This window comes from Acipenser ruthenus, chromosome 10, assembly GCF_902713425.1.
Source record: "Acipenser ruthenus chromosome 10, fAciRut3.2 maternal haplotype, whole genome shotgun sequence".
Taxonomy (NCBI): Eukaryota; Metazoa; Chordata; class Actinopteri; order Acipenseriformes; family Acipenseridae; genus Acipenser; species Acipenser ruthenus.
In genome coordinates, this window is record NC_081198.1 from 31,308,777 (window position 1) to 31,380,662 (window position 71,886).

Consider the following 71,886-nt stretch of genomic DNA (forward strand, 5'->3'; position numbering starts at 1 on the left):
TTCTTCCTCTTACGCATCTCACAAGCATTCCTTTGACAGGCTCTGCTGAGCTGTCCACAGTGAATCAAATTACTGAGCTGCTTGATGGGGGAACGCAGTGGTTGTTTGCCAAGTTCTGTAAGCCTCAAGAAAAAAAGAAAACTTCAGAAAAAAAAACATACGCCTCCAAAAGTATTGGCAAGCACAGAAGTGTTTTTGAAGAGGGCTGATAATTACTGATGGTGGAAACCCCCTTTTGTCATTTCAGAATGATGTAAAGACCTTGAATACAGCTATGGCCAAAAGTTTTGCATCACTCTATATAATTAACTAATTTTGTTTCATAAAGTCGCCTGAAACCTGCTGAATAATGTTACATTAACATATTGAATTACTTAACAAAAAACAGACAAATATTGAAAAATGTGACATTTTGAAATCTAACTTGAAATACCGTACTACTATATCATTTTGTAGTTTCTTTGATTACATAAGGTTAAATAAAATATCAAAATTATATTCATATAGTTTTGTTAATTATGTCTCAATCCTAAAATTCCAGGTGATGCTTAACACTTGGTCATAGCCAGTGCTTAATTTGTAAATCGGGAGGTCCCGGAACACATAGTGAGCGCGAGAGGGGGGGTGTTCCGGGGGGCTCTGAGGTACCGGAACGCATGAGAAAAAAGTGACAAACACAATGTAGCCAGACAATGTAACTATAACCTGTGTTGAGGTGTCATCTTTAGCCTTGGCTACAATGCTTGCTGCCGCTAAATGGGCCTTGGTTCGGGCATGTTCAAAAACCTTTTTCTCTGAGGGCTCTTTGTTGTTTTTTTTACGTCGGAGGCAGAGGACGTTACTGTACATTCCACACACTCTTTGCTAGTTTCATCCCTCCCTATGATTAATACTTCTAAGTCATCTTGAGTAAAGTCAGCTAAATTACTAAATAATAATAATAATAATAATAATAATAATAATAATAATAATAATAATAGAGATATACACCTAATTTCCAAAATAAATAAATACAAACATCTACTGGTATTGTAACGTTATTGTACCCAAGGCATAATTATATAACTTGTGATTACATATTTGACCTTGAGGAATGAATGTATTTTATACATGACGATTTACATTTTTTTTTATAATTTAATAATGACGGCGATTCACCTTAGTCCACAAGGTGACACGTAGTATCAGCTACGATACAACCTTTTAGGAGGATATTGCAGATTCTAATGCATGACGTTCTTAAACGTCTATTTTACACGCACATTAAATATACATTTTCTAAATGTTATTTTACTGTGTTAAACACTAAAAAATACTAAATATATACACGTTTAAACTTTGTTTTTATAAAATATACATGTTGCGGTTATGGGTGTGCTTCAACGTGTGATTGATTACATGACTAATCCCAAAGGTTTACTGCCAGAAGAGGAATTGGGCAAACAGCGTTTTGCTGTGTGCTGAATAAATACCACTCGTTCGAGCCTCTCTTTTTTGTTGTTGTAAAAAACAATGGGTGACTCCAAATGTATACAAAAAAACACATAAGAAATGCAATTGACTATTTTTTTTTAAAGATTCAATTAAATTAGATTAGATTAGATTGATACTGATGGCTAAACAATGCTAATGGTTCAAACTGTTATGCTATCTCCAGTATTCTAAATATATATTATTATTTTTTTGTTAAACTATATTTAATTTAATGTTTATGAACCCAGTCAACCAAATATAGATTCCCCTAGCTTTTGTGATGTGCAGTTTGTGAACCACTCGTTCTTTCCGGTTCAAATAAACCTACGTAAACAATCTTAATGCGGTCTACATTGATTGGTTTTGTGTCATTGAATCAGTGAATCAAATGAACGAAATTAATCGATTCACCAAACTGAACTGAATCAAATGAATCGAGTCACTAAAAATAATCGAACTGCCCATCACTAATCCTCCCCGACCCCGTCCCGCCGAGTCTGACTCACTAGTAGGGCTACTAGCTAGTGGAGGACGTGCCGGTGGTGATGCTGAACTGGCGGGATTAAGCGCAGACAGCGCTATTAGCTAAGGCATCACCATCAGGAGCAGTTTCCCCTTCATTTTCGATTTGGCTTAACTCTACCCTCGACACGTTTCAAATTCAGTAGCGACGATTAGCCTAGGCTACGTGACGTGATTACGTAGGGACCTCTCGCTAGCTGACCTCCACTGTTTCAAGATCAGTTACTTACCTCGCTGGATCCGGCTCAAATTAAGCACTGGTTATAGCTGTATATTCCACCTTAGAGTAACCATTTCAATTCATATCTGCAGATTAAAGGTACAATAAATAGGGTGTACAAAATGAACCCATTCTCTTGCCTACGTGTTATTTGCTTTACAGTTCTTGTTTTAATTCCACTTTTCACTCTCTTCACATGGGTTTTTTGCTTCAGAAATGTGAGAATAATACTGTTTTCAAACTTCCCAGCATTTCAGTATGTTTAACACATATTTGTCAAGTGTGTTTGAAAACAAACAGTGGAGGTATTTATAGGTCTTTGATGCCATGGTAAGTACAATCACTTATTTCTATTTAAATATATTAATGTGCTTGTGCTTGAAAACAAACAGTTTGACTATACAAATTGTCTGAGTGTCGGTAGTTGATAACACATTTGATTGGCAGTCGAGTAGCTAGAATAGACCAATGTTCTAGATGGAAGTATGTCTACAGAAAAGTGGACACACATAGATAAAAAGTGATTGTGAGATTTTAGCTAGATGTGCAGAATATAAAGACCGAAATAAAAAAAGACAAATATTGTGTGTGACAGAAAGGGCTGGATAAAGGAGTGCTATGGATACCATAGTAACAGCATACTGTGTACAGGGATGGAAATAAGACTCCTGTTGCATAGCAGTTTCACACGAGGTATGGAAGCTGTTCTTAACACTGAACTTTGAAACAAGGATTATTGTCATTATTGTCAATGAGCAAGGGGTCTTTCACAGACTCTGATTAACACTCAACCTGTTTACTGCATTAACACAAGGCCTGATTTTTCCACTGTAAAACATTTGCTATGGGGAGGTCAATGTGCCTGTGATTTGCCCATAGGGGAACATACAGGCCTACACCTTTAACACAGGGAATGATTATAAGAAACCATAACAATAAGCCAGGAGCTGTATTTAACCTTAAAAAGTTTACCATGATAAATCTGCACTGTAGTTTTTACAGTTTTCCCAAGTTTTTCCCATGGTTATGCTGTCCAATGGTTTGACATGTTATGTAATGTGCTTTACCATTCCTCTGGGATTTTCAATGCTTTCACTGTGCTTTACCATGCCTTCACTGTGCTGTATTATAATGTACCATGGGGAACTTTTATAAGGGTAACTGGTAACGTCACAGTGTCTGATCTTCATACCTGTGTAATTGTGGAGTTTGTATCTTTTAAGGTTGTTCGGCTGTATAAAGTTTTATCATTTATCGTTTAACTGCGTGAATTTGCTGCATTGAATTTTGAGGCAGCTGCATCCCGTCTCCAACCTTTTTCATGCCAGACACAGCGGGACATTAGTAATTGCGTTACACACTGAATTTACCGATTTAAATCTTTTACATCTAATCGTGCCAGATGAACCACAGGAACAGCTGAGGCACATATTTAGACAGCAGCGTGTGTGTTAAACTTCTCAAATGTATTCTTTCTCATGAAGAAGAAAACCACCTTGTGATTTTCAAAACAATGGGGGCTGGGGCTCAAAAATGAACCACTAACATCTCTTATTATAGAATTGTATGTGAACTAAAGAAAAGATTTTTCATTGAATAACCCTGTGTCCTGACCTGCTGCGGTACTGAATAGATTCATTATCAGAAGCGCAGATTAGGCACCTGTGCTCACAAGATCAATGGGCTGCAACAGACAAAGATTAACTTGGAAGAGGAAAAGTTTATTATTATGGTACTAAAAAACAACAAACAAAAAAAACACATAAAAGCCTTCTCTCACAGCTCTGCAGATGAGAGACAGGGGAGAGGGGGAGGGAGAGCACTTCAATCTACACCCTCTGCCTGCCATTCAGTCTGATGTGGTGTTTGTGTTGTGATGTGGATTACAGTCATGTCTACTGTGAGTGAAGACTAGACTAATCCTGTTGTATTCTCAGAGCCTTCCTGTCCAATTCAAGACTCACAGTGATTGGCCTATTAGCCTTATGCTATGCTGCAAGTATGCTCCTTATGGCTTGGTAAATTTTCCAAGAACTAACATCGGTCCCTGATTTGCTTTTATCGTAGTTTGAATGAGGTGCTCTTTTGAAATGGACCTGTCCCAAGCTTTACTGCATACCATCCCACGTGGGTTACGTCATGTTGAACAGCTTATTTATCAACAGATGGTTCTCCTTCTCTAACACTGGCATGCTTAGACCTGCTGGTACACAATTAGATACCACAGCAAATCCTCTTTTGTAAACGTTTGGAAAATTGTAAGTGAGCGCTTCACTTAAAAATGAAGTGCTAAATTATACTACCCAATGTTGTCTTGTTTAAAGTTTTGTATATATCACAGTACATGTCTGTTTGTAACATGGCCTCTTTTGTAGTAGATATCACACTTTGACAGGCTGATCCTTTAATTCTAATTTGACAGTTTTTGCACACGTCAGATTCCCAGTACTGCTCCCCTTGCTCCTGGCATGCAGTTCACACGAGTGAGACATTTATTCTGAGTCCAGTGCCAGCACATTCCCCAGACAGGTCTGACCCCTGCAAACACCCTTGTGCTCTGCGTTGCATCGCAGCTTCACAGCTTGCACTTAGTCCCTGTTTGTGTGTTCGCAGGTTAGCAGAGGAGCACATCTTTAAATGGGTTCCCAGCATGGCGTAGGAATGGCCTTTGGTCTGAATTAGTGATAGTTAAAGGTGCATTCATTTGCTAATAAATCATGGTTATAGCCAGGGGTCCTTAGAAAATATCAAATTGCCTACTGTAGCCATCCTGTTATTGTCGCAGAAGACAAGTGCAACCCAGCTTCCTTTCCCCTTCTCTATACCTATAAACTACACACCAATTCAGTTTCTTCAGCCCGGATTTTAATTAATGAAACCTTACGGACAAAAAAAAAAGTTATTTATGTAAGAAAAGGAATAAAACTTAAAAAGCAAAACATATATATAATTCAGACCCCTTAGAGATGTTCAGTTTATGTAGATACTGTGACGGGGAGAAAAGCCCTCACTTGTAAATGGAGTTTATTATTGCGATTTATTTTGTGTAAACTTATTTGGAACCGGTACTTATTTTCCTTCACTCACATCCTACTGTATACGTGTGTGTAATTCCACCAGCTACATCAACAACAGTATTATCTTTATCTTCATATTTGTGTGTTAAATAAATGACTTCATTTTCATGTGAATGCAGCTGGTCAGGCTGAATTGCTTAATCGATTGCCTGGCCCTTTGTGCTGCAGTTAGCTGTGGTTTGGACTCCAGGGAGAGGCTGGCTACCTGTGTGTTCTCCAGCTCTGCTACATACAGCTATTCTAAGCCTGTTCAGCAGCTTTTATTTTTGCAGGGTTAAAAGTATTTTGCTTTGGATTTTAATAAAAGCATACAACCCTGTGACTCCTGCTCCAGTGTTTCAGCACTGGATACCATTCTGTCTTGTCCAGAGCAGTCAACCCCTCATACTACTCTGCAGGAACACTCTTCAGAAGGACTTAGAGTCTGTGAAATGTGCCCAGTACCACAGCTAGTTAATGGTAACAAAAAAGAACAATGTATTCATGTTTAAAACTGAACAAGTTGAACTGTGGTTTTCCTTAGAGACAGGATAACAAACAGAAGCGCAAACGAGAATCGGATTGTTTTATTCTGTTACGCTCATGGCAGCTTAAATTAACGCAGATAATAATATCCATGCAACTGAATCACGAGTACAGTACTATGCCTGCCCAGGGCTGGAAGGTGCGTTCATTTGATTAGGTAATATGTTCCACAGAAGCCTGTAAGTTGCAAAGCAATTCTCTAATATTGAAACTAATTACCTGCTCCATCCAAATACAACTCACACAGCTGGAGAATGAGGGTTTCAAAAAACACTTCTTACCTCAAACCACTTACCAACTACTTACAAAATTGTTTTACGGACTCTATAAGACTTTGATTAAGTGAAGCTCATTTATCCTGCCTAATGTTGATGGAAGTATGTAGTTTCCTCTCTTATCTGTGTTACAGGTAATAATACCCCATCTAACCCCACAAAGGTTCCTATGGGCAGCATACTGTAGAATGTGAGTGTAGAGTGCTGGTGGGGTCCTATTACTTGTAACACAGAAAGGGAGTGAGCTTGTTAAGCATTCCTGCTGGAATTTGGACAACCCAGTCCAACACAGAGTATAAATAAGTAACTTCGTCATGTGACGGGTGTCTCTTATTATTCTAGTGAAATCCACAAGGGGTTATAGTGGAGACAGTGATACGCACGTCACTCTTCACATTTTTCCATATATCTGCAGAACCGCTTAACCTGTTTGTGGGGTTAGGGATGTGTCTGTTTGCCCCAGCCTATCCTGTCCCATAGATAGTCATTATACATGAAGTTTGCAGATTTTTATTTGCATTTCCCAGCTGTTACCAACCAAGCAGCACTGCTGGATGGCAATGGGGATTTATGTGTGGCAGTCATTTTTGCTGATCCTTGTCAGTTATTCCCGATGCAGTATTAAGTGACTGTAAAAGCCCTGATAACAGAGGAGGTTCGATATTCAGACACATAAAAGTAGGGGATAGCCACAGATAACCAGTTAGGCCTGTACCTTGAACAATGATGGGTGGATAAGGCTGAATTGTCAATCTCCAGGGCTTTCCTAATGATCTGCTGCTGACACCTCCCACCCCTTCTTTAATGTGCTGGAGTACCCAGTGCCTGGAATACTGGGAGGAAGGCAGTTTAAATCAATAAGGACAGGGCAGTGTCTGTGCTCTGGCTTAACTCTGTATTTAACTGAGGAGATTACTATACGCTTGATTTGATTGATTTAACAAACATGTACATTTCTTTATGTAGCTTTAATTGATCCAAACACTAGTGGATCTAAGCATCACTGTTGTTGAAATCATTAAAAGATGGGACTTTGAGAAAAACAGCATCTAACAGTGTGTGTGAATCTTTAAGACTAAGTAAGATTACAGGCCTAATATTAAAAGGGTGTCAGTATTGAGATTCATTTTATTGCTGAATGCATGTTGACACATCTGGTATGCAACCAGTTTATGCACAACATTAACATAGGAACATAAGAAACATTAGACAATCCATTTATATGTGTCTAAATCTCAAACCTCCTCTGTTATTGGGGCATCTAGAATCGCTTAACACCGTGTCAGGAATAATTAATGAAACCATCAGCAAAAATGACTGGCTTACATAAGTCCCCATTGCCGTCCAGCAGCACTGCTTGGCTGGTAAAAGCTGGGAAGTGCAAATAGGAATCCGCAAGCCTCATGTATAATGACTATCTATGGGACAGGATCTGACTGTCACAATGGTTTCTTATGTGCTGCATTGAACACTAGTACATGCCAGGCCCTATTCTCTGTAACACGAGAAGCAGGTGCAGCAGACTGATTGACAGGCCTCTCATACCTGCCTTTAACCGGCGGAGGCCTGAGTTTCAAGTGAAAGGAGTTTGGTCAGTGGTCTCAACCTTGCCTCCCAGACAGTGTAAAAACCACACCACAAAACAAGTACCACACAGCTTTGCACGTTGTGCAGGACTGAATGGGTGGCAGGGGTGTTCAGGTCAAGTGATTGTAGCTAACAACATTATTCCACGTATTTCCACACCGTGCACATCCATTCTCAGTAGGTCTCAAACGTTTTGCTTTGAAAAAAATATAAGGTTTTAGCAAACATGTATTTTCAGTTTTTAAAACATGATCTCTTGTACTACACTAGGTTACATACATCTCTGTTTGCAGGCCTTGCTTTCAGATAGACTTGCACTCGAGAGTGAAATTGGGGCCGCCTTTCCTGACAGTAATCAACTAGCTGATTTCCCTCACAAATGACATGCCAGTAAGATGCTTGGCCCCCAAAGACACTGCAAAATGTGGACGTGTAACTGATATCCCAGAAGGCAAGGCAATCAAACCAGGAACTTCCCTAGAGTAGTACCAGAAGTCATGTTTTAAAACTTTGCGGTATCACATGTGTCTTTTAAAACAATATATTTGAGATGTATATAGTGAATAGAAGTGCACGACAGGTAACTATTTCATCAGCTACAAGCACTTTGAGGTGCACTCTAGATTTGTTTATTATTTAGCAGACGCCTTTATCCAAGGCGACTTACAGAGGCTAGGGTGTGTGAACTATGCATCAGCTGTAGAGTCACTTACAACTACGTCTCACCTGTAACACGGAGTGACTTGCTCAGGGTCACACAATGAGTCAGTGGCTGAGGTGGGATTTGAACCGGGGACGACCTGGTTACAAGCCCTTTTCTTTAACCACTGGACCACACAGCCTCCTAGATCCATTATCCCTCACCTTTTTTGCTCTAAATTCACAGTGTCTATTAAAGGCAGATAGAGCTACCGTGGTGTGACACGTATACAGTCTCCTGCAGGGGACTGTTTGTACCGAAGCTGCCCTTGTTCAATGTAATGAAGCTACTCTCTCTCCTCACAGCTCTGCGTCATCATTGATAAGCATTTAGAAGGCAGGGTCATGTTACCACTCGGAGCCCAAAGGAATGTGCTAATCCCCGGCCTCTCCCCACCACACCCCTGCACTCAGCTTCAAGCACATGCCTGGAATAGCTGCAGTGCTATCTGCCACAGCTGTCCACGCTTAATTTAACTGGCATTATTTATAGCCAGGCTCTTGGCTCGGTGTGCCTGCCTGAGGACCCTCCCCCTGCTCTGCGCTTCTCCAGCTCTCTCTGGGTGTCAATGGGATTGTCATTTAGAGTTATATTGTCAAAGGGTTTACTCCAGTCTTTAATTAACTCCCCTGTTCATTTTATTAAACTAGACCCAAACAACAAATGTATATATTTGAAGTCCTCTTAAAGACTCTTAATGTGTTTTATGGCCCTTATTATTTGTCATTTTGCAGTTTTCCTATGCTTTTCCCATGGTTATACTATGTATTTACCATAGTGTACTATGGTTTGTCATTAATTTTGCTTTAGCGTGTCTCTCTGTGCTTTACAATGCTTACCTCTGCTTCACCATGCATTCACTATGCTTTATTACACTTTGCTATGGGAAACTTGTAGAGTAATTAATACAGTAAGATTCAATGCCTTCAACTGCATGACTCACCCTGCACACCACGCAGTTTTGCCTTACCTGGGGAGGCATTATAGAATTGCATGCACTCCTCAAAAACAAAATGCAGTATTTTTTCCAGCCTCTAGGGGCAGAGTGTTGCAGAGGTACATCTAATCAACAAGAAGAATACATTAGTGAAAATAACTCCTGATACAGTATTTCAGTCCGATACCAAGTTGCTATGTCATCTGTTTACAGACAGGCCTGTTACCCTGGCAACGCTGCTTGCCTGAAATCAATCCAATGAAACCCAGTACGTATGTAACTTCCGATACATTCACTTTTATTTCTTGTATAATGTTTGCACTGCTTTTTGGCAGTATGAAAAGGCAGAACCAGCATTGTTTTACTATGTCCATTCAGCACTTTTAATACCCTGGGATGGGCTAAAGACCTAAAAGGAATTTGAGGATAACGCACCTTTGGTTTTAGATTAGGTAATGCTCATATTTCAAGGTTTAAAAATATTCACACTGCAAAGCTTACAATAGGAAACTGCCTGCCACTAAATTCATAAGCACTTTATTTTAGAGAGCCACGCCAGAGTGAATTGTGACGTCTCAGGATCCAAGTTATACCCAAATCAAACAATCAGTTTAGGGACATATAATGTATATTCATATATAATATATACACACATATATATGTACCACACACCCAGAGCTGCTACATGTCTTTTTACAGAGTATCTCAAAATTAATCTCAGGGTGTGATATTTTAAAGAAATGTACTTGTTTTAATAAATATGTAGATACAAAAATGATTGCAACTGCCTCAAATGTGGTTCCAATCTCTGTTGCATACATTCTTTTTTGGCAGTAATGGGTAAGAAATGCTTCACTGTATTCCTGACTGGTTCACCTGATAAAGGCATGGCTGCGTGGTGCACAGGGCGATACACTACATAAGCACAGGTTGGCAGACTGCCCTTTTAGTTTGCTGTGATGAAGGAATATAATTAGATATATTAAATTAGTTAGTTACATAATTTGGCACAATAAAATTAAAAAAGCCCATCCCCAGTCATTCAGTATTCCTAGAAAATTGCTAATCTGTCGGGATATCATTGGAGTCGTGATATTGTGCCGTGATTAGCCTCCGTCACTCACTCCCTCTCTCTCTTCTAATCTATCTCTCTCTCTGCCTCTCTCCCCCTCCCCCTCTCTCTGTCTTTATCTTTATTGCAGCTTGCTGACAGACATTTGTAATTTCCGCAATCTCTTAATACCGCAGGATTCATCAGAACTGCACCTGCTGCAAGCTTTAACGAGATGACAGAGCAATGCCTTGTGTCGAATACCAAAAGAATGCAGCAAGGTTATTAACAGGGATAAATCTGGTTAAGTTCAATTATTAGTCATAAAAAGGGCACACCTCGTTATGCAAGGCTAATTGAGGGATACAAGCTTTGTTTATTATCACAACTATACACCTTGTAATTCCCTTATAAAAGGTCTGTTGAAATTTCTCATAGTTTACTAATCCAGTAAAATCTGACTAAGGTTACCTCATTATAAAGGCCATCTGGATATTGTAAGGAATCCAGTCACTATGCCTTTATGGGTATTGTTTTTCACATAACTGCTTTTCCTGAGGGAAATACAACATTATATGGGTTAGATTCTCAAAGCTATTTACTCGTCATTAGCACCATTTTTTCTTTATGGAAAAAACACTAATTAAACGTCGAAAATGAATAAGAAATGACTTTATTCAAGCCCCTGAATTGAAAGTTATTCATTTCTAGTTTGGGAACTTCATTGGGTGTGTTTCTTCGTTCTCCTTTGTGCTGACGACAAATTGGAGTAATTACCTTTGATAATTCAGTCGTCTGTCTTGTAAAAAATAAACACAGTGGATAAATATTTAGGTTAGTTTGACAGTTGAGCAATTCCAGTGATATGTAACACTCTAAAAGGTGCAGGACAGTTCCTGTCAGTAACTCAAATCACCAAATGGTTTGTTTTGTTTTTGTTGTCCCTGCTGTTGTTTTTTTGTTCTCTGGGTGAGGGACGTGCTGAGATTGAAAGAGTGAGGGTCAAAGGTTATATTTGCTTTTCCTGTTTGCATATGTTAAAGGATAATCCTGTGGTAATGGGATAGCCAATAGGATTGAAAGAGTTTGTGTCTGCCTCTGAGTGCTTGGATAGTCACATGAAAAACAAAAACAAACAAAGACACTTCAAAATGGAAATGTCAAGTAAAAAGTTTTAAACAGGTCTTATAAAGAAACTACTGTGAAGGTGTCTTATAAAATGTGTTTTTACAAATATAATCAAAGTTTCTGCATTAAAGCACAGCACTAGAGTACTGTGTCTGTATTTTACACATGTAACTTGCTGCAATATCTTTCTTTTAGATCACAACAGGATTCCAAGTACTAGAATGTGTTTGTTTTTTTATCAATAAGTCTCTTGTCATGGGTAGCCCATTGAATGTGTTTGTCTGTTTTTCTTTATGGGTGCGTTTTCGCATTTTGACCGCAACAGAACCTGTTTAAGTGACCTTTGACCAAGAACAGTTGAACGTGACCACAACGCAAGAACGGACCCGGTCATTAAAAATGGCAGAGGTTGAAAATGTAGTCGCATCACTTGAGTATTACTGATGAACCAACTTGTTATGTATATAACAATGACTAATGTCATAGATATCTCAAGGCAAACGTGTTAGACTGCATTGCTATGTATACGGACTATAGGTAGTTTGTTCCAAGTGCTTTAATCGTATTTCACGCTAGTAATGTGAAACCTTTTTTTATTTTATTTATTTGTGATCAACATCTACTTCGAGCAATCAATCCACTGTTTTGTGTGTGTATATATCTTTTATTTTCTTTCTACACAGCTGAAGGGCTTTTGCCTGAAACGTCCTGAAATAAATGTTTTTTTTTTAATCATTTATTAAACTCTTTGTGTATATCATTTTTATTTTTGTTTTTCTTCTTATCAACCTATATATATATATATTGTAGCGAACTTCAGTTCCCGCAGGCAGGCGCATTACACAGGGTGAGGCAATCCACACACAGGCGGAGGGCGGGCTCGAACCCGGGACCTCTCGCACTAAAGCATAGCGCCGATACATCTGGACAAAAGAGCCGGCTCCGTTGCAAGGAGCATGTATCGGGCTTATGTCTTCGTGTGTGATTATATCACCTACCAACCCATTATTATACATGACTTTATAATCTACACAAACCATCTTACATTAAAATATTAAACACATTTACACAATCGTCTCCACTCAGCCTTTTGCGGCTATGAAATGTAACTGTTACAGTGTTATATGTTTAGTAACTTCAAATTGCTTATTTTTTGAGGTATATCAAACAATTTTTCACTGGAACTTAAACCCACCTTTAATAATCTCTCCTGCACTTCGGGGTGTATGAGCACAGTACATGTTTGTTGTCCATCTTTTTCAGAAAAGGTTACCAAAAGAAGTTGTAAAACTTTGTCATCATCTTGACAGGAAACCTCTATCCTACAATACCTCTGGTTACAACCATGAACCGTGCCACAAACACAGTCATAGCGTGAAAAAGCACCCTATATTGTAGTGTGCATGGGGGTAGGGGTCAAGGCTGGTAGGTGGTACAATCAAATATGAAGACATAAGCCTGATACCAGCTCCTGCAAGGAAGCCGGCTGTTTTGTACAGCGGGTTTGTGTCCCACCTTCGCCTGTGAGAAACCACTGCCTGTGGAAACCACAGTTCGCCACATTGGTGTCAGAAGTGGACTCAGGTACCCCAGAATGCAATTGGAAGCCTGTAGTCTGGTGAGCAAGACCGAGGCTTATGCCTCAAGAGGAGAGCCTTCGACCAATGCATGCTACCAGTGCTAACTTATGTATGCAAACCTGGACCCTCAATGCAAAAAATGACTCAAATTACAAACAACTCAAAGGAGAATGAAAAGATGTATGCTGGGAATAACAAGAAGAGACAGGAAAAGGAAGGAATGGATAAGAGTGCAAACAAAAGTCTGCAATCTTATTATAAGAGCAAAAAAACTGAAATGGGAGTGGGCCGGACCTGTAGCAAGAAGAACAGACCATCGCTGGACAAAGGAAATACTAGACTGGATCCCAAGAGATATAAAGCGACCAAGAAGAAGACCTGCAGGAAGATGGCAAGATGAAATTAGGAAACACGCCAGAGCAACATGGATGAGAGACGCAGCAGACAGGCTTTTGTTGAAGAATCTTGGGGAGGCCTTCAACCAGCAGTGGATTAAAAAAGGCTTAAGATGATGATAGAGATGATGATATATAGATAGATATATATATGTATATATTGATTCATTGATTTTACTGTATTGTAAAGTGCTTGAGGTGTTTCATTACGTGAATGGCGCTATAGTCTAAGTTTTATTGTATTAGGGGTATGTGGCAGACTGGCTCGCAGTGGTGACGTCACGGACCAGGAAGTAAAAACCAAAACAATGGATGGGCGGGTGAAGCTGAGTGCAATAGCACTCAGCGTATTTATTAACAAACAAAATATTTAAACAAAACAACAAAACACAAAACAAAAGGGCACGAGGGCCAAACGAATCAACAAACAAACAAGTAAGTGTCGTGCTGGAGAATCCAGCACGTTTTAGCAATTGTTTTTTTAAATGTTGCTCGCTCTCTCCACTCCCCGTACTCTCCTCTTTACACCCAACCCCGAGTGCAGAGAGCTGCAGGTTTATATACTCTGGCCGAGGGATTAACTAGTTGTTAATTATCTTATTATCCCTCGGCCAGAGTCTGCACGCGTTTGGTAAGGATGCATGACTGTCAGCTAGTTAAATAATCAGTAGCTGATCAGCCATGCATCCTCACGGGGTTTTTACATATAATAATAAAAGACGCGGCGCTTTTATCCGCGCCGCAAACAAAACTACAAATAATAATAAATAATACATCTGGGACACTCCGCCACAGGGTAGCACTCAATTTACTGACAACCCATCATTTATTCTGTTTCGTGATTAATGCCATCAAAACGTATAATGTTTAATGCAACTGCATTCCTCTGTGTTGAAAGTTAATACTAGTACTGTAGTGCGCTAGCAAATGTCAGTGTTTTATTTGTAGAGCCCTACCAAATTCACGGTACATTTTTGTAAATTTTATGGTCATAACATTTTCAAAATCTTAAATTTCATGGTTTCAGCTATTTAAATCTTAAATTTCAAGGTGGTGAAACAAAGTATGAACATGTCGTTAAAAACTGCAAAATATAAACATATAAAGCCCTGAAGTTAACAAAAGCATGTGACTAACAAAGTAGAAAAGCTAAAAGAAAATGAAACTGAAATCCAGAGGCTCGGTCTATGATTGTTGCATTTCTGTTATTGTTATTATCTTTTAAAAAATGGTTCTGGTTTTAAATGTCATTGAACAGTAACTCAAAAGCTATTCTGAAATGCTGTTTTTCTCCATTCCGTCTCTGCAGTGTAAATACCTGTCCGTATTTAGACACAGCTCTCTCTGCATCCACGGAGTTTGTTGGAATTGACAGACAGCAAATTAGTCTTATCAATTATTTAAAAATGTGTCCCGGTTTTGAGCTTTGAAAATCTGGTCACCCTATTGCCAATTACACAGGTCTCTAACGTCTTACATCAAATACTGCATGCTGTTTGCCAAACCATAGCTTGGTATTAAAGACCATGATCTCATTGTGGTTATAGCTGATTCTTTGTTCTGGTTCATTGTTGGAAATTAAGGTACTAAAACCTCTTTTCCTATTGGGAAGCAATTTGCGAAAGGACCTGAGCGCAAATTATCTTAATCTGGGGGTGCATGGAGACCAATTGTTTGTCTGTCCGACTGTCTTTTGTATGTCATTTTAGAGTTTTGCATAGAGAACCACAAGTCCAATTGTAATGGAATTTGCTAATACCATTACGTAGCACAAATAATTGAGTGAGGAGGATGTTAGCAATGAAAAGAAAAATTACTAGTACGTTATTCAAACAGCTGTAGCAACACGTGGGGATGTAAAACGCTATATTTTTCAGAACCCGCTACTTACTCTTTAAGAGTATCAGAATCTGGTAGTATATCATGCCTGTGCCTCTGTCAAATTGCCATTAGTGTTACTAATAAAAAACAACTTCAGACTACCCCCAAGCCACTAAAATAAGTCCTAATTCAGGGTTCTGGGTTGGTAAGTTTATTGGGTGTGTTTTTACTATCTGAAAAAAATCAGGCTAATGATGTTTTGGAGCAAACGCTTTGACAATTGGTTACTGTTTGGTGTTGGGAGTGATTTCTCTTGCACACTCAAGGATCTGTCATATAAGTATGACTCCCCATTCTGCGCAGTAAATTTGCTGGGGGGTTCATTTCTTCAGGTAAGGACGACCCTGACTTGCAGGCACCAAGGGACATGTCAGGCACCACTGGAGGAATTGAATGTTGTTTTTAGTTTCCCATGAGATTTGAAATATAATTAGGTGCTCAGTCATTGCACAGGAAAACCTTCATGGTGTACAAAAGAAAAAACAACAAGAGCCTCTTTCAGTTTGATAAGTACAGCTTGCCCGTCCAAGTGTAAAGCCAGCCTGTAATCACGGAGGTAATTAGAGACAGCAATGATGAAATTACTCACTGGTTCCATCGGCAAAGTGCAGCTTCAGCATTGGGGTCGCGACAGCGATTTGTAATGAAAGCAGTTTAGCAAGCCTGAAGATAATGGAGTTAAGGGACCTTCATGCAAACAAGTGTGGAAGTAACACACACATCAGCCACCATGCTGCAAATACAAACCGATCAGGAAACACACGGCTTACATCCACAGTGTGGACATGTAAAAACACAACTGCGACATAGAGAGGGTGGAAGCTTCCATACCTCACTGGATTCTGAATTGACAATTGAAAAAGCTGTTCTCTAGGTGTATGTAAAAATGTTGCATTTATTGTTTACATGTATTTTATTATATAACTAGAATATAAGATTAGGTATCAGGAAGTACATCTGAATGGTTTGTAAACATGAAATAAAGTGGACAAATACACACTGATTGAGAGAATCATAGCATACAGCTGTCTACCAAATATTAAAATAACTCAAAGTTTACTGTCTCTATACAGCTGAAACGTATGACAGTTCAGAGGTCAAGGTCACCAACACACTTGTTGTGCTGTGTATATAACTTTGCAAATATGAAGTTGCAATCTCAAATGGGTCTTTGACACTGCATACTTTAATATATACAAAACAGTTAAACCAGGTTATTATTATTATTATTATTATTATTATTATTATTATTATTATTATTATTATTATTATTATTATCTGAAAATACAATACGTGAAAATCAGGCTCTTGTAAACTGACACTGATTTCCTGATTTACTAGAAGAACAGTCAGTTGTTTTTCTCCCTTCTTTACCCCCCCCCCCCCCCCCCCCCCCCTCGAGTGGTTCCTGTGAGTTTGGGCAGCTGTCAGCCCACTAAGCATGCCCTGGTGATGGCATGGAGTGCAGTGCAGGCGTCCACACGTGGCTGTCATTCGATCGACTGACACGCCACTCTCCAAAACAAACACGCACTGTTTGGCTAGAATGCAGAGGAGCAGCCGCCTTCAAGGGAAATTTTGTTGTGTTAAAAAAAAAAAAAAAGACTCCATATATTAATAAATTCCAATGGTTATTTTAGTAACATTAGATAGTCCCAGGTTAATGTTAATTAGGGCCTGTGAAACCAGACGGAAAATATATTTTTATAGTTAAGGCTATTTTTAATAGCCTTTGCAACTATTTAGGCATGTGTATGTTAATGTGTAAGGTTTGTCTATTTATTTTAATTTATTTTTTTTATTTTTTTTTATAAATTTTGTTGTCGCCAATTTTTTACCCCGGTTTTCTTCCCAATTTAGTATGCCCGATTATTATTATCTGTATCCTCGGCTCACCGCTTGCAACCCCCCCCCGCCGACTCGGGAAACGGCGGCTGGAACACGCGTCCTCCGAAACGTGCTCCTGCCAATCCGTCATTTTTCGCACTGCGGATCCACAGCAATGCCATCAGACCTATATTGCCGGAGGACAACACAGATCTGGTGGCTCCACTGCAGAACCACAGGCGCCCTATTGGCCACAGGGGTCGCTGATGCGCGGTGAGCCGTGGATTCCCCTACCGACCTAAGCCCTCCCAGCGCTCGGCCAATTGTGCGCCACCCCCTAAGAACTCCCGGTCACGGTCGGCTGTGAAAACTTCCAATATCCAGGCTATAGGGCACATCCTGCACTCCGCGCGGAGCGCCTTTACTGGATGCGCCACTCGGGAGGCCTAGGTTTGTCATTTTAATTGCAAATTATACATTGCACTTACAGTGTTTGCAATCTTTTTAAATGGTTCTAGGTTCCAATAGAGTTATTATCATTTTTCAATGGAATACCTGCATCAAGCCACCACAGACTCACTCTAGAATCCTATGACATGGCTGCTTGGAGTGGGGCAGTGGAATAGAGAACTTTAAAAAGCTCTATTGTTCCAGAGTTCCAGAATTCTTTCCTCAGTGGAGTTTTAGTGCAGTGCCAACAGAAAATCCTCTACCTGATGCCAGGAGCCTACTGCACACAGCTGGACATATGTATAAAACCCCTAAAAACATGTTCAGTGCTATCCTAGGAAATACTCTCTTAAAGATCCAGCTGTGGCTAATACCAGTGGAGTATAGGTTTATCTAATCACATCTTTAGCTTGACTCTGAAATGAAAGCACAGGGCTATGTTATGAAACCTGCAGTATGAAGCAGCAAGTCACTGGGGTAGTTCCATTGTGCATTCTCCAATTGTTTTCTGCATACATTAGGAGGTGTGACATCATTTTCAAGTTAGATTCAAAGAAGGAGCAAATGGCTTTTATTCAAGGCAGCAAACCAGCAATCATGGGCTGTATATCTGTTTACGCAAGCTGTGCACAGTTAACAAGAGGATCAGAATGTGGGCAAGATAAATACAATCCGAAACCCCTTCAATAGCCCCACCTTTGATACTTTAGCAGACTTTAGCCCACAATGGAAATTAAGCCCAAGCAGTATTAAAAAAACAATAGCAATCTCATCCAGACTTTTTCATAATGTCACACCAAAAAAACAAATTTATCACACTAAACTGAAAAAGAAAATAATGCCACAGTTTAACATATACAATTATGTAACAATATTAAATAAGCATAAATCCAAATGTGGGAGTGTGGGAAATGCAGGGAGCAGTTCAAACATGTTAGTGAAACAAGACCAATGTTTTTCTCAATGTCTTTTGTGTTGTTTTCTTCTTCTCTTGGCAGCCTGTCCTCTGGGTGACCTGGCGCTCATTTAAAAAATATATATATTTAATTTACTATTTGTTGTTTGCAATCTTTGAGTGGTTCTGGGTTCTGTTCCTTGAATATTGACCTTTTATATGTTCTAAATCTGCCTTTACCTGGATTTACACATTCCACAGAGTATGTGGCAAAGGCATGTTGCCATAGTAACACATCAGTGCTAGGTAGAATTTCCCAGGATTCCAGAGTTCTGGTACTGTTCAGGAAGTTCTGCAGCACCAGCTGACTTGTTAGTAGTGGATACAGTGTCGGTACCAAGGCAATACAAGTCTCTAAAACCTCGCAATGTGAAACGTTTTCTTTAATAAGGGAAATGCAAGTGTTATAGAACAATGTGAAAACCCCCCACCTGTTATGAAAGTGTGAAGTGACAGGTACGGGAACAAAGTGCTAACTAACATATTTTACTTTGCCTTGGTCTTTTGTCAGTGGTTTAGCTGACCCCCCATTTAAGAATCTACTACAGACCCAGCTTGTTAAAATTCAAATTCTGAACACCCCATTTTTAAACTACCCTTATAAAAGTGTAAAAAGGGTATTATTTTGTAACTTTCCATTGGTTATTCAAGGCATTTACTAAAGTTTACCAATGTTTAACATGTATTTTAATATCCTTTACCATACCTCTCTGGGCTTTATAATGCTTGCCTGTGCTTTACCATGCTCCCATTGTGCTTTATTACACTTATTCTATGGGAAACTTGCATATGGTTACAGTTATGTGTGTTTTTTAAAAACAATCGCAAACTATAGTTAAGGGTTTCAGGTTGTAACTACATATAAAAATACATGATCTTGGTTGGGGTTGGACTGGGGTTTGGTGCTGGAGCCACCTGCAGTCTTCACTCACAGGTGTGTCTAACCTGTCAGGTCACAAGCTTGTCTGGAGGACCCAAAGTGCTGGCACTGAACAAGCATCTTTGTTCTATTCAACTCATGTAACAATAAACTCTTTCTGTTTATATGTGTAGAGTAGGTAGGGAGGTTTGAAAGATTCTATTGTCCCAAATTGGAATGAGGAAGTTTGTTCAGTGCCAGCACTTAGGATTCTCCAGTTCAAAGCAAGTTCAAGTTACAGGTATGCATAGAGAATAATGATGAGATCTCAACATTGAAGCACCCATATCCTAGAACCACTCGGAATAACATCAAATAAGAACAATGTCAAAGAGAATACAAGACCAAAAGCACAACATAGCTCAATGTACTTCACCAAATGGTTCTTGAATGAAGAATACATGCATTTTGTAGTTGGTATGGATACATACTCTCCCTATCTCATTCATAGTCTTTTAACATAATAGTCCATCATTAATTGATCATTTGATCTTATTACGCATTATACAAGTAGCCCATCAGGAACGTCACATGTAGCGTGATGCATATCATATCGTGTCCCTCATACCGTGATACATATCAGATCGTGTTCCTACATATTGTGATAAATATTGCATCACTCCCTGCATATCGCGATATATCATATTGCATCCTGCACATCGTGATACATATCGTATTGCATCCTGCATATCATGATACATACTGTATCATGACATTGGTGCATCGTTACACCTCTAGCTACACACTCTTTAAACTCATGAGACTGGAGTAAAAACTATTACAATCATATTTAAACTGTGTAAATCTAGTCGTGTCTGGTTTACTTGTGTAAGTTATAAATAATTTCAACACAATTTGTCCTTAATAAAAGTTTAATATAGCAAATGTGCTCTGTAATTTTGCAGTATGTCCCATGGGTATACCATGTATTTACGGTAGCCTTTACCAATATATCTCTGTTATCTCTTTAATCTTCTTTACCATATATCTCTGTAATTTACAATCCTGACCTATTGTATGCTTTACCAGGCTTTCCCTATGCTGTATTACACTGTGTTTACCATGGGACACTTTTGTAAGGGGTGGTTTGTCAGTCCATATGTACGTGTTGTCTTATAAGTGAACCCTACTGTTTTTAGATAGTGTCACTGGTGTAAGTGTGCGGGGATGGCGCTCTGTGTAGGCGAGGGCAGGGTTACACTCCTGTTGCTTCGGGTTTGGTTCTGTTTTGTTTTTTTTGGTTGTTGTGGTTATGTGAAAGTCAGCATGAATGGAAACAATAGCAATCCTGTTATATCAGTTTCAAAATGCCACTCCTACAAATCAATGTGGCTTCTTCCGTTCCAGTTCTGAACAAACACAGTCACACCTTACTGAAAAAAAACCACCATTACTAAGCACCTTGTAATTCTGCAGCAATATAAACATTTACAGTAATTGTACCGCATAAAGATACATAGATCTCCTTTCAGAAAGGATCTATAAGACAGGAAATTTGCCAACAAGTGAGAGACAAATAAGAAATACTTACTATGCAAGTTATTTCACCTTCAGTGGAAATTGGGCGTATGTCTGTAATTTTAGTATTCTGCCTGAGAATACATTCAATTAGAAAGCAATTCAGTACCAACAGCCAATCAGTTTTCAGCTCTAGCGGGCTTCTATCAGACAGTAGATGCCCACTGAACGTCACAGCATCATGAATGAAAGCTCTGGACAGCAAATACTAAACAAAGACAAGGTTGGTCCACATTTATTTTATTATCCACTGAATCATCCACTCAGTGCTGTGCCTCAAAACAAGTCAATCAATACTGTGTAACGATGAATGCAACCAGTCCTGTACCTGTCACTGCCGCATCAGCCAATCACAGCCTGTCAGCTCGACGGAGCTCAGCATCTTTCAACAAAAACGGACAGTTCAGTAATATTGCTCCATTCAAATATCTCACACTGTCCAGATGAACTATAAGCAACTTTGACAAGTAAAAAGTCATTCATTTTTTTATGTATGTGATCCCTGTTTTTTTATGAACAGTGCAGTCCCAAGTATAAGCCTTTTTATTAACTATTGTTAGCACTAGTAATTTCATCACTTTCTTATTTACTTGTATTTTAGTTAAGAATACAGAATGTAGACATTTCATTATTAATGAGCCATTTAGCAGATGCTTTTATCCAAAGCAATTAACACAAAGATTAGGGGGTGAAATATGCATCACAACTTCTGCTGCAAAGTCACTTACAAATGACTGTTTGTTATACATCTTATCCGAAGGATGGAGCACAAGGAGGTTAAGTGACTTGCTCAGGGTCACACACAGCGAGTCAGTGGCTGAGCTGGGATTTGAACCAGGAACCTTCTGGTAACAAGCCCCTTTCTCCAACCACCGGACCACCAAGCCAAGCCTCATAGACATAGTTCCAGTGGTTTCACTGCAATCAGACTGTGCCCTACAGCAAAGGTACCAGGATGCTGCCGTTTATACACAGATTTGTAAATACTGAATAAACAGAATGAAACAAGTAAATATCCTCAGCACAATAAAAGGGTGGCCAGCTGATAGGAAATGGAATTTAAAGCATTGGTTAGCCATTGGAAACTGCAAGCCCGATTTGTAACTGGTTCCTGTTTGTCAAACTGATCCAACTCTCATCTGCCGACTTCGTGTTTCATTCCGTGATACTGAATATTGCATTGTATTATCATATCATGCTTGATTCACCCCATTGCATGCCATCCTTCACCAGTGGTAATTTAAACCCCTGCATGTCGGATCGAATGATCTGTCTTGTATTGCATTCTCAACACATGAGCAGGAAAAGCAATTGTTCCGGTTATACGATCTCTAGCATGAATATAGAGCCTGCTGATGAAGCCACTAGGGAAAATACAGTGGAGGAAAGGTCACGGCAAGAGAGAATTCCCAGTCTGTAGCAGTTTCATCAATATAGAGAGAGAGAGATAGAGAGAGAGATAGAGAGAGAGCAAGTTGTATTGGGACAGTGTAACACTTTAGTAATTGCAAAAAGAACCATTTGGAATGATTGCAAACATCATAAAAAAGGAAGTGAACGGTGTGAAACTAAGAAATGTGATACGAAACTACTGAGAAGAATTGTGCTTTTTAAAGTGTTCCACAAGTCATTCAATCTGTCTCCCCTCTCGAGAGCCTTTCTTACCCAGCAAACTGTTCCTCGAACAGCTTATATTTGTGGTGAGGCTCATTTTCTCTTCTGCGGAGTCAGCTAAGGTCTGACTATTTCAGTGTCTTTTGGGATTGGAAACACATGGCGTCTCAATGTCATTTGTACAGTAAATTAAAAAAGGACCATTTGTGTATTGAAATAAAGGGTAGGACTGCCAGAAAGCCAGCACAGCAGCCGTATGGAAGGAATGTTTTCTGTCCAGCACTGACAATGAAAATGCCACTGGGAGAAAAATAAGATCAAGAGAATTTTACAATATGGAAAAAATCAGGAGGAATTACCATAAAACAAAAGCAAAATTATTCTTAACCTATTGACTGCCAAGTCAATGGCAGTGCCTGTTCTTGCTATGTCACAGTAACAGGAAATTGTTATTATAATCCAAGAGAAAGCACTCTGGCACTATGATAACATATAGATTTGGATGTCAAATCAGAAATCTGTAGCAAATGAGTCTGACCATGTGTTTTTCATGGACAGCACTGTCAAAATCCTGATCGCTTGCACATCTGTGTGTAACAAGTGATATCATAATAAAGATGATTTCTAAAATGTGTTTTAGGTATTTTCTACAGTTGATCACCATAAAATAACTTTCTGATGAGTCATTCCAGTGACCCTGTGGATTTACATCAAGAGCACACAGGCGTGTTGCAAAGATGGGCTCTGCCACGAAATGCACCTCATTTTTTTTTCTCTCTCTCTCCTAATGGCTTGAATTGCTAAGGGGTAAACCTTCCATTAAATTGATTAACATGGCTTCAAATACTCCTGAATGACTCAATGCTTGAGAAGTTCACATAAAAGTCCTTTAGCCACTGAACTGTGCTGCAGTATCTGAATGGGATTGGAGACTGCATGTGTGACTACGAGTTCCGAAGTGCAGTGTGCACCCCGGGACAATGAGGCTGATGACGTTTACGACAAAGAAATGATTGCTTCAGATTGAACTAGAGCAGTATATACAATGTGTCCATTGTTAAACACACACTGCACCACAACTCACTTCTACTATTAATCTCACACAAATTAAGTACAGGTACAGTATAACAAAGATCATGAAAAATAGAATGGCAACCTGTAAAAAAATAAAAAAGATATATAAATCATATTACAAATGGTGATATCAAATTACAACAAAACATCAGTTTAAGGCCACCTTAGTACAAAGACCATCTCACAATTGGACCACTTTCAGTCACAATTTACTCCTATTGACAGCAATGTAAAGTCAACGTCAAGGCCACCCACCTGTATTCAGTATTAGGCCACCATCAGCAGTACCAAACATATCTGACCTCTGTTAAAATACCTCTCCAAGACCAACGTGATAAAAATGCATACCTGTGCTTTACCATGCTTTCATCATGCTTTATTACACTTTGCTGTGCTTTTACTATGGGAAGCTTTTATAAGGGACATAAGTTTTCATAATGTACAAAACCCATACATGCAGGTTTCATGAAGAGGTGCATTCACTTAATCAAGTTCTGCACCAAGCTAGACACTGTACAAACATTCTACAGTTTCATTGTTCTTAATCCTGTAAACTAAAAGGATCCATACATTTGAATTATTATTTTTATTTAAACTATGTGGAGTCTATGGGGTACTAGAAGTTGCTTTAGCAAGACTGAAAAAGAAAAGCAGGTATGTGTTATAATGTGTTATAGTTGATCAATAACTAACACAATTTAAGGAAAGCAATGTGATGCAAGCAGGAATGTATATATGTATTGTAATAAAACTCACCCACTCGGGTTCATTGCCCCTTTAAAAATACAACCCAGCACACAGGAACTTGATTTTAAGCGCAGTTGCGCTATACTTTAATGAACACAAAATTAAAACAAAACACACAAAACAAAACCTGACTCCGTTTGGAGCGCCTACTACACAAGTTTTTCCCTCACTAACTAGCAGGACGGCTAAGCCATTTGTCTGCCAACACCACCTACGCAGGTTTAACACAGCACACGTTTACCTTACTTTACAACTGCCAGGAAGCAGAGCACTCCTTTCTGCCTCCTCCTCAGCAGCCTCAAGCACACTGACTGTTCTCTTTAAATACCCTGCACCTGGCTCTAATTAACAATAATAGCCAGGTGCAGGGGATCATTATTAATAAAACAATTAACAAACAATTAAATTAAACAATAACACAATTAGCAAATTAAATGAAACAATAAAGCAAACAAACAAATAAAGGTACATTCTCTCGCAGGGAGGTTTTAACCCCCTCCCTGCTGTCTCACTCAACCTGCTGCCTTACAATATATATATATATATAGCAGATTACATTTACAAAAATGGTATTCCTGTAAACCGCAGTATCTACTTTGCAGCAACATTGCTGGGAAATCTTGGACATGTGTGACCTTTGATTCTGCTGGATCACAGACTACTTTGAAAAGGGCATGTCGGTCTGTGCTTTATTTATTTCAGCATCAGGCCTCCTTCTATAGTCAGTTTGTTTCTTGTCATGGGCAGAACCTGTGCATTGAAGGGTATAGTTAACCTACTGGTCAGTTCAATGAAAATGTAATGCTGTTACATTTTAGCCACCGAAAACTGATAAACATATTACTAAATGTAAATTAAAAAACAGAAGAAAAGCTCATATGAACCATTTGATGTGCTTTTCTAGAACTCGTTGTGGTTTAAAGTTTAGAATGCTTTGTCATTGGCATTCTAAGTGTGAGATCCAAACTCTCGGCAAAATTAGAGGTGTATGCCGGTGTTGAATAATGAGAGCGAATGGCCCGAGTGTTTTTAGCCTGTTTGGTAGTCGATTGGAGTTTGAGAAGTGCACAGAATAGGCTATATTGTGATGCTGGTTTCTCTGTGTGTGTGTGTGTGTGTGTTCCCTCCCCTGCACGGACATTGTGTGTGGTGTGGGTATTTGTACTTTTGTACTGTGGTATTGTTTTTATTATGACAGTTTCACCATGTCTTTGAATGTGTATCTCCACTTTATTTCTGGGTTTGCACTTTACTACATGACCTCATTAATGTGACCCTTGTTTAACTGCTGGAAATCTTGCTACATGTTAATAGGTGACTGGAATTGTCTTATTAACCTATACCAGTACCGTTTAAAACCATGTGTTGCTATTGGAAGTTTACAATAAACAAACGCTTGTTAAAATGTATCGGTGTGATTTTCTTGGCGACCTTGTTCCTACATTTTTAGATCTGTTATCTGAATAAAAAGAACCTAAAGGATCTTTGTTTGGGGCCTTATCGCACTGAACTGGCCTAGTCAGGCTACATTAGTATTTTTACATTCAACACTTACTACATCCTGTGATATTTTGGAATTAAAGGCAGGTTTGTGGTGCGTTTGTACGCTTCCGTGACTGGGGAGGTGTTACAGAAGACATGACTTTTTAATGGATGATCCGGAACCTTTGCGCAGTAATTATAGTTCCACTGACAGTCTGCATTGACAGTGTATATCATATATGAGATACACTCATATATATCTCATATGAGAAGGGACAGCCTAATAAAACTGGTCTTTGACTTATTAATGAAAGGCATGAATGAGAGTGCATTAGCCTGCTATCTGTCAGCGGCACTTCTTCCCCTCCACCCCCACCCTGCGTAGAAGATATTTCTCAACTAATAATTGGTATTCACAACCTTTCAACAGAGTTCATTGTGCAGTAAAAGAGAACAAACAGATCTGTTCTACTGACTGCCTTATTGGCTCCTGTGGAATGTATCAAACTAGTAATTAGTGCAGGGTTCTTGTTTGAAACAGGGCAATTGCGATGGACTTGTAAATTGAATTCGTTTTCGATAATTACTTTTATAGCCTGTGTTAATGAGGGTCTTACTTTTGAGTGCCTGGTGCAGGTATTTGTCAGCAAATAAAGACTTTCTTCCTCACTGCACTATCATCCCTCGCATGTCATTGTGAAGATACTCTCCACACTGCAAATGAGACAAGCACACAACTGCCTTAGCTTCCAGACCTTCAAAATAAAGTCACTTGTCACATAATAGTTCTAACTGGAGGATGCAGTCAGTGTATTTGGAGACAACTTCTCCCTGATTAGTATAAAAATCAAAAAGTTTTCCACTTGGACGACTGATGGCCTTGCACAGTAAACAAGACCTGCTCTGTGGTTATGATCCCAATGTACTAGATCAATAATTCCCTCTTTTATTTCTATAAAACAGTCACTCACACTCAAACAGAACACCTTTGCTTCTTTCCCCTCTTTCACAAAGTCCCATCACCCAGGTAGTCTGAAAAGGGCCTCCCTGAATGTAAAGGAAAAGTGTTTGAAAACAAACAGTGGACAAACTTATAAACTTTTCATATATATATATATATATATATATATATATATATATATATATATATATATAATTTATAGGATTTTGGTAGCGATTCCTCAAACAGGTAGCTTAATTCTGATTAAATCAGTCCTACTCAGGTTACAGGCATGACTTTAAAGAGTAAGTAGCGGGGTTCCAAAAAATACAGCGTTCCACGCCCCCAGGTGTTGCTACAACTGTTCAATCAACGACCCTGTAATTTTTTTTTCATTGTTAACATCCTGACATATTTCTACACTTACAACTTTAAAGTCTGTTTCAAATCTCTTATCAAAATGGCTGCTCTAGTGCACTGGGGTTTGAGATCTACCCTCTAAATCACTGCAGAAAGAGCGATAAAAAACAAAACATAAGTGCTCTGGCTTTTCTGTTCTGTGCCACATCATGGATCGTTACTGCTAACTGTTTCACATTGTGTGCAATGATCCTTACACTATCAGTGCACTATAGTGAACATTCTGAAAATAGCTTTGAAACAGACTTTAAAGTTATAAGTGTAAAAGAAAAAAAAAGTGTAAAAGAAAAACGACAGGTACGTTATTTAAAAAGTGGGGACGTGTCATGCTGTAACCCGGCTACTTTCTCTTTAAGTCGTGGGTCTGTTGTGCCGAACTGTGTGTTCATTTCACTGGGCGTGAACGATAAGAAATGAACTGCTGCACCATATCCACTTGACGATTAATTTCTAATGTTTTGTTCTAGCAGAACTTAATTTTTTGCCAGGCTGCCCATTAAAAGGCTAGTGTCAAAGGCAGAGCCATAAATGATTAAACAAAGAGCCACACACATTATGAGATTTACAGTACAGTATATCTTCTGGTCTCAGTGACACAAGCAGGGTCATTAGGACTTGTCATATCTCTGGTGTTCCCTCTCCTGCCAGCGATCCCTTGATATATGGCTCCATTGATAATAGTAACGACCTGCCGGGCCCTGCAGAGACATGGGCAGAAGCTCTCAGGGGAGTAGCATTTCATCCGTTACAAGCTCCAGTTATTAAAACGCAGTTTGATCAGGGTGACCTTGACAGGGGCCTGCTGCGTTTCAACTTCCGTTGAGTGGAGGAGAGAATCAGTTCCTGAGGTTTTCAGACTAGTGCCAAACATCAGTGTCTAGATTAATAAGTTATAAATGACCAAAATGTATCTGGGATGGTTTTCTTAAAAAGCAAGAGATTCAATTAATTGCGAAGAGAGGATCTACTGTCACCGAAGTGATAATGTCCACAGTGAATTCCAATTTGAAGTGAACACATTTCTTGGTCATGAACAATTGTATGTATTTCTCATAAGGTTGAGGGCATGATAATTTCTCTCTTTTGACATTTGACTAACTACTAACTGAAATGTGAAATAAAAGGACATTAAAATACAGATTTATGAGGCTTGGAGGTCGCCAGTTCGAATCCAGGTTATGCCACTGCCAACCGTGGCCGGGAGTTCCCAGGGGGCGGCATACAATTGGCCAAGCACTGCCCAGGCAGGGAGGGTTTAGGTCGGCTGGGGAGTCCTTGGCTCACCACGCACCAGCGACCCCTGTGGCTGGTCAGGCGCCTGCAGGCCTGTCTGTGTGCACTTCAGAACTGCATGGTCCTAGGACGCTGTAGTTCTGTAGTGGCTTTACGATGGGCTTGCAGTGTGAAAAAAAACGGATGGCTGACGGCACACGTTTCGGAGGATGCAAGTCCTCGTCCTCGTCTCTACTGAGTTAGTGCAGGTGTTGCAGCGGTGAGCCAGGTTGAATAATTGGGCATTCCAAATTGGCAGAAAATCGGGGGAAAAATAATTGCAGATTCCAATAAAAAAAAAATACAGTATATATATATATATATATATATATTTATCAGACTTTTAGCACAGAGCAGTAGATTGTAATGGCTTCACTGGTAGTTCTACAACTGTAATATTCATCACTGCAATATTCCAGATTACGTGAACTGTCATTGCAGGTTTGCCCATGGGCAGCTTTGAGGACCGTTGATCTAAAATAAAGAAAAACAAAACATGTGTTGTCTTTCATTATGTGACAAGTGGAATCTCACACATTTGCTATCACTGGGTTTCCAAATCTTGCTGCCCTGCAATAACTCAACACAGTACAGTTTGGATGAACAAACATCACAAAGGCTCCATGATGACAGCACCCTGTCTTTCAGCCAAATTACTGATTCAGAGCAGAAGCAGCACCTAACTGACTTTATATAAATACAGGACCTCAGAAAAGTAAACGTCTTGTACACCTGCCATATAATCATGTATTATGCTTTTTGTTTTTACTGTAACTTGTAAAGCGCTTTGTGATGGTGGCCCACTATGAAAGGCGCGATATAAAATAAAGATTGATTGATTGATTGATTGATAATAGATGCAGTATAACTACAGGATGCGTCTGGTGTTGTTTGGTGTACATGGCTAGTGTAAAATCCTCAACCCCCTTGTACACTCAATGCAGTCTGGGGCCATAAAATCTGAAAGCCCTGCCACTAGTGCTTGCCTTAGAAGTGTTTCCCATAGTAAAAGCACAGTCAAGTGTAAAAGCATAGTAAAAGCAAGGTTAAGCATTGTAAATCTCAGAGGTATTTGGAAAGCATGGTAACCTTTCAATGCACATTATAACCAAGGGGAAAGCATAGGGGAAAACTGCAAAAATACTGATTCAAAACCCAAGAACTATGTGAGAGCCAGTGCTAGGATGCGTGGACAGGTGTTGTGTGTTAGATATTCTTAGTTCTGGTCAATTCTCTGGCAGCAGATTTCATTATATTCCGGAGCTTGGCTAGCTCTAGCCTGGACTGTTCTTCTTGATTTTTGTTATGGTGTTTTATTTGTGTTTCTTCACAATACCAGCATGAACATACAATTGACAGAAAGCGCTGTACATATAAAGAAAAAAACATTGAAATGCCTTATCAAAAAAATAGGTTTTTAATCTATAATAATCTTTATTTTATTTTATAAAGTGCCTAAATGCACGCTTCTCAAAGAGCTGTACAAACACAAAAAACACAGAGAACCATTATTATTATTATTATTATTATTATTATTATTATTATTATTATTATTATTATTATTATTATTATTATTTATTTATTTATTTATTTATTTATTTATTTATTTATTTATGTATTTATTTCTTAGCAGATGCCCTTATCCAGGGCAACTTACAATTGTTACAAGATATCACATTATTTTTACATACAATTACATTATTTTTCTACACATTACCATATATACATACAGCATATTAAGAGTATTCATAATATAAAAAGAAATTACACAAATCAAAAACCAAATCATGATAAAATGCCTGAACGTAAAAGTGTGTCTTTAACTGTTTTTTAAAAGCATCAACAGTCTTAGCATCCCTGATGGATTGAGGAAGGTCGTTCCAAAGTTTGGGCGTATAGCGGCAAAAAGCCCCATCGCCCATGGAACGAAGCTTAGTTTTGGGTATTGCCAATAAACCAGAGGATGAAGAACGTAGATTACATATGGGTGGGTAACGTGTAAGAAATTCAGCAATGTAACATGGGGGTAAACTGTTCAGAGCCTTATAGGTTAATAAATCAATCCTGCTCTCAACCGGTAACCAGTGCAAAAAAGCAAGAACCGGTGTAATATGGGCAACCAGTTTAGTGCCAGTTAAAATGCGAGCAGCAGAGTTCTGAATATATTGTAGCCTGCTAACAGCAGCCTTGGAGACACCTGCAAACAATGCATTGCAATTATCAAGCCGGGAAGAAACAAAGGCATGAACTAGCCTTTCTGCATCAGGCACAGACAACACAGGGCGCAGACAAGCAATGTTACGAAGGTGAAAAAAGGATACCTTGGTGACATTGTGGATATGTGACTCGAAAGTAAGGCTAGGGTCAAAGACCACACCAAGATTAGATTTAAAAATTGCCACAGATGTCGAGTCCCTGGTATGTTTCAACAGAGAATTCCATAAACATGGACCACGGTGCCTGAAGGCCTTCCCTGCCTCCCATAACCTTTGAGTCCAGCCTTCAGGATGGTCAATAGCCCTGCAGTAGAAGAGTGTAAAGAACGGGATGTAATGTATTCAGACAGCATGTCTAAAAGATACTGAGGAGCTGGGCCAGGAAGGATCTTACCGGTCAACAACAAGATCTTCAAATCAATCCTAAACAAAACAGGCAGCTAATGAAGGCTTCTCAAGAAACTACAAAACCTAATTCAAAGCTATCTGTCTCATATAGCCCCAAATGCTGACCAGGGTGGGTCCGGACTCATACTTCTACTAGTAGCTGAGTAAAGGGGGGGTTGCATTGCCTCTGTGCCTGGGAGTATTAGAGACACCCTCTCACACTGTCACTTCTAAAGCATACAGCGAAGGCTGGAATCTCTGTATTTTTTTTTGGAAAGTCCCTCAATATGTCTCAACATGAAAAGGCACTATAAAAGAAAGCAGTTTTTCATGTGATCCTGTGCTTCTCAGATCTGCTGCATACAAAAGGAGGCTGAACTGAAATGTATTAAAGCAGTACTGGTGAATACTGTATTGTGAGAACCATGTTTCATCCTCTTATACAAATAAACTGGTATTGAGTTTTATTTTCTGCGGCTCTTCGGTCTAAAAGAAAATGTGTGCTGCTTTCGTATTGCAAGGTGTATTTTCCAATTAAGTGTATTGAGAGAATCAGAATCTAGGGGTGTATGCTCTTATAAAAGTTTCCCATAGTAAAAGCCTAACAAAGTGTAATAAAAGCATGGTGACAGTGTGGCAAAGCACAGGTAAGCCTTGTAAAGAACAGAGAGGTAGACTGAAGCATATTGCAAACCATGGTAAACTACGGTAATTGCATAGTAAAACCATGGGGGAACTTCAAAATGACCTTGTGAGGCACTTGCCTGACATGTCAAATCACCCCATCTGATCCCACAAAGTAAGACAGAGTTCTGTCACACAGGAAGGACAAACTTCCAGTGTTGTGTCTATAAAGTGCTATGTACTGCAGCTATGACAGGAATTCCTATATGTTACACTGTGACTCCGGTGTGTCGCCTGCCATGGATTTCCGAGCGATGGGAATGTTTGATCCCAAGATGTGGAGCTCGCCTCCGGCTAGCTGGGGCTCTGTCAGCTGTGTTTGTTCTGGCCGGGAGCCCCGAGGAACACAGCTGTGCCTCCTTGCATCTCCTGATCAAACAGTGAGGGAGGTGTATCTGAGAAACACACGCACAGGCGTCACAGGAAACCCAGGCAGGCTGCTCCCAGCACGCTGTTCCGTATCCGCAGTGGTGCTGCCCACTGGAGACAGGACAGGAGCACTGGGACTATCCAGGCAGTCATTCTGAAGCTGTGGCAGCTGGAGACAGGCTTTGAAATATACTTAGGGGGGGCATCCTAGTGTACCTTTAATATAAGTATAATTTTTATCATCAGGCACACTACATTGTGCACTAGAAAAAAATATATACATCAAAAAACCCTTCAACTTAAATATTGACCTATGTTTTGTTTTAAGAATTTAACTGAGAATTTTTTAAACGATTGATCTGAACTAATAGATTGAACTATGGATATTGATACTTGTCTGAATAATGTGCTGGTGTCTCTGTAGAAGTACAACGAAACTGATCTACTTTCTGAGCACCTGAATGCAATTCTGCCCTTTGATCACATGCCATTTGTCTTCTGTGTCTTTGATCTCAAGCAGATGTGGTGCTTTTAAAACCCCCTCTCCCTGTCTGTAGCTAAAGCCATGAAATCGGGTGACAGAGGTTTTCAATTAGGCACCCTTATGATTTTTTCTTTGTTTGTTTGTTTTACAACAGATCTAGCAAAAAGACAGCTAAATCCATTTAATTGATGACCACCCCTCTTTATAAAATGTCCTTTTACACAACAATATTTCTTTTGAAATCGCACAAATCTCTCCTATAATTGCACACGCTAAAGCAAACCGCTTGTGGTCCGTAAGCAAACAACCCATATGAGTGCTCCTGAGAACCATCTCCATTTTATTGAGACATTTTATGCACCAAAATGACCTTGACATGTATCCTGCAGCCTGCATTCTGGTGCATACAGCCATTAACACAAACAACATCATCATAGCTTCTAAACCCAAGGACGCAGCTGTAAATCAAGTGAAGACAGACTTAAGACACAGGGTAGGAAACACTTCTTTATAATCCAGGTCTGGCAATCTAACATGAAACAAGCAATGTGATTGGTCAAGCAAGGTTCCAGCTGTCTGTATATCGGATGGATATGGACTGTTGGAGCTTGTTACATAATAGAAATCAACACTGCCTCACAGAATTTAAAGTACCGGTAGTCATGTCGTTTACAATTACAGATGTACAGTAACTATAAAACTGAGTGACCAATTACCAGCAAAAAAATCCCAAAAGTAGAACAATCAAATTAACTGGAAAATAGCAAAACTGAAACAAATAACAAAAAAAAAACAAAAAAACGACTGGCTGAAACAAAAAACAAATTGTCTCAACTGTGGAAAATGCACATCTTAAAAAAATCTTTATAAAATACTAAGGGTTTTCTATAGAAATGTAAGAAATCGAGACTATAACATTTTAAGCTGCAATCGTCTCTGAGCTGGAATAAACCACTGTCTAAATGAAAACAAAACTGGGGAATCTATCTGTCAATATATGCACTGAGAGGAAAAAAAATTAACTTAGTGCCGTCTCCACTCCACCACCTGGTGGATCTTTTCAATGGCAATGTACAATTCAACACAATATAAAAAAAATAAAGATTTACTTACTTTTGCATGTTTCAATTAAACGAATTTATTCAACTTAGTGTGTAGTTCAAAGTTATAAATGGGACTACTTTATTTACTGTTTCACCTGCATTGTAAGTGCAAAAAGGCCCTTCAGGATGTCCATATATGTCCAATATAGTGACTTCTCGGGGGCTGGAGGCACTCGATTTCGAATACTGGATGTACACGGACACCCTGTCGGGCCTTATTGCATATATATGTATATATATATATATATATATATATATATATATATATATATATATATATATATATATATACATCAACTAGCCAACTTCCCAACGTTTCGGTATGTTTAACATATCTTTGTCAGGGGAAAGTGTGTTTGAAAACAAACATTCGCATTGAATGTTTTTCTTTGTGCATTTTTACCTCTAACCAAACCTGTTCTTGGATTTTGTGGAAGCATGTAATTTTTTAATTCTTTCGCTACAAACCTATTTTTATATAATCTAGCTGCCAAAATTCTCACTTCTATTTTTATGCTGTTATTGTTAGTTTTTACTTCTTCATATGTATTTATATTTTGCAATTCAGTCCCTTCTGCTTTTGTATAATTATATTTGTTTATTAGTACCACCCCAGAACCTTTATCTGCTGTTCTTATAATGATACTACTATCCTCTATTCCTTTAGCTCATTCTTAGTTACATTTAATTTACCTTTACTTCTTAAGCCTGTTACTATTTCATTTCTAACTACTTCAATATACATGTCTAACCATGTGTTTCTTCCCTCTGGAGGAATCCAATGATGCTTCTATTAATTTGTATTCCATATTCACACACATATTCTGATTCTGTGTGTGTTTCATTATAAAACTATTCCACCATTCGCTATTCCATTCGCTATTCCAATTCTTTTAATTCTGTTATTAACTGAATTTATTTATGTATCTTCTTGCCGGAACAAACTTGACACCCTTGCATAATAATGCTTTCTGTGAGTTTGTTAATGTTTTATCAGATAAATTGCGTCCAATTCATCTTCTCTTTGTTTGTTCTAACTTTGATATTCTTACTTGTGTACGTACACCTGATTGTTAGTTACTTCTTCATTACTAATATTATTTGATGATTTTCCTTAATCCCTATTCCGCATTCTTTTCTTTTTGTATGTATGTATTTGTTTTTTTATCTTGATTGCAGTTAATATATTTGATATGTATCTATTGCTATTGCATTGAAGTATAATTAATTCAAGATTATTATTTTTATATAACAGATTAATTGGTTCTCCATTACATGGAACTGAAGTTCCCTTTAAATTCGAAGATGACCACCAATCAATACTTATGGGATATGCCTGCCTTAGGTAGGTGTTCGCTGAGCATTTTATGTCAGAGCTGCCGATAGGCCCCTCCGTGGAATGACGTCCTCGGTCCCGCCTGCCGAGGGAATAAGTAGTCGTTCCGCGGAGCTCACTTCCTCTTTTGCCTCTCCCCTACGGTAAGGTACTCTTCCATGTCACTAACCAGAGTGTGTTATTCGAAAAGAGCTCTTCTAAGTCGACTGCAATTCCCTTGAATTCATGCTGGAATCAGCGGCTCCATTTTGAGTGTCTTTTTCCTTCTTCTTACTGTCTGCTTCGCTTGTGTCGCAGACCGTCTTTTCTTGGCTGTCCGTCGTATGAGTGTGACTGCCAGGGAGGGCTTCGGTCCCCGGGGTTACACCGCATAGCCTTTCGGCTGTTGATCTGGGCACAGACGCATTAACTATCCCTCCGGGTTGTTTACCTTCCCGAAGTGGTGAACTGGGCAGCGGACCTCCTCTTGAGGGAAGCCCAGGTCGATCTCTTTGCCTCAGCAGAGACAACTTATTGCCCCCTGTGGTTCTCCCTTCACAGTTGCGGAGGTCCACTAGGCGTCGATGCCCTAGCCAAAGAATGGCCCAAAGCGCTTTTATACACTTTCCCAGCGATACCGCTGCTCCCTGCCTTTCTGGAAAAGGTCAGGAGAGAGAAAGCAACACCTCTCTTGTTGGCCCCCAGATGGCCCAGGAGAATCTGTTTTTTAACCTTTGCCAGCTGCTGCAGGGCCAGCCTTGGGAGATCCCACTACGCACAGATCTTCTCAGTCAGATGCAAGGCACCCAATGGCACCCAGAACTGGGTAGCCTCCAGCTGTGATTCTGGCCCATGAACGGGACCGTCTGTCCGCCTTAGGGCTCTCAGATGCGGTAGTTAATACACTGCAGAACACTAGGGCTAGAGCATTATATGCTTACATTATATGCTAGAGCATTATATGCTTACAAATTGAGGTATTTTCAAAAGTAGTGTATGGCCAGAGGCCATGACCCTATCTACTGTCTCATAGCAATTATTTTACAGTTTCTGCTAGCAGTGGGCAGGTCCCCCTCTATGCTGAAAGTGTACCCGGTTTCTAAAGGGTGCTCGCAGACTGCGTCACCATAGAAGGGACATCCTCCCCAAGTGGAGTTTAGACATGGTACTGGAGGCTCTCTAAGGCCCTGTTTGAGCCTATACATTCCATAGAGCTGAAATATCTCTCTATGTAGTCAGCCTTTTTAGATGGCATTGAGAGTGTATCTGGATAGGCACTGCGTCAGTCTGACCAGCTCTTTGTTTGCTTTGGTGAAAGGACCCTAGGGCAAGATCTCTCGAAACAGCGACTGGCCCACTGGATTGTGGACACAGTATCGACTGCTTATAATGAGGCTAACCTACCCCCACCGGGGAGGGTGGCCGCGCATTTTACTAGAGGGGTGGCTACGTCATGGACGCTTTTTCGAGGCGCATCATTGACTGACATTTGTAATGTGGCTAGCTGGGCTACTCCACATACATTCACCAGGTTCTACCGAATCAATGTGATAGATCCTTCTACGCTTTCATTAGGCACAAGGGTCCTTGAGGGTGCACACTTGCACCACCAACACTAGTTGGCGGTAGCGAGGCGTCCCTCATATGCTGTCCGCTCACGCTCCCTCGCGATGGCTCCGGTATACTTTCCCAAAAGTATTGGTTGATGGTCGTCTTCGAATTGAAAGGGAATGCTAGGTTACGTAACCCTGGTTCCCTGAAAGAGAAACCACCAAACCTTGCGAGGTCGCATCACTCACATTCGCGGAACGACAACTTATTCCCTCGGCAGGCCGGATAGAGGACGTCATTCCACAGAGGGGCCTATCGGAAGCTACCACAGACAAAAAGTTTGAGAACTGCTGTTCTATACTGTTCTTCCGATAAGAGTAGATTATAGACTTGTAAAGAGCAGGACTGTAGGACCCAGGGGAATCCTTTTTCTGGTCAAATTAATTAAGCAGTAAATGATTAATGTTTAACAGTTAGTGGGGTTATATAAACTAGCTATTCTTTGTGAATGAAGGTGAGCACTAGACAAGGTGGGGGGGGGGGTGCTGCTGCTGTAATTTGCTTGAAAGAAAGAAAGAAAGAAAGAAAGAAAGAAAGAAAGAAAGAAAGAAAGCTTTCACTCCTATCTGCAAAAATAAATACACATCTTGCCTGAGAGAGCACCAATGACTTTCTTTATATTCTTTTTATGTTTGTTTTTCTTTTTATTTCCTTTGAGTTCCTAACATCTTTGCTCACTGCACACGGAATATATTTTGCAATTTGCTCTAAGAGAAAAAATATCCTTGCATTATAGCTCATACTATCAATTGTGTATAATTACTGCACCTTTATACTCTGCCATAGTATTGCATCAACCTAATAGGTGTTCTGGGTTATTGATATTTATTGAATACTGTCTTGCCTGATTTGTATAATATATTGTTACTTTTCCTTGCTTTATGATGCCGAGCTCCACAGACCGGCTGGTTTTTGTGTTTAGCTGAAACAGATGTTGGTATGGTACTTGTTCATTTGCATACATTTCTTTCATTTTATACACTTGTGAAGCTCCAACACATCCAAACAGTTTTATGACCCAGTAATTTATTCCAGCTATCGCTGCAGTAGTGGCAGTGAAGAAATGCCCCAAGACTCTCATATTGAAGAATCTGCTTTGCATAACAATGAGATCAGATAATACTGAGAGACAGAGAGACAGTGAGAGGGAGAGAGAGACCTGCAACAGAACTGAGATAGCAAAAAACACTGCAATGTTACTTCACCAATCCTCATAGGGAAAATGCAACAGTGTACTTCATACTGGGACAAACAAGGTGCAGCACAAAACAAATTAGCCTGCCGCAGATCGCTGCTCAGGAAAGTCAGCTTGATTATCTGACTGTAGCTGAAAAACCCAAACAGAGGCGAATCCGAACCATACAGAACTAGTGAAATACAGAGAAATCCGAGAGGAATGCTCTATCAGGACGGCAGAACCAGGAAGATGTCATGTGGAGAAACTGCAAATATTTTTTAAGGAAAAAGAAAAAGGTACAGAAAGGTTTGTATACTGCAGCTTGCCGCCTCATGTTTTTGATATTTCTGTTTTATTTGCAGCACTATGACTTGTCAGGCCACTAAAGACCATTGGATATGGAAAAGAGAGAGAGAGAGAGAGAATAGAGAAAGAGCAATAGAGAATGGTCAAGAGCACACATAACAGGATATTAAGCAAGTAAGAAATGACATGTAGATGATAAAAAGTATTCTTTAAATATGTTTCCAATACCGTACATAAAGCCAGTGTAACAGGGCTGGACACCGCAAGCGAGTTTCTTAATCAGTAGGCAAAAGAGCCAGGCTTGTCTGCATTCGTTCCTTAAAGACAGCGCATCACACAACACTGCCTGTTATGCTCCAACCCCTTTAATCTCGCTGATCTACGAGATTTGAGTTACACATCAATGTAACAGGGCGAGGGGCTGGGTGCGAACCAATGACCTTGCACTCAGCAAGCGAGCATCTTAACGACAATGCAAAAGAGCCAGGCTTGTCTGAAGTCGTTCCTTAATGGAAGTGCATCATACCACAGTGCTTGTTACACCAGCAACAGTTAATGTTTTGATTCTCATTGTGTGTGTGTAACAGGGCAAGGTGCCCTGTACATTGTTTTGTTTATTTTATTTTAGAACGGAGTCCCCTCCGCCCCTGTGCAGTGTATTTTGTATTTGTTTTGTATTATGGTTTATTTATTGTAATTTGTGACAGCGTACCGCCGTGTTCTTGTTTTGTTTATTTTTAAAACGTGTCCTGGCAGAGGCGAGATCGGTGCTCGTTCTCTGCCAGGAGTAATGAACTCGTGCAGAAGGTGGCCATCTCCCGAATTAATTAAGTGATTAATTTTGTTGCTAGTCAGGAGATGTTCACCTGAATATAAAAAGCCTGCAGCTCTCCAGCTCGGGGTGGGGTGTTTTAGGAGCGGAGAGAGAGTGAGAGGAGTGAGAGGAGTGAGAGGAGTGACGGAGAAAACAAGTGTAAAATTAACATAGGAACAGTGAAGGCAATCTGCCCAGCCTGACCTGTGTTTTATTTATTTTGTGTGCGTGATCTGTTTTTGTTAAACCTTTTTATTTTGCTCTGTGAGCAGTGTTTTGTTAAAACCTTTTTATTTTATTTTTGTTATTTAAAAATAAAAAGACGCGCCGCGTCATTTACTTTAATCCGCAGTATTGGTTTGTTTTCGTGCCTGCTTCTGCCGTGACGTCACCACTCGTACACCCTGTCACAGTGTGCTACTCTGTAAAGACAGAGGAAGCAGGAAGCAGGAAGTAGGAAGTGAGATATTGTTGTATTATTTTTATCACCAATACAGGGGCTGGTTTGGTGATTGTATATTTTGTTCAGATTACCTGTAGAAAATGGGACTGTTCAGGAAATCACAAGACAAACCCCCGAAAGAATTGGTTAATGAATGGTCTTCCAAGATGCGAAAAGAGATGCGATTGATCGACAGGCAAATAACAGACATTCAGAGGGAAGAAGAGAAAGTGAAGCGTTCAGTTAAGGATGCTGCCAAGAAGGCCAGAGGGACGTGTGTGTTATACTAGCAAAGGAGGTTGTTCAGTCGAGAAGGGCCGTTAACAAACTATACGCTTCCAAAGCTCGGATGAACTCTGTGCAGCTCAGCATGAAGAACCAGCTCTCTGTTCTGTGAGTAGCGGGGACTTTGCAGAGGAGCACAGAGGTCATGAAAGCCATGCATAACCTGGTGAAGATCCCAGAGATCCAGGCCACCATGAGGGAGCTCTCCAAAGAAATGACGAAGGCCGGTATCATTGAGGAAATGCTGGAAGATACTTTTGAAGGAATGGAGGATCAGGATGAAATGGAGGAAGAAGCAGAGATGGAGGTGGACAAGATTCTGTTTGAGATCACTGCAGATGCCCTAGGTAAAGCCCCCAACAAAGTCACAGACGCCCTCCCAGAGATGGAGCCTATCGGAGCCACAGCAACATCCGAGGACGAGGCGGAGGAAGATATCGAGGAAATGCAGTCCCGACTGGCAGTCCTGCGCAGCTAAGCAGGGCTACAGCAGCTCCTCTTCAGAAACTGTCCAGAACACAAGAGACCGATGATGTGTCAGGTTTTTCTGGCCTATTCCAAAATCTGGCATTGTCTTTTCCTCTTAATTCTGTGCTGTCAATTCCTGCACTTTACCAGTTTCAAGTCTACTGGATATCCCTTTTCTTCACTGGGTTTTATATTTATGGCAGTGATTTCAAAATCAGAGGTTGTTTAAGAACACTAGAGTCTACATGTATGAAATACAACCTGGTCTTGTTTTCTGCTTTTGTGGCACTATGTATATCTATGTATTATATATTTTCTTTGGAAAGAGTTACATGCAGAATGCTTCAGAAGAAGATATTTTACACTTACAATAATGTCATCCAGAAAGCCATTTGACTGTTGAGTGAATGTCATTATGAAATCTGTTTAAATATGTTATGTAGTAGGTGATAACTACCCCACATCATTCATAATGAGAAATGTTTTTTTTTTTTTAGTACTTTATTTCAACAGAATTAATTTGTTCTCTGGTATTAAAAACCCTATACAGTCAAGATTAGAAAAAAAAAAAAAAAAAAAAGTGCTACTCTGTAAATGCACCATCACGGAATTCTGATAATCGCATGGAATATGTGTAAAGATCTGAGAGTATTATCAAACTGCCAGGCTTAGTTTTTTGCTAGAACTTTGGATTTGATGCATCGTGACATAAAATCCATGCCTGCCTCAGATACCATCCACTTGAATAACCACGGGCCGAATCTTCAGACCAGAGTGTCTGTAGTCAGAGCCGCCTTAGAGACAACAGGAACCAACAAGCATGACGTGAGTCTGGAAAAATATTTAGGGAATAACATCTGTAAGTGTTACCTTGTTGCTGGCACAACTTAACATTGCTCTGTTCATATTTTGAGATAGAGTACAGTAAAATTTCTGGGGTTTTTGTCTGCATTGCATTTTCAGTTGAAGGTAAAACTTTTTTAGTTTCATTACTGTTAGCTATATCTCAACCATGGTAACAAATACTGTTCATTTTGTTTTAACAGTTAGTTCATTTATTTATTAAACCTTGGTTTTAAAATCCATCTTTTTGTTAAATCCATGACGTGACAGTTTGCACTGTAGCCTCAGAAGTCCTTAACAACGCTACATATGCATAGCAACCATTCATAGCAACACTACATTTCCCTAGCAATGGCTCTGACCTCTGATGCTGACTCTTCACCTCTGAACTTTCACAAACACCTCAGAAAGAAAACAGGTTTAATAAAGGATGTAGTAGAAAACAAATGTCTGCTCAGCTTAATCAAGTGGTTTCCAGACTTTTGCTAATCTGCTTATAAACTAATAAAAAAAGGGTATAATCAAATAAAACCTGATCTAATTTGCTAAACATTACCATAAATAAATATATATATATATATATATATATATATATATATATATATATATATATATATATATATATATATATATATTGTGACCATAGACGTGGGCTGGTCACGAATGGTAAATATGTGGGTCCTAGCATATTATGGTATACAGGACCGGGGCACTGGAAAGTGCCGGATTGAGCAGGGAAAGACTACATCTCCCAAGAGACAATGCGGGAGTTGTAGTTAATAGGGCCTACAAAAATGGCAGCCACCAAAGAAACTACAAGGGCCAGGGGTACAAGGGTTTAATTGAAATGTAAACCAGCACAGCTGCAGGTGTTTAAGATGTGTTAGTTTTGTAAGTGGCTGGACTGGTTTACAATAAAAGGAAATTATCTCCTTTGTTCAGGGTCAAGCTGGGGGAGGCTTATGGGGGTTGCGGTTAGACTTTGTGGAGAAAGGAGAAATTAAGGAAAAGACAAAAAGAAATACGGTGCAACAAGTTTAAAACTGGTAAGTAGCTTAGCTACCCAGTGAATAAGATAGATAAGGGGGGGGGGGGAAGTCAGATCTCCGAACTGAGATAGATATTGTTTAGTTTAGTTTAGTTTTTTTTGGTATAAACAAATATACGGGCACCGTACTGTTTTATTTCATTTCTGTTGTTCTGTGATTCTGTCTTACACCAAAGAAGACAGTGAAGACGGTCCTGCAAGTGACAGACTTACCCCGGTGTGTCACAATATATATATATATATATATATATATATATATATATATATATATATATATATATATATATATGGGTATATAATAAATTATAATGTAGTAATATATTTCTCGAATTTTTTTTTTTTTTAAAGGGGAACATTCACTGGTCACTAAATTTACCACCCCACCCCACTGTGTGTGGCAAGTATTATGACCCCTCCTCCTGGCTCCACTGTGAGTGTGTGGCTCTGCAGCACATGTGGCCCTAATATGTGCTGCACAAGAAGAAAGGAAGTTACTATATTGTGTGGCAGCAAGAAGGAATCTAATTTCACTGGAGTCAAATTTAAAAATTCAGTTTGAACTGGCTGTCTTTATACTTTCCAGACTTGTACTGTACCCTGTTCCCTCGCCTGACTTCCTTCCTGTGTTACATGCAATAGGACCCCACTTCCATTCACAATGTTTTTCAATGTGCAAGTGTAATGGGAAGTGTTGTGTGATGCACTGCCGATATATATTTTGTTCTCCGGCAGTGAGATAAGATGAGGTTAAAAGGTCTAAAACCACCAGCTATTTTGCATTGTGGTTAAGACACTTGCTTGTGGTATGTGGTGTCGTAGGTTTGCACCAAGTTTCCCTCCACTACATTGGGGCCTTGACCCGGATCTCAAAACCCGGTTGAACAGGACAGGACACTCAGGTGGGGTGTTATTACCTGTAACACAGGGGGAACATACAGTATTGTGCCAGAAATGAATGGTCCTTCCCTAAGTAGGAAAAAAGAAAGACACTGAAGAACTGCTTTGAAAGCCCTGGTTTGTACAGCTTTAAGCCTGTTTCGTTTTGTTTCTCAATTACCATATTATTTAGGCCCATCAATGCCAGTCATTACAACTGAGCAGAAAACTGTGTGCCATTGAATGTATATAAAATACCACACTGCAAATGTCTGTATATCAAAAGTAAACTCTCTGCATTTGGGATTAGCATGATTGCTTCCTCCGGGGAGCTCTATTCTTGCTTTATTTATCAAGCTTATAGACACTTGCTGATGCTCCGTTTCCTTCCCTGACCTAGATTTCAGTCCAAACATCTGAAAATGTGTTTGCGTGTCCCGCTTCTCTCCACTGCTTATGTTCTTGTCATTAATGGAGTTGCTTGCTGTTGAGAGCCCTACTTTGTATGCCACTGTGTACAGTATGAATAAACAGTGAATCCCTGTATGGTCTTTGTTGTGACAGGTTGAAAACTCAAATGTATTCAATATGAAGAAGAACTGATGATCCAATCTAGATAAACTGGTGGACAGTTACTCAGTTAGGGACAGACTATGTTTCTATTGCTTTTGAATCTTTGAATCAGAAGTAGTTCAGTAATCAGTAATGTCTAGGCCCCTGTAGGGCTATAACTAATGGTCACATTTGTGATACAATTTTGTAAAACACTTAGGGATAGATTCTCAAAGCTATTTACTCCAAATCATCATTAGCTCATTTATTTTAGAAAGAAAAAACACACCCAATAAAGTTACCAAGCCTGAAAATCACAATCCAGACATTCTTAATTAAGACTATACAGTGAGGGGCTTTGCTGTGGGTTATGGAGGCAAAATCGACAGGCAAAATCAACAGGGACTCATCTCATTACAGCAACCCCTACTGGCCAGGCATCTAGTGAGCTCAAGTCAACACTCGCAGGGCTGGCCTTTGTGCTTCTGACACAGGTAGCTCGCCTATATCTGCTGTGGAGATCTTGAATCTAAAGAGGTGATTGGTTTGGGGATCAGAAGACGTCCACTGACCTTCAATTAAAAAAAAGGATATTTTAATTTCCTAGGAGTTATTTTTGCTTTGACTCGGATGAAGTACCAACAAAGACTGTACCTGTTGATCAGCATATAGGCTTTTCATTTTGCAGTTTATTTTGTAGAAAAAGGGAACTTTTGCTTACTTCTTCTTCCCAAAACTGTGGTTGTGTAGCAGATTAATGGTGTGGGTGTCTGATAATGATCACAAGGCTGAGAGCTTTAATGCAGGATGCATTTGCACTGTAGTAGCCTAACTGGGGGCCATACTGCAGCTGTGAAATGGTTCATTAGTTACAGGAAATTTAAATCCTACAGATGTCGAACAAAAATTATTTCCCAGAAGCAGATGGAGCTGGAAGCTGTTAAGTGTGACAGCTCTGGCCGCTCCAGACCACTCTGTTTTTACAAGAGGAGCACTACCCTGTGAAAACCTTTCAAGTCATTTTTAACTGGCTGGTAAACAAAGCATTAGCTGGATTTGCACTTTATCTATCTCATACAAATAGCCTTTGAAATTAGCTTTGTTCCACATCTGTCTGTTTGTTCAAATGTTAGTGTTGATTTAAAAACCATTGTGGCAAAGTTGAATACTGTATAGTTTAGGATCTAATATTGTTTACTGACAGATTTTGGTTTATGTGAGTTATTTTAAATGCAGCTAATTATCCTGGCGACCTATACAAGCAGTTGTAATAAGGGCTATTTTGTGGTAAGCTCCACGCCATGAAATGCACTCAACCCGAAGATGAGTCAACAGCGCTCTGTTTGGTTTCTTTTTTCTTTCCAGGCATGTATCTCGAGTCAAGCCATCTGAAAGTGTCTGCTTTCATACAACCGATGCACAGTTACAGGTTCATTTTTTTCTCCAGATCAGCATTATTTATAAAGCAACCAGTCGGACCACATTTTTAAAACTTTTTATATCGTGACAGCAAATAATGTGAAACAGGAAAAACTATTCGAGTTGCTTTATCGGCAGCACAAACTCAAAGGGTTGTATTTTTGCAAGAGGGTTTGATTGAATAAAAATGACTGTATAGGGTACACTGGTGCGAGGTCAGCGCCATTTCAAGAGCACTCCAGGGTGAATATCTGCCATGCATTATAGCTTTACTGTAACTCCAAAGCTAACCCTGATTCACTATTACAATGTAGGCCAACTGTACCTAATGGAAAACATTTTCCCTTGTAAAAGTGTAGTATTTTTTGCACAGTATCTTTGTGGTTTTATCATGGTTGTACCATTGTTATACTATGCATTTACCATAGTTGACCCTGGTTTGCCGTGTTTATTAATATGCTTTACCATACCTCGCTATTCCTTACAATGCTTGCCTGTGCTTTATTACACTTTGCTATGCTTTTACTATGGGAAACATCTATAAGGTTTATGGCAGTAATAGATGTGGCCCCTCTGTATCTGGAGCTGATTCCTGAGCCCTTGTTATGCTTCTGCACTTGTCCTGACATTTCTAAAGCTCTCTCAGATCAGCTCTGCATCGAAATTCTTTTCATCATTACTAAACAAGAGTGCCAGCAGGGACTCAGCATCCACTGTGAGAGAGGGAACAGAGGAGCTTGTTTAGCAGGTCGGGATGGAAACCATTTCCTGTTTGTTTCTGAAGGCTTTTTAATCAGTCTCTCCACTCGTCACATAGCAACATTCTCCCAAGTCCAGTCATCTTTTGTATTGTATTTTTAAATCTATGGCCCACCACAGTATTTCAACACTGTGTTTTGCAGTTTCCCCATGCTTTTCTCATGGTTATACTATGCATTTACCATAGTTTACCCTTGTTTGCCATGTTTATTCATATGCTTTTAGAAAAAAAGAAACAAGGACCAGGGGTCACAAATGGAGATTAGATAAAGGAGCATTCAGGACCGAAAATAGGAGGCATTTTTTTACACAGAGAATTGTGAGGGTCTAGGGGCTCCCGAGTGTTGCATCCAGTAAAGGCGCTCTGTGTGGAGTGCAGGACATGCCCTATAGTCTATTCTGAGTCGAGTCCAGGCTATTCCTTTGCCTGACCGAGGACAGGAGCTTCCAGAGGGCGGCACTCAATTGGCAGAGCGCCGCCCGGGGGGAGAGAGGGTTAGGTCGGCCAGGGTGTCCACGGCTCACCGTGCACCAGCGACCCCTGTAGTCTGGCCGGGCGCCTGCGGGCTTGCCTGTAAGCTGCCCGAGAGGTGCGTTGTCCTCCGACGCTGTAGCTCTTGGGTGGCTACATGGTGAGTCCGCAGTGTGAAAAAAAGCAGTCGGCTGACGGCACACGCTTCGGAGGACTGTGAGGGTCTGGAACCAACTCCCCAGTAATGTTGTTGAAGCCGACACCCTGGGATCCTTCAAGAAGCTGCTTGATGAGATTCTGGGATCAATAAGCTACTAACAACCAAACGAGCAAGATGGGCCGAAAGGCCTCCTCTCGTTTGTAAACTTTCTTATGTTCTTATATTACCTGCAACAGGTAATATAAGAAGTGAAACTAAACACTTCCACCAAACCTCTTTTAGAATTATTTTTGTTTTCTTTTACGAGGGTAGACTGCTTTTCGGAAACTTCCAGCAGCCCTTTGAAGGAGAGCTGTTAAACTAGGCAAAACAAGTTGGTCTCAGAGCCCCTGGATCTAAGAGATGTGAAACTAACGACTTACATGCGGGCTCTGTGTCTTTAATACGCCTTTTGTGATGAGGCATGGCTGTTCACAGCTGTAGGCTTTTCATTTTCAAATAGAATTCCTCTTGCACTGTGCCTCTTTAATTCTGGATATAAAGGCAGTCTAATTAGTGGCTGATGACTTTGTGATGGTGGTGCCTGTGCCGCTGCAGCTGGTGTTCCCTGGAACTCCCTTTCATGGGAACTCAAATAAGTTATAAAAGGTACCATTGAAAGCAGATGTGTTTTAGAAAACTCTTGCCAAAATGCTTAGAAAGAGGTTTGTTTAAACAGTTGTATCAGCTTGTACTTTGTTCAAAGGGAACAAGGTCAGGTATAGCTAATGAACAGAAAATGTAAACAGGGTTATGGTTTTAGCTGGGAATCCTTCTTTCAAGGATAGCTTTTTAGTATACATTAGGGAGAGCTCACTAATGAGAAGGGGGGGGGGGTAGTTTTGTGTTTTTTTATTACCTTTTTTTAATATTTCGTGTCCAGTTATTTTACCTAATTTTTCTCCTCAGTTTAGAATGTCTGATTAAGTTTCCTCAGCACTCCCGACAAAAGGTCAGAGGGCATCCTCCAGACACCTCTTTACACACAGGAGCTCGAGAATCGTCTGTCGGAGAGCGACCGGCCTCTGGCGGACAAAGGCTAGCCCTGCAGGTGTCCGCTTGAGCTCATCAGGTGCCTGGCCAGTAGGGTCCGCTGTAATGTGATGAGGAGAAACAGTCCCTGCTGGTTTTGCCTCCCTAACCCACAGGAGCGACAGAGCCAATGCTCCCTCCAGAATCCCCAGTGAAGATCAACAACTCTGCACAGCCAAGGACCTACACAAGTGTGGCAAGCACATTATCATTTCGAGATATCTCAAATTACATTTCAAGATATCTTTGCGTTATTTAAGACATCTTTAAATAAAGATATCTCTAAACCAGACAAGTCAAATTATCATTAAGGGATATCTTAAAATTAGCATTTTAAGATATCTTTAATTTGTTATGTTCACTTATTCTGAGATATTGTTTACACATTTTAGAATGTTCTGTTCATTTTGAAGTATCTCTAATTATAAGATATCTAAAAATAACTTCCTGTGCATTTAGAGATATCTGAAAATGACATGCTGTTCAATTAGATATGTCGCTAATACATTTTAAGATATCCCAAAATTGATTTGGAGGTATCTGCTAATCAATTCAACACAGCGCAAGGATTGCCCTCCCCTCCCTCTACAAGCAGGTTCATTCAGGTCTCAGTGTGGAGAATGGGTAGTAAAGCACTGTGCTGTTCCAGTGACTGCCCACCCCTCCCTCTGCGAGCAGGTTCATTCAGTGTGGAGAATAGTTCCTTTGCGCAGGTTGAGTTAGCACACAGCACATCTCAAAACACAAACATCGTAGACACTAGGAGTCAAAATCATAAACTTCTTTCGAAAAGCTGAGAACTAATTATTTTTTTAATATATGTTATTATGTTACTGATTCTCTATATGTTTACTTTAACTTCACAATAATATTAATCTGAATAATTTTAAAAATAAATCTTACATTTTGACCTATCAGCTTCACAATTCCATGCACAGGTTTCTAATTATTGAACCAGATTCAGGCTCACTGTTGATGGAAACGATTACTAATCACAAGAGCACCCTGGACAGTGGAAACACAGCATATGTGCCACCAATACGTTGGGGGGGGGGGGGGGTCCTAATACCTTGCACAGGAAAAAAGTCACAGAGAGAATAAAGTCTTGAAATGCACACAGCAAAATACTGGCTGAGAATGTGGAGGAAGCTAATGAGAGGAGAGAGAATGCTTCTAAAGTCTCGTTTACTGAAATCTATAATTAATATTCTCTTAGCTCTGCTCTGTCTTTGTTCAAAGAGTGGACACCATGGATTAATACTGAGCACACCTGGGGAGCTTCCTGTTTGTCCGGTTCTTTGATCAAAGCCCTGCGCTGGTCCGTTGGCTCTCTGTAATCACCGTCTTAGTAATAAACTGGATTGTGTAGCCTCCAGCTATAGGAATGCTGGCCGCACTGCTGTTTGGAGTTAAACCTTGTAAACATACAGCTATCGGACCCTGGAGAAAACTTTAAGGAAAGACTGAAGTGGTGGTTTGGATGTTTCTATTAGCTGCATAGCGACCGTAGATTGTAAGCCTGTTGACGTGACTCAATTGTTAGAGTTTGTGGTTGAGTGTTTGTGGTTGAGGTTCTAAACTTCTGTAAAGTCAAACCCTTATTGATATGTATGAACACTAGTGGAAATGGTCACAACTGGATAAATGGTTGTCTATAAAGTCAAGCTCTAAAGTATGCATGATGTATGACCCCAGCTGGGTGATAAAAACCCTGGTATTCTGAAGGTTACAACTTGACTTTATAATTTATGAAGGCACAACTTTCCTTTTTATAAATCCACAGCCTTCCTTATAAAAATTTACCATGGTATTTATTAATGATATTTTTGCAATTTTACAATTCTTTTCCCATGGTTATACTGTGCAGTTACCATAGTTTGCCCTGGTTTGCCATGTTTATGTTATGCTTTGCCATACAGTGTTATTTTTCACAATGCTTACCTATGCTTTACCATGTTTTCACAGTGCCTTATTACACTTTGCTATGCTCTAACTATATCAAACTTGTATAAGGTTTTTTTTAAAAAAATTTTCTGCTGTTCCCCCCACCTGTGACACATACAAAGGTTTATCAAGTTTCTGCTAATTTTAGTGAAGTTCATAAAAAGATGTTCCACTCAGTCATTCTGCATTGGAAACATTTGTGGGTTACCACTGCACTTACACCATGTTCATTAAAACATATTTTTTGATATCAAAACAGACGCCATTTATCTATTCAAGCCCAGGGATACAAAGATTATAGTAAGCACAGGGTCTAAGTTAGGGTAAAAGGGTAACAAATAAACACTACTCTCCCCGTAGTTCTGGGTTTATCAATGTGGGCCAGCCCTTGCACTTCACACATTCCATACCAGTGCAGTGTAATACTAGTCTATCAGCATTGTCAAGGTCCCTTCAGTGCACATCTATCCTCTAGGGGCTTGTGTAAGCTTATGTAACCGAATTAGCTTTGAATTACAGAGTTTTAAACCTATGAAACCATAGCCACGGATATCAGCTTACAGGGATGCAGTTACTTAACTTATTACAGCTTACTTTAAAGACTTCAAAAAGAAAAAAGCCCTCCCATCACATTAATTTTAATTAGCATTCTATTGCCAAGCTGACGCTGGTAATTATATTTTTTAATTGGGAAACAGGATTCTTGGCACATATATTAGAGCTAATTATGGGTCTTGAAATGGGAAAATAGGCTTCTAAAAATACAAGTCACATGTTTGTTAGTGTCATGACTGAGTTGTGTAGGTCTACAGTAGTTATTATGTGGTCTGTGTGTCTTAGTGGCTTACAGAGCTGGCCATGCTGTCTGTGATTACGCATTGCTTCACTCACTGGCTGTAAAATGAACAGAGCCTTTTAGTTCAACTTACTTACCGTGTCATGTCAGATAGTCTTATTTTGAAGTCATGGCACTTTCTTTCAAAGGGGGATCATATAATTATGATGTCATAGAAGTATCAAGGAACTACTCTGAACTAAGTTGCTCCTCTCTGCAACTGCGTACTTTTCCATGCAAGTTTTAAGCTGGTAGCGCTTTATTTGAATCGGATGCTATGAGGTCTATTTTAATGATCTAAACAGTAGTAGATGTGAATACAGTTTTTAGTTATTATATTAATCCATATAGAGCCACCTATTATCCCCCGCTGCGAATAAAAGGCATATAGCGGAGGTGGTCATATGTATGTAGTTTAAGTGATTGATTATTATTATTATTATTATTTATTTCTTAGCAGACGCCCTTATCCAGGGCGACTTACAATTGTTACAAGATATCACATTATACATTATTTCACATTATACAGATATCACATTATTTTTATGTTGGGCTGAGTTGAGTGGGGGACGGAGGGGGGTGATGCTGGGACGCCAGAATCACCGTCGAGCCCTCTTGAGGTGTCGTGGGCTAGTCGACGAAACACTGAGGATGGAAGGTGCCCACTTGAAAACCCCAGAGATGTACCCTACTTAGCTCAATCCAGACGGTTGTCATGCTGATGCGCTGGGGAGGCCGCACTTTGGTTGATCCCCGGAGCCAGCATCGCAGCCGTTGTGTGTGCTGATGCGCCAGGGAGGCAAAATAAGCTGATCCCTGGAGCCAGCATTACACTTCAGCCATTAACACCAGACAGAAGGATATCTACATCATCATATGGAAGGAAACGTAAATGGATGGAGACGCATATGGATCACATTAGTTTACTGTAAAGCTACGTCTTAGTTGGTGCTTATCTTGGCGAGAGCCGAGTTCAAATCAGCATGAAGTTTTAACATCTACTCTCGTGTAATGGAAATCATGAAGATCTGGATACGTCCAGTGACTGCTGTGAATAGTGCAGCTGGCAACAAGGGAAAGACCTTGTGACAGCCTGGAGAGACAGCTGACAGGAGGAAAGAGACCCCATTGGGGCTGGTAAGGGTTAGCTACCCTTGTCGGCAGTATCCAGCTCTGTGTTTACAGGATGCTGGAGACACCCGCCCAAGGCTTCTAAGAAATTAAAGAGAAAAATACCCCTAGAGTCTGCGAGAGCGGGGGCGGAAGATGACTCAACGTTGGACAACACGGTTAACGACTTAGGAACGGAAACGGATATGAGTATGGAGAGTACTTCACAAAAGACTAGTTCAAGATCTGCAGTTAACAAAGACATGGAACTCCAGGTTTGTGTCTGCGGCTGGAGCAAGGCGACAACGGTCAGGGGTTTGAAGATTCATCAAGGGAGAATGAAATGCTTGAGGGAGAAGGGACAAGGGCCTCGCATTGATCAGTACTTCTTACGAAGTCAGTCAAGTCAGTCGAATGAAATCCAGCGACAGGAAGCAAACCACAGTTCGCAGGATATCAGCACCCCTGTCATAGATGTGAGGAGGACTTGCATGGACACAGTTAGTGATGAACATAATGATCCTTGTGAACCCGGTCAGACAAACCAGCATAAGAGAGAAAAGAACCTCAACGGGCACAAGCCTGGAGTTAAATGGCCAAGAGCTTGTGAGAAAACTGCATGGGACACAGTAAACACAGATCTCTGCGTTGCATTGGAAAGATTAAGTGGAACAGTTGAAAAGAAGCTGGATAAATTTGGGGACATCATCTACGCATATGGAAGTGAGAGGTTTGGAGTTGAAAAAAGGAAGGAAAAAGTACAAACTATTCCTGGAAAGTCTAGACGGCAGCAGGAGATTGAACGCTTAGTTAGAGAAAGGAGACAGCTGAGGAACCAATGGAGAAGAGCAGAACAAAGTCAGAAGGAGGGACTCAATCTCTTACAAAGGGTCATAAAAGATAAGCTTGCAACATTGCGCAGAGCTGAGCGCCTACGGAAACGCTACAAAAAGAAGGAGCGTGCGAGAGCTAACTTTTATAAAGACCCATTCAAATTTGTAAAGAAGTTATTCACCAGTGAGAAGAATGGCACACTAAAAGTATCTAAGGTTGAGCTGGAGAGATATTTGGAGGAAACACATACAGATTCAAAAAGGCAGGAGCCTATGTCAATTCCGTCAGACATCCCACCTATCAATCCACCAGAATACCAAATGGAGGACTGTGCACCTAAGTGGAAAGAAATAGAGCAAGCTGTGAAAAAAGCAAGGGCTTCATCATCTCCAGGGCCTAATGGAGTTCCGTACAGAGTGTACAAGAGTGCTTCAGGAGTTCTACGAATTCTGTGGAAATTGATGAAAGTGGCATGGGAAAAACAGGTTGTACCAAGAGCATGGCGCCGAGCAGGTGGAGTCTTTATACCTAAAGAAAAAGAGTCTACAAGCATCAGTCAGTTTCGCCCCATTTCCCTATTAAACGTAGAAGGCAAGATTTTCTTCAGCATTATTGCTCAGAGATTGTCAGCTTACCTATTAAAGAACTGCTTCATTGACACTTCAATACAAAAAGCGGGCATTCCAGGTTTCCCAGGTTGCTTAGAACACATCAATGTGATCTGGCAACAAATTCAATCAGCTAAAAAGGAGAGGAAGGAGCTCCATGTGACATTCCTGGATTTGGCTAATGCATATGGTTCAGTGCCACATGAACTACTTTGGGCAGCATTTGATTTTTTCAGTGTACCGATGACAATAACAAATTTAGTGAAAGCCTATTTTGGAGATTTGCAATTCAGTTTTTCAACTTCAGAATTCAGCACTACATGGCAATGCCTAGAGGTTGGAATAATGGCAGGATGCACCATTTCTCTGCTGGCTTTTACCATGGCAATGGAAGTAATCATTAGGGCATCAAAATGGGTAGTAGGAGGAGAGCGCTTGGCTTCTGGAATGCGACTACCACCAATTCGAGCATACATGGATGACATGACAACCATGACTACAACAGTAGCCTGCACTAATCGATTATTGGGCAAATTAACCAATAACATTGAATGGGCACGAATGCAATTCAAGCCCACTAAATCAAGGAGCATCTCTATAATTAAAGGCAAAGTAGTAGATAAAACATTCTTCATTAATGGTGAGGCAATACCAACAGTGTCTGAGAAGCCAGTGAAGAGTCTTGGGAGATGGTACGACGGGGATCTAAAGGACACAGTTCGTGTGGGAGAAGTTAGACAACAAGCAGTGGAAGGGTTGAAGAGCATAGACAGCTGCGCTCTACCAGGTAAACTAAAACTCTGGTGCTTTCAGTTTGGTCTACTGCCGAGGTTGCTGTGGCCACTGACTGTGTACGAGGTTTCTTTGACAACAGTAGAGAAGCTGGAAGCTTTAATCAGTTCATACATCAGGAAATGGTTGGGAGTTCCACGCTGCCTCAGCAGAGTGGGACTTTATGGTAAAGGAATACTGCAGCTACCAGTCTCTGCTCTAACCGAGGAGTTTAAGTGCGCCAAGGTCAGATTGGAAATGACATTAGTAGAGTCACGCGATAAATGCGTAAGGGAGGCAGCACCTGTGTTGAAAACTGGAAGAAAGTGGGCGGCAAAGAAAGCTGTGGAAGATGCAAAGGCTGCCCTTCGAATTGGTGATATCATGGGGCAAGTTCAGCATGGAAGAGGGGGTCTTGGTTTCAGTTCAACTCCTCCTACATGGCACAAGGCGGCCCCAGCTCAAAGAAGGAAGCTGGTAGTCAACGAGGTGCAAAAGCAGGAGGAGAGGATGAGGTGTATAAAGGCCATTTCCCAGGCCAAACAGGGAGAATGGATGAGATGGGAGAGTGTGGAACAACGCAAGATTGGCTGGCAAGACCTATGGTCAATGGAACAGAGCAGGATCAGTTTCCTCATCAGGTCAACATATGAGGTTCTCCCATCACCACAGAACCTAAACCTCTGGGTAGGAGAGGATCCCTCATGTCCTTTGTGTTCATCACCTGCAACATTAAGGCACATTTTGACAGGATGTAAGGTGGCTCTTAGCCAAGGACGGTTTACTTGGCGCCATGACCAGGTGCTGCGATGTTTGGCCTTAGCATTGGAAGACAAGCGTAACATGACCAATAAGTTGCCACCTGTTCCATCAAAACATTACACACAAAAGACAACATTCCTCCGCCCAGGAGAGCAACCACCAAGAAAAGGTGTTAAAACCAATCCTCGCCCAGGACAACTGGAAGCTGCTAGAGACTGGAAAATGCTGGCAGATGTTGGTCAACGGCTTATTTTTCCACCTGAGATTGCCACCACTAACCTTCGACCAGATATTGTCTTGTGGTCTGGATCAGCACGCCTTGTTCACCTGGTAGAGTTAACAGTGCCATGGGAGGATGCTGTAGATGAGGCGTATGAGAGGAAGAAACTGCGGTATGCTCAACTAGCCACTGAAGCGGAACAGCGAGGATGGAGAGTTCGGGTTTACCCAGTGGAAGTGGGTTGTCGAGGATTTGTGGCACACTCTACAACCCGGTTTCTCAGAGACGTCGGATTCAGTGGCCAAGAGTTGCGTCGCACAGTGAAGAACTTATCTGAAGCAGCAGAGAGGAGCAGCAACTGGCTGTGGTTGAGACGGAAAGATTCTGGCTGGGGACAGGTAAGTAAGCTGGGCTGAGTTGAGTGGGGGACGGAGGGGGGTGATGCTGGGACGCCAGAATCACCGTCGAGCCCTCTTGAGGTGTCGTGGGCTAGTCGACGAAACACTGAGGATGGAAGGTGCCCACTTGAAAACCCCAGAGATGTACCCTACTTAGCTCAATCCAGACGGTTGTCATGCTGATGCGCTGGGGAGGCCGCACTTTGGTTGATCCCCGGAGCCAGCATCGCAGCCGTTGTGTGTGCTGATGCGCCAGGGAGGCAAAATAAGCTGATCCCTGGAGCCAGCATTACACTTCAGCCATTAACACCAGACAGAAGGATATCTACATCATCATATGGAAGGAAACGTAAATGGATGGAGACGCATATGGATCACATTAGTTTACTGTAAAGCTACGTCTTAGTTGGTGCTTATCTTGGCGAGAGCCGAGTTCAAATCAGCATGAAGTTTTAACATCTACTCTCGTGTAATGGAAATCATGAAGATCTGGATACGTCCAGTGACTGCTGTGAATAGTGCAGCTGGCAACAAGGGAAAGACCTTGTGACAGCCTGGAGAGACAGCTGACAGGAGGAAAGAGACCCCATTGGGGCTGGTAAGGGTTAGCTACCCTTGTCGGCAGTATCCAGCTCTGTGTTTACAGGATGCTGGAGACACCCGCCCAAGGCTTCTAAGAAATTAAAGAGAAAAATACCCCTAGAGTCTGCGAGAGCGGGGGCGGAAGATGACTCAACGTTGGACAACACGGTTAACGACTTAGGACCGGAAACGGATATGAGTATGGAGAGTACTTCACAAAAGACTAGTTCAAGATCTGCAGTTAACAAAGACATGGAACTCCAGGTTTGTGTCTGCGGCTGGAGCAAGGCGACAACGGTCAGGGGTTTGAAGATTCATCAAGGGAGAATGAAATGCTTGAGGGAGAAGGGACAAGGGCCTCGCATTGATCAGTACTTCTTACGAAGTCAGTCAAGTCAGTCGAATGAAATCCAGCGACAGGAAGCAAACCACAGTTCGCAGGATATCAGCACCCCTGTCATAGATGTGAGGAGGACTTGCATGGACACAGTTAGTGATGAACATAATGATCCTTGTGAACCCGGTCAGACAAACCAGCATAAGAGAGAAAAGAACCTCAACGGGCACAAGCCTGGAGTTAAATGGCCAAGAGCTTGTGAGAAAACTGCATGGGACACAGTAAACACAGATCTCTGCGTTGCATTGGAAAGATTAAGTGGAACAGTTGAAAAGAAGCTGGATAAATTTGGGGACATCATCTACGCATATGGAAGTGAGAGGTTTGGAGTTGAAAAAAGGAAGGAAAAAGTACAAACTATTCCTGGAAAGTCTAGACGGCAGCAGGAGATTGAACGCTTAGTTAGAGAAAGGAGACAGCTGAGGAACCAATGGAGAAGAGCAGAACAAAGTCAGAAGGAGGGACTCAATCTCTTACAAAGGGTCATAAAAGATAAGCTTGCAACATTGCGCAGAGCTGAGCGCCTACGGAAACGCTACAAAAAGAAGGAGCGTGCGAGAGCTAACTTTTATAAAGACCCATTCAAATTTGTAAAGAAGTTATTCACCAGTGAGAAGAATGGCACACTAAAAGTATCTAAGGTTGAGCTGGAGAGATATTTGGAGGAAACACATACAGATTCAAAAAGGCAGGAGCCTATGTCAATTCCGTCAGACATCCCACCTATCAATCCACCAGAATACCAAATGGAGGACTGTGCACCTAAGGGGAAAGAAATAGAGCAAGCTGTGAAAAAAGCAAGGGCTTCATCATCTCCAGGGCCTAATGGAGTTCCGTACAGAGTGTACAAGAGTGCTTCAGGAGTTCTACGAATTCTGTGGAAATTGATGAAAGTGGCATGGGAAAAACAGGTTGTACCAAGAGCATGGCGCCGAGCAGGTGGAGTCTTTATACCTAAAGAAAAAGAGTCTACAAGCATCAGTCAGTTTCGCCCCATTTCCCTATTAAACGTAGAAGGCAAGATTTTCTTCAGCATTATTGCTCAGAGATTGTCAGCTTACCTATTAAAGAACTGCTTCATTGACACTTCAATACAAAAAGCGGGCATTCCAGGTTTCCCAGGTTGCTTAGAACACATCAATGTGATCTGGCAACAAATTCAATCAGCTAAAAAGGAGAGGAAGGAGCTCCATGTGACATTCCTGGATTTGGCTAATGCATATGGTTCAGTGCCACATGAACTACTTTGGGCAGCATTTGATTTTTTCAGTGTACCGATGACAATAACAAATTTAGTGAAAGCCTATTTTGGAGATTTGCAATTCAGTTTTTCAACTTCAGAATTCAGCACTACATGGCAATGCCTAGAGGTTGGAATAATGGCAGGATGCACCATTTCTCCGCTGGCTTTTACCATGGCAATGGAAGTAATCATTAGGGCATCAAAATGGGTAGTAGGAGGAGAGCGCTTGGCTTCTGGAATGCGACTACCACCAATTCGAGCATACATGGATGACATGACAACCATGACTACAACAGTAGCCTGCACTAATCGATTATTGGGCAAATTAACCAATAACATTGAATGGGCACGAATGCAATTCAAGCCCACTAAATCAAGGAGCATCTCTATAATTAAAGGCAAAGTAGTAGATAAAACATTCTTCATTAATGGTGAGGCAATACCAACAGTGTCTGAGAAGCCAGTGAAGAGTCTTGGGAGATGGTACGACGGGGATCTAAAGGACACAGTTCGTGTGGGAGAAGTTAGACAACAAGCAGTGGAAGGGTTGAAGAGCATAGACAGCTGCGCTCTACCAGGTAAACTAAAACTCTGGTGCTTTCAGTTTGGTCTACTGCCGAGGTTGCTGTGGCCACTGACTGTGTACGAGGTTTCTTTGACAACAGTAGAGAAGCTGGAAGCTTTAATCAGTTCATACATCAGGAAATGGTTGGGAGTTCCACGCTGCCTCAGCAGAGTGGGACTTTATGGTAAAGGAATACTGCAGCTACCAGTCTCTGCTCTAACCGAGGAGTTTAAGTGCGCCAAGGTCAGATTGGAAATGACATTAGTAGAGTCACGCGATAAATGCGTAAGGGAGGCAGCACCTGTGTTGAAAACTGGAAGAAAGTGGGCGGCAAAGAAAGCTGTGGAAGATGCAAAGGCTGCCCTTCGAATTGGTGATATCATGGGGCAAGTTCAGCATGGAAGAGGGGGTCTTGGTTTCAGTTCAACTCCTCCTACATGGCACAAGGCGGCCCCAGCTCAAAGAAGGAAGCTGGTAGTCAACGAGGTGCAAAAGCAGGAGGAGAGGATGAGGTGTATAAAGGCCATTTCCCAGGCCAAACAGGGAGAATGGATGAGATGGGAGAGTGTGGAACAACGCAAGATTGGCTGGCAAGACCTATGGTCAATGGAACAGAGCAGGATCAGTTTCCTCATCAGGTCAACATATGATGTTCTCCCATCACCACAGAACCTAAACCTCTGGGTAGGAGAGGATCCCTCATGTCCTTTGTGTTCATCACCTGCAACATTAAGGCACATTTTGACAGGATGTAAGGTGGCTCTTAGCCAAGGACGGTTTACTTGGCGCCATGACCAGGTGCTGCGATGTTTGGCCTTAGCATTGGAAGACAAGCGTAACATGACCAATAAGTTGCCACCTGTTCCATCAAAACATTACACACAAAAGACAACATTCCTCCGCCCAGGAGAGCAACCACCAAGAAAAGGTGTTAAAACCAATCCTCGCCCAGGACAACTGGAAGCTGCTAGAGACTGGAAAATGCTGGCAGATGTTGGTCAACGGCTTATTTTTCCACCTGAGATTGCCACCACTAACCTTCGACCAGATATTGTCTTGTGGTCTGGATCAGCACGCCTTGTTCACCTGGTAGAGTTAACAGTGCCATGGGAGGATGCTGTAGATGAGGCGTATGAGAGGAAGAAACTGCGGTATGCTCAACTAGCCACTGAAGCGGAACAGCGAGGATGGAGAGTTCGGGTTTACCCAGTGGAAGTGGGTTGTCGAGGATTTGTGGCACACTCTACAACCCGGTTTCTCAGAGACGTCGGATTCAGTGGCCAAGAGTTGCGTCGCACAGTGAAGAACTTATCTGAAGCAGCAGAGAGGAGCAGCAACTGGCTGTGGTTGAGACGGAAAGATTCTGGCTGGGGACAGGTAAGTAAGCTGGGCTGAGTTGAGTGGGGGACGGAGGGGGGTGATGCTGGGACGCCAGAATCACCGTCGAGCCCTCTTGAGGTGTCGTGGGCTAGTCGACGAAACACTGAGGATGGAAGGTGCCCACTTGAAAACCCCAGAGATGTACCCTACTTAGCTCAATCCAGACGGTTGTCATGCTGATGCGCTGGGGAGGCCGCACTTTGGTTGATCCCCGGAGCCAGCATCGCAGCCGTTGTGTGTGCTGATGCGCCAGGGAGGCAAAATAAGCTGATCCCTGGAGCCAGCATTACACTTCAGCCATTAACACCAGACAGAAGGATATCTACATCATCATATGGAAGGAAACGTAAATGGATGGAGACGCATATGGATCACATTAGTTTACTGTAAAGCTACGTCTTAGTTGGTGCTTATCTTGGCGAGAGCCGAGTTCAAATCAGCATGAAGTTTTAACATCTACTCTCGTGTAATGGAAATCTTTACATACAATTACCCATTTATACAGTTGGGTTTTTACTGGAGCAATCTAGGTAAAGTACCTTGCTCAAGGGTACAACAGCAGTGTCCCCCACTGGGGATTGAACCCACAACCCTCCGGTCAAGAGTCCAGAGCCCTAACCACTACTCCACACTGCTGATTGATATCAGATCCTGAGGATACAGGGGGATGTAGTTTAAGTGATTGAGGATATCAGATCCTGAGGATACAGGGGATGTCTGTCTGTCCATCTCTATGTCATACTTAGATTCCTGCATATATCAGGAGAAGCACTCTTTCCAGTTGTCATGAAACGTAGGATTATCATTATTCAGCACAAGTTATGAGGATATCAGATCCGTGGCATATATGGAGGTGTCTGTCTGTCCGTCCATCCCATCCATCTGTATGTCACACTTAGATTTCTGCAGCTGTCTGGAGAATCGCTTATGGATTTGTGATGACGCGTCATGGTCATCAGCGTCTTCATCATACTGATGGCTCTTACTTTGAATTTACTTTGGAATTTACTTTGGAATGTATGTTGCGGACATGATTTACAGACCCACTTTTTAACATCACTTCATACAGTAAAATACAGAAGTAAGTTTAGGGTTATATTAGCTTGTACTGCATATTAACAATAAACCAGTATATAATGGAGTTATAGGGCTGTGAGTGTCTGTGTATGGGATATATCAACACTCGCAGCCTGTAAACACACATCTGCTTTCAACCATGATCCATTCACTTCTACTTGCTTCCCTTATAAACAGACGTTCCCCGTCTATGAAATATATTTCAGAAGTTGGAATAAGAATGATTACACACACTAATAATAACGGGAGTTAATAGAAAAATGATTAAAATGTGGTGAAGTTTCTTAATGTACATCTAAAAGGAAACCTATGAAAGTGGTGTAACTGCAGAAAGTGTTATTATAGAATCATTGTTTGGCTACATTATTACAAGTCATGTGTTCATTACAGCACAGTAGAAATAGGGACCACGGTACTTACACATCATTTCAGATCCATTATCACCCCCTGGAGTTGCCTGTTTAAGCAATGCAGTACGAAAGTTTGAGGTAGGGGAGACCGGGGACAGAGGTAAGGTTTTTTTTTAACCTTTCTCTCCATTACACACACAAGATTTGACCTAGTTTGACCAGACTTTGATCTAAACAACTTATATCTGTCCTCTACCAATCCCCATAGTTATCCCCATAGTTAGGGCAGCAGTGTGGAGTAGTGGTTAGGGCTCTGGGCTCTTGACCGGAGGGTCGTGGGTTCAATCCCAGCTGGGGGATACTGCTGCTGTACCCTTGAGCAAGGTACTTTACCTAGATTGCTCCAGTAAAAACCCAACTGTATAAATGGGTAATTGTATGTAAAAAATAATGTGATATCTTGTAACAATTGTAAGTCGCCCTGGATAAGGGCGTCTGCTAAGAAATAAATAATTTAAGAGCGGATATACTTACAGCAAGAGCTCTTGAAATATGAGGTGTCCGATGTTACAACTGACCCCATGGCCAGGGTCAGTTGTAATGGAGGGTGGGGTGAGATGTAACATTCTGTGAAGAATAAATAACAACACATTTAATTTAACTCAAGAACTGCATCTTTTATTGAATAAGATCAATTTTCACATAAAGCATATATTCAAGTTTTTATTTTACTCAAAAACTGAGTATCTTTATTGAAAAATGTAAATGTTCATATAAAGGTAATTTATTTAATTTTTATGTCCAACTTTTTAAACTGTTTACCATCCATAAAATATAGGCCTTTTTGAGCAAGAATAAGTCACTCTGAGTCACATATATGTATATTTTGTTTCGTTCAGTGCAAAATGTGGCCAAATATAGCAGAGCTAATGTATGGGGTCAATTGTAACACATGTTATAACTGGCCCCAACCCAGGGAGCCATTACTAAACCTCATGTTCCAGCAAGAAACAACAAAACTAAGAGCAATCAACTGTGTCAATTATAAGTACAGCGATCAGGGATGAGAATGCTACAAGCCTAACACAGGTATATATCATAAAAATATATCACATTGGGGAACAAATTTACTCTTCTAGGTCGATTTTGGAGATCAAATCTCAGGTCTCTGGCACAGGCAGCCCCTCTTCTGCAGGCACACGGAGACCTTAACTGAGCATGTGCCCCGTAAGTGATGGCACTCTATATTGCTTCTGATTGGAGAAATTCAAGGTGTTACAACTGTACCCGGTCTCCCCTATATGATCTTTAAAAATCAAATATATATATATATATATATATATATATATATATATATATATATATATATATATATATATATATACAGTGCCTTGCGAAAGTATTCGGCCCCCTTGAACTTTGCGACCTTTTGCCACATTTCAGGCTTCAAACATAAAGATATGAAACTGTAATTTTTTGTGAAGAATCAACAACAAGTGGGACACAATCATGAAGTGGAACGAAATTTATTGGATATTTCAAACTTTTTTAACAAATAAAAAACTGAAAAATTGGGCGTGCAAAATTATTCAGCCCCTTTACTTTCAGTGCAGCAAACTCTCTCCAGAAGTTCAGTGAGGATCTCTGAATGATCCAATGTTGACCTAAATGACTAATGATGATAAATAGAATCCACCTGTGTGTAATCAAGTCTCCGTATAAATGCACCTGCACTGTGATAGTCTCAGAGGTCCGTTTAAAGCGCAGAGAGCATCATGAAGAACAAGGAACACACCAGGCAGGTCCGAGATACTGTTGTGGAGAAGTTTAAAGCCGGATTTGGATACAAAAAGATTTCCCAAGCTTTAAATATCCCAAGGAGCACTGTGCAAGCGATAATATTGAAATGGAAGGAGTATCAGACCACTGCAAATCTACCAAGACCTGGCCGTCCCTCTAAACTTTCAGCTCATACAAGGAGAAGACTGATCAGAGATGCAGCCAAGAGGCCCATGATCACTCTGGATGAACTGCAGAGATCTACAGCTGAGGTGGGAGACTCTGTCCATAGGACAACAATCAGTCGTATACTGCACAAATCTGGCCTTTATGGAAGAGTGGCAAGAAGAAAGCCATTTCTTAAAGATATCCATAAAAAGTGTCGTTTACAGTTTGCCACAAGCCACCTGGGAGACACACCAAACATGTGGAAGAAGGTGCTCTGGTCAGATGAAACCAAAATCGAACTTTTTGGCAACAATGCAAAACGTTATGTTTGGCGTAAAAGCAACACAGCTCATCACCCTGAACACACCATCCCCACTGTCAAACATGGTGGTGGCAGCATCATGGTTTGGGCCTGCTTTTCTTCAGCAGGGACAGGTAAGATGGTTAAAATTGATGGGAAGATGGATGGAGCCAAATACAGGACCATTCTGGAAGAAAACCTGATGGAGTCTGCAAAAGACCTGAGACTGGGACGGAGATTTGTCTTCCAACAAGACAATGATCCAAAACATAAAGCAAAATCTACAATGGAATGGTTCACAAATAAACATATCCAGGTGTTAGAATGGCCAAGTCAAAGTCCAGACCTGAATCCAATCGAGAATCTGTGGAAAGAACTGAAAATTGCTGTTCACAAATGCTCTCCATCCAACCTCACTGAGCTCGAACTGTTTTGCAAGGAGGAATGGGCAAAAATTTCAGTCTCTCGATGTGCAAAACTGATAGAGACATACCCCAAGCGACTTACAGCTGTAATCGCAGCAAAAGGTGGCGCTACAAAATATTAACTTAAGGGGGCTGAATAATTTTGCACGCCCAATTTTTCAGTTTTTTATTTGTTAAAAAAGTTTGAAATATCCAATAAATTTCGTTCCACTTCATGATTGTGTCCCACTTGTTGTTGATTCTTCACAAAAAATTACAGTTTCATATCTTTATGTTTGAAGCCTGAAATGTGGCAAAAGGTCGCAAAGTTCAAGGGGGCCGAATACTTTCGCAAGGCACTGTATATATATATATATATATATATATACAGTATTTATACTCTTTACATGAAACATTTCAGACAATCAGTGGAACTTTCTTGTATCTTATAACTATGGTATGCATTTTGAAATCCTGCCAGAGGAGTGATGAATGTGTCAATATTTTGCCCCTCAAGTTGGAAAAGCTAAAGCTATTAGAAATCCCCTGTATATTAAAAACAGAAATCCAGACATCCATCTCCCCTGTCTCCCAGGGGCAGCTCTGCGCAGTACGCTGCATTAGCACCGCCGCGATTGCTCTCAATCCAGCAGAGATGTTTAATGTGCTCTTCAGGGCCGCTCCACACTCATCAAAAACATTCCTCCTCAGAGAGAGAGAGAGAGACGCTGACAGAGTGAAGTGTGGGGTGTGACACATGATGCTATACCGCAGTCGAAGATCCTGCTTGTTACATTTATCTTGCTAAAAGAAAGGGTCAAATTACAGCCACGTCAAAATCCACTGTCAGCTTGTCTTGTGGTGCTAGTGTAATTGTTGCCTGTTTATTTCATTTTATTTTTAACATGTGCTCTCCTGTATATAACTCTTCAGTTGAACCTGAAATGTATTTATAATATATTTTCTTAGACATTAAATGTTGCTTAAATATATTTACAATATACTATAAATGTATTTTGTAAATCAACATATTCACATTTATACATTTTATTTTTCAAAATTATATTCAAAATACATTGTAAAATATGTTCTAAATAAATATATTCACATTAATATATTTAAAAGTGTATGCAGTTTTTTCAAACAATATATTTAATATATTGCATATAATGGGAGACTGCGACGGTCAGGCAGCACTAAATTTAAAACAAGAAGGCTTCATAAGTTTATCCATGTACAGCAGATAAAAACACAGACACTGTGATTTTAATTCGGTAAATAAGTTTATTCTTGACGGAACAAATATGGTCGTTAATCAATCTTTCTGCAGATACCTCTAAGAAATAACTGGGCTAAGCCTAGTATTTAGAAGAAAAAAAAGAGGTCAATAACAATCAAGGACACAATAGGCTGTTCATATTTCAAGTCACCTTATATTTAAACTGTATGCCCACCAATATGAAAAAAAGAATGAAATTGTAAACATGTATTTCCAGTTTATTAGTGGGTTTTTTACGTTCATAGCTCTATTTTCAGCAACAATTCCATAGCTATTAATGAATTTAATTGGAAGTAGCAGTTTTTTGTAACGTCTCATAGTTTCAGAAGAACAATGCTAGCAGGTCTACAGAGAAGGAGCCCGAACACCTGTTGTAATGCAAACAATCTTTTAGCATATGTTGAAAGCTTTTCAATTTTGTACTTGAGTGTTTTATATTATTAGTTTATTTAGCAGACGCCTTTATCCAAGGGGACTTACGGAGACTAGGGTGTGTGAACTATGCATCAGCTGTAGAGTCACTTACAATTACGTCTCACCCGAAAGACAGAGCACAAGAAGGTTAAGTGACTTGCTCAGGGTCACACAATGAGACAGTGGCTGAGATGGGATTTGAACCGGGGACCTCCTGGTTACAAGCCTTTTTCTTTAACCACTGGACCACACAGCCTCCTTAATATACACTGAATTATTACAAAATGTTGATATATTCCGTTATGTTTAAAGATAATAGTTATTTTTAAGTGAAATTGCGGAATTCCATTCCTTTCTTATTTATTTGCTTCATATCTGTTTGGTGGAACACATACAAAATATGGTGTGTGTCCAGGCACTTTTACAAAAACACATTTCTGTAGAATTTCTTGAGCATCAATTGCTACCAGACGATCATCTTTATTAACTGGAATAATGTGTTCCAGTGAGAGCTGAACAAGTTGACTTCTACAGAAAATGTATTGAATTGGCTTTAGAAAGTGACCCAAAGCAAAACACTTGGGCCCGTCTCCAAAATCAGTTGCAACAAATTTATCGATGCTAAAGAAATCTCCATCAACTAACCTAACTGTGTAACTATTGCGCTTGTGAACTCTTCTGTATTGCTCACAGTGAATAATTTCCCCTTTCACTACAATTCTTGAATAGTACCGTGCATATAAATCTGATAGAATGTTATTGGTGACACTTTACAAGGCCAACTGTTGCTCTCTATTTAACGTGCCTATATTTGGTTTTCCTAGAATATATTTTTTATGTAGCCTACTTTTTAAAAGGTATTAAGTATTTACTGGGCATTTGTTATACAGTATATTCATATACCAAAAATTACATTATGTAATATATTGTGAATACATTATATAATACATGTGTAGTAAATATATTGAATAATACATTTCTAAAAAAAAATACATGGACAATATAATTGATATATTGTTACCTGAAATTATATTTTAAATATATTTAAAATATGTTTAAGCAAATACATTGTAAATATATTTTCCATATGATGAAAATGGGCCAATTTTGTAATATGTTAAATACATTTTATATAACGTTACATACATAATACATATATTTTTCCATATATTTTATCATTCCCAAAGACTATGAGTTTTATATAAATAATATGTTTACAAAAATATATTTAAAATATATATTTTTTTAGTATGGGACAACACAACCTAGAACCACTCTAAATGACTGCAAAATCCATTAAACCTTCAGAGAAATGTAAAAAAGCAACTGAAATGATATATGAAGCTGCTTCCTCTCTAAAACAAACCCCAGAAATATTCAGAATATTAAATGGGGAGGGGGTGATAATGTTGCTAGTGCAAACAACAGCTGAGCTTCACAACTGTCTAACATTATTGTACAACTGTCAGCCCTGTGAGCTATGATAAGAAACGCTGCCACACACAGTCACCCAGTATTTAGAGACTGAACCGGTCACCCTGGCTAATTGACACTTTCTTTTTCAAACCAGTTGTGGGTGGGATCCACCTCGCAGTAATTTTATTTCAAACAAGTTGTGGGTGGGATCCGCCTCAGTCATTTTATTTCAAACCAGTTCTGGGTGGGATCCCCTTCACAGTCATTTTCTTTCCTTGGAGCTGTTTTTAAAAGGAGGACTCTCAGTCTTGCTCTAACATGTAATAAAAGTAGGCGGAATATTACATATGGATTGCAGTTTTTATTACATTTCTGGTTACAGTAATCTCAGGCATGCATAAGGCAGCAGGTAACTGTGGGTTTAACTCACACTACGCCAGCGTGTGGCTGAAACCAGATTCTTATACTTCATACAAACCACTGCTGGCACTGTGTGGGGCACTGTGGTAAATACAGTGTGGATTGATATGCATCCAACCTTATGGAGCTGAATTGTGCCGACCAAATGGAAGCAAGTGAACTCATGCCTGAGTAGATCAGGAATGTTTGTAAACGTTTGCATAGTGGCTTGTTTTGAGACAACAGGGTCTACATTACTAATCTCTACTGAGGCCGATCGAAACACCAAATCTGTTATTTAATTGCTGTTTTAATCATGTTGCAGTTTTACTCAAGCTTCACTTGACCCCTATGTAGCATCACTAAATACATACAACACTGTGCTGTGAGAGGGTTCACTAAATACATACAACACCGTGCTGTGATAGATCAGTGAGAGGGTTCACTAAATACATACAACACCGTGCTGTGATAGATCAGTGAGAGGTTCACTAAATACATACAACACCGTGCTGCCTTTGCCTGATATTGATCTTGAGCTAGAGCTCCTAAGAACTGGTACTGAACTACCTCCACATTCCATTCAAATCATGTGACAATGTGACCTTTCAATTCCGGTAGCCCCACCCACTCCCTGTATATATACACACACACACACACACACACACACTTCTGTGCAAAAGTCTTAGACATGCTGCATTTTTCTACTCTGATGCATTATGAGCATCAACAATTTACTCAAAGCCTCCACTAGTGTTTTTTTACTATTATAAAAACCTTGACTTGCATAAATTAGGAAAAACATTGAGTGAAATAGCTTGCATCACTCGATTTTCAAGGTGTGGTATCCGAAGCATAATCAACAAGTACAGAGAAACATCATCTGTAATTGACAAACCCAGGACTGGAAAACCCAAAAAGCTGTTTAACAAGAATGAGCAATACCAGATAATATCCTTAAGGAATAGAAAGACGACAAGCGTTGAATTGACAACAAAACTGGCAGAAGGCACAGGTGTTGTTGTCCATCTATCAACAGTCCAAAGTACCTTTGACCATTATTCCATAGTCCAATTTCTGTGTTCTTGTGCATATTTTAGCCTTTTAGTCTTGTTCCCCTTTCTTAACAGAGGTATTCTTACTGCAACACATCCTTTAAGTCCAGATTTCAAGAGTGACCTTCGTACTGTTGATCTGATGGACAACGACTGCACTTTAGCACTTGCTTGCACTTTTTAGCTGTTACTTAATTAAACCCTTCTAAAAAAGAACACAAAAATGCTTAACATAAAAAAGAACAGACCTACTATAGTAGCAGTTTCTGATCGCATCATCAATTCCACATTTTTTAAATCCATTGATGGAAATGTCCAGTCTACTTTTAATGTTTTCAAGCAAATTGGCTTCATCACTGCCATTCTCATATCCACTTTGACACCTTATTTCACTCATCCAGATCTTCTTCAATTTGTTCTGTATACCAGTCTGACAGAGGGCGGGATCGCTACAAGTACGTCATGCAACTCTGATTGGTGGAAGTATTACTGGCGATCCAATCAAAGTAGCCAATAAAGCCCAAATAAAGCTTCTGAACCTTCTAACGTCCCCGTCCCCCCCCCACAAAGGATACAGTCCGCGCCCCCCAGTTTGAGAACCGCTGGTCTAGAAGATTATACTTGCCCTTTCAACCATATTTGACTCCTGTGCACCCCGACCACTTTCAAACAAAATGTCTCGTTTTCAATCATTCGAAAACACCCGCAATTCGTGATTTTTAGGCACTTATAACAAATTGGTCTCTCCACCAATGGGAGCACTAAACAAGCAAGCGAGATAAATAATCTTTGAAATAATCTTTCACCTAACGGTCTTGTAGTTAATTTAGAGCTTTTATTTAACATCATGTAATCAAAGAAACTACAAAATGATATCGCAAAAGTCTACCGGAAGCCACGACAGTAGTACAGTATTTTATGTTAGATTTGGAAATGTCACGTTTCAATTTTTGTCAGTTTTGTATGTATATGGAAAACAGCAAAGAGGTATGTAACTCAATATGTTAACAGAAAATTATTCAGCAGGTTTCATTCGAATTCATGAAGAAGCATTTGTTAATTCTACAGGGGATGCAACACCTTTGGCCATAGCTGTAGAGAAGTTGGGGCTGGCAGTTGAAAGGTCACACTATCACGTGATTTGAATGGAATGAGGAATGTTAAGTTCCAGCACTTTGAATTCTCCAGACAAGCTCAAAGCAGCTCAAAGCCAGGTAAAGGCAGATTAGAGAACTACTATAAGAACAAAAGCAATGCAACCAGAACCTCTCCAAGTCATTGTAAACACCATCAAATAGTAAGGGAAATAGTGACCTACAGCACCGGAAGTAATTAGGTACCAGGAATCTATAGCACTGTATATGCAAAATCTATCCAGGAAAAGAAAGTGATGAGCCCTAAGATGCTCAGCAGAAGGGGTGGTGATAAAGTTGTCTGCCAGAATAAGAGTTATTTGTCTTGTCTTATAGAAGTGTAGTAAATGTACATTTCGGTAGCTTCCAGTACCTTGCTTTTCAATCTGCTCAAGAGGCTATGGACACATTAAACCCAGAATAAAATCAAATAAATACATTGAAAAAAATCACATTTTCATAGCTGTCAAGTTATGGCGAATGTGCATACATATACAGCGTGACTTTGATTTTCCACGCCCCGATTACATAGCAAGATCTGTGCCACTGTGCCATTTAAAGACGACATAAACTGTGGTGCTTTCGCTAATTGTTGGACTTCAGTGCATTATTCCACCTTTCATGACTGTATAATAGTTTCATACAGAGCAGTGAATCATTATAGTTGGAAGTGTACAAGTACTGTACCGGTAGTATAAATACATATTTACATTAATATTTTAATAAGGACCCTGTCGATCATTTCAGATTCTTGCTGGATTGATCGTCTGTAGTCTTAGAAATGCATGTGTTTTGTGGGGTGTTTATACTTGCCAGCACTTTCCATACAGCCTGCTATATTGCTTTTAGTGCAATAACTCTAACTCCTCCAGTTTGAAACAGCGTGAAGAACCAATTGACTTCACAGCAGAACTCCAAACCATGTGCAGCTTAGCTGCTCTCTGACAAAATGCACGATTGTCTTTAAAGCTTAGTCTTTAAATCCACAGCGCACCCTGCTGTTTTTTTAATGTATTTCCCGCTTTCTTTTGCCACCTGGTGACAGGACTAATGAAGTGCAGCTGATTCAATGGTGGTTTGAAAAACAGGATTTTTGAGTTATCACACTGGGACAGTCTCGCTACAGATGAATAACTGGTTTTGGCTACCGATGCATGAAAATTGATTTGAAACACTTTGTTAGCACACCGGGGAGGGGAACCAGTGATTATCATAATAAATGTTCTACTTGCAAATCGCTTAATAAATAAATAAATAAATACCCAATTCTTTTTTTCTGACCCTCTTGTATTGAAATAAGAACAGAGAAGCCATTTTTCCAAGCCTGGCAAAAAATGTAATTAGTACATTCTGGAAGCAGACAGACGGACTGAATTATTCACGGTTCTTAATGCCCCCTCTTCAGGCACTATACGTCCCAATTTAGGAGCTAATTGATTCAAAAACAAGAACAGGATCCTTGTTCTGCAGTTTTGATCTCATTATCATATTTCTGGTACTACTGCCTCTCTTTTGGAACAATAGCTGTGCTTCGGTTCAGTAGCTAGTAACTCTTTTTGGGAATTTAGTGATGATGAAAGGTGAGGAACAAGGCATTGGCTACAGTCAGACAGGCCCCATGAGAGCTTCCCCTCACAGCTCTGCACATTTCTAAATTCAGCACTATTTAGTGTTAGAGAGAGAGAGAGAGAGAGAGAGAGAGAGAGAGAGAGAGAGAGGCCTGACCTTTATAGAATAGCTTGTAGTATCAAGTGTAGCCTGGTGGGTGTCTTCTATTCTTTCCTTTGGTTTCTGCAGTGATTTAGAAGCTAACAGTCCCTACATTGTATCAGAGAAAGTAATTCTCACCTAATGACCTCTTTTTGAGGAATTGGTGCTTCGTCATGTCCTCTGAAAGCCAATTCTTGCTTGCCAAGTATTTGATTCTAGCGATAGACCTGCTTAAAATGTGGAAGGGAGCAGAATTAGCGTTTGGTAAGTCAATTTGAATGCTTGTTTGCAGATGTAACTACATCAGCTGGGTGAAGTAATCAATTTTCTGTAGTGTTCAGAGCTGTGGTAGATTGAAGTGAATTTAGATAGCGTGTAAACTGGAACAGCTCTAGATCTGCAGGACAGTATGAACTGGCAAACAGTGTCCATGGTATACCCTCGAAATTCGACTGCTTAAGTCTGCCTGTCGCAAGTCTGAGAGCAAATGGAGGTCGCCTGGACTAACAGTTCACAGAGAGATTTGGAACGATCACCTCAGTAGCTACAAGCACGCGCTCGCTACTGCCAGGGTGAAGTACTTCTCTGAAATCATATCCATGGGACACGGTAAACCAAATATTCTCTTCAAAACCATTGATCAAATCCTGCATCCAGCCTCTGATAAATCCATCTCCCATTCATCCACTTCTCTTACCTGCCATGATTTCTCCTCTTCTTTCAGAATAAAATCGACACCATTTATTCTACGCTCTCCTGCCATAAACTCAGTATAGTACTTGATCACCTTGACTCCCCTCCGATTGCCGCTCCTGCTCTCTCTTCCTTCTCTCCTCTCTCCATTAATGATGTTTCCAGCCTATTGTTGAAATCAACTACTGCCACGTACCCCTTGGACCCCTGGCCAACAAATCTCATCCATCTCTGTGCTTCAGGCCTGGTTCCTGCTGCCCTCAAGACTGCCCGAGTAACACCTGTGCTCAAAAAACCCTCCCTTGACCTGGCTGTCTTATCTAACTTTTATCTAACTTTTCTCTCCAAAACTCTTGAAAGGGCTGTAGCCAGCCAGCTGATGAAACATCTCACAGATAATAATCTGCTTGACTCTCTGCAGTCTGGCTTCCAGCCGCATCACAGTACCAAAACTGCTTTGTTCCGGATTGTAAATTATCTTCTGCTTAATGCTGATGCTGCTGCTCCCTCGGTCCTTGTCCTCCTTGACCTAACTGCTGCTTTTAATAACATAGATCATAACATTCTTCTTGACTGCCTTCAGAAGTATGCTAGGATCTCTGGTCTCTCCTGGCTGTCCTCTTACGTAT

General features: G+C 40.4%; 1 long non-coding RNA gene and 1 pseudogene across 1 annotated transcript; both read left to right on the plus strand.

Moving 5' to 3' along the window:
* Positions 1–37,921: 37,921 nt before the first annotated feature.
* On the plus strand, positions 37,922–43,543 carry LOC117402948 (uncharacterized). The gene is made up of 2 exons (XR_004544518.1): positions 37,922–38,221; positions 42,470–43,543. It is a non-coding gene; the product is annotated as an uncharacterized LOC117402948 (long non-coding RNA).
* LOC117402934 (charged multivesicular body protein 3-like) lies at positions 39,504–40,784 on the plus strand (annotated as a pseudogene).
* Positions 43,544–71,886: the final 28,343 nt, after the last annotated feature.